The sequence below is a fragment of the Clavelina lepadiformis genome, chromosome 4 (genome assembly GCF_947623445.1).
Source record: "Clavelina lepadiformis chromosome 4, kaClaLepa1.1, whole genome shotgun sequence".
Lineage (NCBI taxonomy): Eukaryota > Metazoa > Chordata > Ascidiacea > Aplousobranchia > Clavelinidae > Clavelina > Clavelina lepadiformis.
In genome coordinates this window covers 2,797,416-2,869,504 of record NC_135243.1, presented here as the reverse complement: position 1 = coordinate 2,869,504, position 72,089 = coordinate 2,797,416, and the positions used below count along the sequence as shown (strand labels likewise).

General features: G+C 37.2%; 4 protein-coding genes and 1 long non-coding RNA gene across 5 annotated transcripts; all 5 read left to right on the top strand.

Annotated features, from left to right (window-relative positions):
* Positions 1 to 9,148: 9,148 nt before the first annotated feature.
* On the top strand, positions 9,149 to 14,348 carry LOC143451808 (uncharacterized). Its single transcript, XM_076952548.1, has 11 exons — positions 9,149 to 9,324; positions 9,440 to 9,565; positions 9,721 to 9,891; positions 10,094 to 10,224; positions 10,637 to 10,877; positions 11,271 to 11,354; positions 11,821 to 11,874; positions 12,048 to 13,030; positions 13,112 to 13,442; positions 13,538 to 13,625; positions 13,709 to 14,348. Exons 1-11 carry the CDS (start codon positions 9,180 to 9,182, stop codon positions 13,911 to 13,913), a joined length of 2,559 nt encoding a protein of 852 aa, XP_076808663.1. The 5' UTR covers positions 9,149 to 9,179; the 3' UTR covers positions 13,914 to 14,348.
* Positions 14,349 to 35,601: 21,253 nt separating this feature from the next.
* LOC143453390 (uncharacterized) lies at positions 35,602 to 40,580 on the top strand. Its single transcript, XM_076954727.1, has 3 exons — positions 35,602 to 37,495; positions 37,810 to 37,919; positions 37,985 to 40,580. The coding sequence occupies exons 2-3, from the start codon at positions 37,827 to 37,829 to the stop codon at positions 38,327 to 38,329; spliced, it is 438 nt and encodes a 145-aa protein (XP_076810842.1). The 5' UTR covers positions 35,602 to 37,495; positions 37,810 to 37,826; the 3' UTR covers positions 38,330 to 40,580.
* Positions 40,581 to 52,156: 11,576 nt separating this feature from the next.
* Positions 52,157 to 53,095, top strand: LOC143451807 (uncharacterized). Its single transcript, XM_076952547.1, has 4 exons — positions 52,157 to 52,301; positions 52,427 to 52,558; positions 52,731 to 52,877; positions 52,986 to 53,095. Exons 1-4 carry the CDS (start codon positions 52,157 to 52,159, stop codon positions 53,093 to 53,095), a joined length of 534 nt encoding a protein of 177 aa, XP_076808662.1.
* A 162-nt stretch (positions 53,096 to 53,257) lies between these two features.
* On the top strand, positions 53,258 to 54,307 carry LOC143453433 (uncharacterized). The gene is made up of 3 exons (XR_013115184.1): positions 53,258 to 53,369; positions 53,701 to 53,766; positions 54,214 to 54,307. It is a non-coding gene; the product is annotated as an uncharacterized LOC143453433 (long non-coding RNA).
* Positions 54,308 to 55,784: 1,477 nt separating this feature from the next.
* Positions 55,785 to 71,296, top strand: LOC143451806 (uncharacterized). Its single transcript, XM_076952546.1, has 16 exons — positions 55,785 to 56,390; positions 57,458 to 57,698; positions 58,096 to 58,179; positions 58,345 to 58,467; positions 59,375 to 59,518; positions 59,815 to 59,907; positions 60,029 to 60,100; positions 60,285 to 60,308; positions 60,425 to 61,395; positions 61,475 to 61,805; positions 61,913 to 61,967; positions 62,073 to 62,134; positions 69,367 to 69,453; positions 70,098 to 70,360; positions 70,987 to 71,157; positions 71,240 to 71,296. Exons 1-16 carry the CDS (start codon positions 55,785 to 55,787, stop codon positions 71,294 to 71,296), a joined length of 3,384 nt encoding a protein of 1,127 aa, XP_076808661.1.
* Positions 71,297 to 72,089: the final 793 nt, after the last annotated feature.

Sequence of the window (72,089 nt, the reverse complement as noted above, 5' to 3'; positions counted from 1 at the left end):
GTTAACAAGAAATATTTTGATGAAACGCTGTCCTTTCTTGGACCTTCCAGTTAGTTGTTTTAATTTTGTCTTTACAAAATGCATCCGCTTATTTGCGCACTTTAGTATTTTATAATTGATAAAAATTTCTGACGTAATACAATCATCGAGTGCTACCTGCGCTAGACCCGAATTAAATCAATTTCTGTTACGCAAACACTCACGTGATATCGCTCGCCCTTATCAGCAGCCATTGTTTGAAATCTCAGGTTTAATGATAAAATATTTCCTTTATGTTTAAATACTGCGTCGATTTATCAGGAAGTGTTGGTTGTTCATCTTTTCACGGTACTTTTAACTCTTTTACAATGAATAACAAAACAAGATTTTCCGGTGCACAGTGTATTCTGTTCAAAATTATGTCACCATTTCATCGTGGAATGTACCCAAAGTATAAAATGTGCTGCTGCTCACATAGTTTAACATTCATGGGCGGCCTCTCACCAATAAGTACCTTTTAATGTTCGTTCTTGTCTATTTTTGTCACTTGGTTTGGCGACTTTAGAAAATATAATCGTGTTTTCGGGGTTCGTCGGTATCTGAGTGGAGTAAATAAATGCGGCTTTAAAACGACCGGCTGGTGGCAGTAGCGTGACAATACTTTGCTGTATAAAGTCACTCACGGCCAAGGGTGTCGCTGTTCAACGTAAACTTAAACCTGGTTTCATGGACCGGATAATTCTTGACACAAAAACTTGCATCTCTTGGATCTCGAGTCATTCACAAGAGTAGCAAACATTTATAAAAAATGTTATTAATATAGTTTGGGGATGTCATATCTTTTGTTGTTATAGCAGTCATTTTAACAATTTTTTATTTTCATTGTATGGGTTTGTGACACAATTATATAGCATTCTTTTATACTTGGACTTAATCTCTAATAATTAATTAACCTGCCACATTAATAGCTGAGCTGCCTTACCGGTCTCCGGGTCAACTCACAGTAACGACGCTGAGAGATTTTTATTCAGGGCGTAACATCAGTTACAGCTTGATACCACACTACTCAGTACAGTAATGAATTGACGGATTAATTGACCTATAAGCTACTAATATGAATATAAAAGGAAGTATCGAGATTATTAGGAAATTCCTGTTTTACGTTCACACACAACCAAAGTACAAGATGCCATTGTTCCAAACCGGTTATTAAGAAAACAACAATAAACGTTGTCGGGCTTTCTATTTGGGAAATACCCGAGTTCGATACCGTCACTGCGTCATCACCAACTCGCGCTTTTGGAAAATCTCTCTTCTATGCTTCTTATGAAAATCTCTCTTCTTCTTCTATCTCTCTTCTATGACCACCTTGTACGGCGTTTGTGACTGGTTGTCGTTGTTTGCGTCCCCAGCCCTCTGCTGCATCTTCTTGCCGCGAATATTGGTTCGCCACGGCGGAGGGGCGAGCTGCTGATTGGTTGTCAGAGGCAACGATCGACTCCGTGGCACAATTCCCGCAGCTTCAGGAGTTGAAAGTCTCCTGAGGTCGTGTCCGTTGTTGTAGACCGCATCATCGCTCAATTCTCGTCTCTCGCGTGTGTGTGTGCGTGTGTGTGCGAATGTAGTAGAGTTGTTAATGTCGTTGATCTCTTGGGCAACGAGCCAGGTCTCTCGGGATTCACTGGATTCACTCCGGGGTGGTGGTTGTTAACACCGTTTTTATTTCTTGGTTATGTTGTTTACCAGTGCGGCTTTAGGCGTTAGGACGCATGTTGCGCGATCGCCACCAAGCGAGTGGTGCATTGCGTCGTTTCTGGCGCTGTAACTGTCAACCTACCATATAACATTGTTTTAATTTCTTGGTTATCGATGGTTATCGATGTTGAGATGTTTGTTTTTAGACAGGATCGAACTTCCAGTGTTTGGAGTCTGTTGGAACAGTCCAGTGCACTCTTTAGGCTGTTTAAACTTTTGCACTAGTAGCGTGAGGGTATAGTTTGCCGACGTCAAAGTATCCTCGTGTCAGTAAGTACATTTCGTGAAACATGTGTTTGTCGACGATTTTGAATCATAAATTGCGCTCGGTCTGAGAGTTATCAGAGATATTTATGCCTTCGTGTACGAAGACGCAATGAAGTGTTTGTTCAATTGTCTTTTTGCTGCTGTAAGGGTCACGAAATGTACATAAGGGTCACGTCAATGCAAGCGAGCGTGAACACATATATCACTTTATATTCTATCGAAGGGAATATCGCGCATGTTGCGTCACTTGCAGCGTGAAAAATAGCGTCGTTCATCACGTACCGTAAGCGGGTTTACCGAGTGACGCTGTCAGTGCCACCGTGGGCAAGATTGTTACATCCCGTCGAAAAATACGCCGAGAAATTTTGTCAACTGACGACCGATACTATTCGTTACTTCACTGACGAGTTCACTGACGCTTTTTTCAGTTTAGAAACTCGAGTATCGCGCCGTTAAGTTGGTGCCCGCCGTCGAACGTAAACAAAGCAAGCGTCCGACATTAGCACAATTATTAAATCGGAAAAAACGAGCCTCCATTATCGCAATGGAGGTTGTCGCCATGACATGACGTAGGGCGCCTAGGTCAAGCTGTCCATGAATGTACCGAACACCATGAATACCACAGATCGGGCTCCTATAGGCAGTATAGAGATGTTTCATTAAAATGTAATAAAAAGCTTTGTAGACCCAATAACTTTACTGTTGGACGGTGATTATTATTTGTAATTCACCATAGTGAGCAAAGTACCGTCTGTTTGGCAATGTCCCTGTGTCACGTAACAAGATAAATTTAAAACATCGAGTGAAATACCGACCTCAAAAGCCTTCAGCGCGTGCCTTGTCCATTCTATTTTTGCGCTAAAACGTAAAAGCGTCAAAGTGACGTTTTAAATCCATGTTATAGATCTGATGCTTTGACACCGACACCATTTATCAAATATCCAAGGAAGATTAATTTTGACTTTGCGTACATCTGTCAGCATTCGTTCATTTTAGTGATAAACCGTTGTCGTTTAGCACATTCAAACGTTCAAAATGACTCGAATATTTCAAGCAATTTACTAATCAGCAAATTAAACGTTCGTGGATTATTTTCCGAGCCAAAGCAAATATTTGCACAAGTGTAGATGATTTGCCGTTTGTATAGAAAAGGCGGTTTTGATTCTGCCTCTAGGTTCTATGCTATCACATTGTAATAAGATCTTGTTATATCAAGAGTGGAAAACAATTTCTTGCCATTCGAATTATATGCGCATGTATAGACTGGCAATTATAAATTAAGCTTGAGAATACATTTGTTTAAAGAACAAATATCATTGCAAAAACAATAAGTTCTGTTTTTCATTAACGATATCATATTGTATCATACATGTCATATCGTATCATACATGTCATATCGTATCATATATGTCATATCATATCATACATGTCCTATCGTATTTAACATGTCATATCGTATCATATATGTCATATCGTATGATATATGTCGCATCGTATCATACATGTCATATCATATCATATATGTCATATCGTATCATACATGTCATATCGTATCATACATGTCATATCATATCATATATGTCATATCGTATCATACATGTCATATCGTATCATACATGTCATATCATATCATATATGTCATATCGTATCATACATGTCATATCATATCATATATGTCATATCGTATCATACATGTCATATCGTATCATACATGTCATATCATATCATATATGTCATATCGTATCATACATGTCATATCATATCATACATGTCATATCGTATCATATATGTCATATCGTATCATACATGTCATATCGTATCATACATGTCATATCATATCATATATGTCATATCGTATCATATATGTCATATCGTATCATACATGTCATATCATATCATACATGTCCTATCGTATTTAACATGTCATATCGTATCATATATGTCATATCGTACCATATATGTCATATCGTATCATATATGTCATATCGTATCATTCATGTCATATCATATCATACATGTCCTATCGTATTTAACATGTCATATCGTATCATATATGTCATATCGTACCATACATGTCATATCGTATCATATATGTCATATCGTATCATACATGTCATATCGTATCATACATGTCATATCATATCATACATGTCCTATCGTATTTAACATGTCATATCGTATCATATATGTCATATCGTACCATACATGTCATATCGTATCATATATGTCATATCGTATCATATATGTCATATCGTATCATACATGTCATATCGTATCATACATGTCATATCATATCATATATGTCATATCGTATCATATATGTCATATCGTATCATACATGTCATATCCTATCATATATGTCATATCGTATCATACATGTCATATCCTATCATATATGTCATATCGTATGATATATGTCGCATCGTATCATACATGTCATATCATATCATATATGTCATATCGTATCATACATGTCATATCGTATCATACATGTCATATCATATCATATATGTCATATCGTATCATACATGTCATATCGTATCATACATGTCATATCATATCATATATGTCATATCGTATCATACATGTCATATCATATCATATATGTCATATCGTATCATACATGTCATATCGTATCATACATGTCATATCATATCATATATGTCATATCGTATCATACATGTCATATCATATCATACATGTCATATCGTATCATATATGTCATATCGTATCATACATGTCATATCGTATCATACATGTCATATCATATCATATATGTCATATCGTATCATATATGTCATATCGTATCATACATGTCATATCATATCATACATGTCCTATCGTATTTAACATGTCATATCGTATCATATATGTCATATCGTACCATATATGTCATATCGTATCATATATGTCATATCGTATCATTCATGTCATATCATATCATACATGTCCTATCGTATTTAACATGTCATATCGTATCATATATGTCATATCGTACCATACATGTCATATCGTATCATATATGTCATATCGTATCATACATGTCATATCGTATCATACATGTCATATCATATCATACATGTCCTATCGTATTTAACATGTCATATCGTATCATATATGTCATATCGTACCATACATGTCATATCGTATCATATATGTCATATCGTATCATATATGTCATATCGTATCATACATGTCATATCGTATCATACATGTCATATCATATCATATATGTCATATCGTATCATATATGTCATATCGTATCATACATGTCATATCCTATCATATATGTCATATCGTATCATATATGTCATATCGTATCACGTATGATATCATATCAAGTGATGTCATCGTCCAGCAGTTTTTTACTTCTTGGTCGATTAATTTTCGTATTTCTGGTGATATTGACTAGCTTTAGGTTACACGTAAACAGCTCGCCTGAATACATAATGCGATGCACTGTGCAGGGTATTACGTCATCGGGAATCTTCTGCAGACAAGTTGTCAATGCCGGAAACTCAGTTAACATCTTTGATGTTTATCCGGGCGGTTCAGTTCCAACCAAGAAATGTGTGAAATTGGGACTTGCGTCCCCTTCGCGTAAATTGCCGTGTGTTGGACCCAATAGCACAGGTTTCGCTGTGTTGGTTAAAGGACTAATTGAAAATTAGTCAGGACATCATATGCCTAAAATAGTCGTCTGACCATCCACTGCAACAGAATTAAATTGGGAAGCCAAGATGGACATCTAAATACTGTTTAAGAAAAAGTAGAAATTTCTGTCTCGTTTGTGGCAACTTGAGAGCTGACGGTTTGCGCTTCGGCGTTGTATGGTCTACCTTAACTATGCTAACAGCACCACCGCTGTCAATCACAGAGCGAATATGATGACGTGGCATGGTAAAAAGTCAACAGAGAGTTATCACGAGTCGGTTTGTGGATGTCACGTGATGCTTTCGATAACAACCCTGTTAGTTTCCCTGCTCTGACAAATTGGACCCGTGTTTGCACGTTCTCTCACATTTGCGCGCGTTTGCACCGAAGCTGGCGTGATAGTAAAATTAATTCTCGTCGCCTGATGCTCGGGTTGAGCGGCTACTCTTCCCCGGTCTTCTGTTACACTGATGTCGGCTGCGAGTTATCGTTTCCTCGGTCTCGGCCTCGATTGTGCGAGTCATTCATTTTCCGACTAATTTTGATTACTTCGCCCTCTGTAATTATTTATTTAACTTGGTAATTGTTGGAGCTATTACGACACTTTGCTGCGTGGTCTCCATAACACGAATTACTGTGAATATAGAATCAGTGAAATCAGTGTGGCTGGTGACGAAATTACCTTCTGAATGCGCTGGCGATGTCGCGCGTGGTTCATTGTCAATGTGATATGTTCGAGCATACGCTTCGTGAAATGTTGAAACGATCGCCAAAATATCATCGACCAATCAATCAACCAATCAAAATGACATCGGCCTGCCATCGTGTTCGCGAAGGTTCCTAATGGACGAGTTGAAAAGTGCGACGTCAACTTTTCAATAAATCGAGCTTTAACCTTTCCCTCAGCTGTAGCCGTGAGGTTTTCTCACCAATGACGCACAAATATCACCGCATAAGCTGGGAAGGTTTAAAGTCGACGAGCGATAAATCTGATGTTAACATGTCTGTGTTGTCTGTGCGCTCCTCGAAGCTCTGTGTAATTAGACGCAATAACTTGTCAAAGCACTCAGCGACGTCATGAGTTGGGAGCTCTGGCAGCGAACGCAGTTGCGAGTGTGTCAGTGACTCCGGCCAGACTATTGCCGTCTCTGTCCTGTGTTTCCAGTCGGGATGCTTTCGGCATCGATCCATTGATCTAGTAAACTTTCGAGTTAACACAATCGCCATAAATCTATGAACTAAAAATAATCGATTCAGATGCCGTGTGATGCAGTCCTTGGTCGTGTAGCAGCTTGACTGCGGTATTACATTGTGGGTAGAAAATAAGAGCTTGCATGGTTGGCAAAAGCTCGGCATGATGACAATACATCGTTGCAATACATACATACAATACATCGACAATACTACTTGCATCGTTGGCAGGATCATCAGTGTAACGGGAGACCTGCTTGTGGCGATTATGCGATCAAATTGAAATACACGGCGGCGTGTGAAGGTGAACTCTTGGATACAGCGCACAGTGCAAAGCTCTGGAACGTGACACAGCAAACAAAACCTGTAAAGATGCAAAAAACCGTCTACCATGCGTACAAACCATACGATGTAGCAAAGTACCCAGTATTCGTTTTAACAGGCATATGATTGATTGATCGTGTCAAACTTCTGCGAAAACACCAGCAACAATAAGATTCAACCATTTCTTTTCTTCAACCTATATTTTCTAGAGATAACAACTATCGCAGAGCGCTTTTGGCATCTAAACTAAATCCCGCGCCTTTTGATGGTGCAATTGGACAGGTTGGACTTAATCTAATTGCAGCTTGTGGGAAAGCTCAACGCTGTTGGTAGCTTAGGATGCGTGTTGAATCGAAGTTCATTGATACTCTTGTCTTTGCCTTCGACTTTTTATCTCAAATCATGACCGATGGCATCCAGGAACAGCAACAAACGCACGATAAAAGATTAGTCACAAAACTCACGGTTTCTACGGACACCAGGCTATGTTGCTACTTCGACGCGCTTGGCTGACAAATTCAAAAGTTTGAGTCATTTCTCCATCTCCCCATCTAGCGGTGATTGAAATGCAGGGATGACTTTCAATTCACTTAAAGTAAATGAAAGTTTAAATGCATTGATTGCTAAATATGATGTGGTATTAACTAGTAAAATAAAATTTATATCTTATTTTTACTGAACATAAAAGCAATGAAAAGTGTAAGTTATAATGCCGAGTTATCGGCAAGCGTTGTTTGCTCAGCGTAATACGGTGCCAGGACGCAATAAAGTATCCAGGAGATAACCCGCCATATATCAACGTAAGCAAACAAGCTCGGCGCTCATGGCTTTTCTCACCCAGGACACTTTCCCATTTTCAGTGCAAAAATGCCGCTTTTAGTTGATTTTCTCAAATCACCAATACGGTCGTGTCTAACTAGTTACCACGAAACCGTGTCGCAAAATATCCAGTCTCATAGCTTTCATAACTCCGGTGGCAAAGAGTCTGTTCTGCCAACACCGGCTAGGAGTTGCTGCCAACACTGTTCTAGGAGTTTCGGCAAAAAAAAGACAGCTCTGGAAAGTCGTCGGAAACGAGAGTGCTCTAGAATTGAACTCTCAACTCAACTCAACTCTGGCGGATGGAAGTCTACTCCGGGAACTTTGGTGGAAGTGATATTTCTCCGGAATTTAACACAGACGTTAACTAGGCTGCTCCAAGAACTCCGGCAGCCACAAAACAGCTTCAGTGACTCCATCGGCAAAGAAACTGCTCTAGAATTTAACACTGGTGTCAGCGAGACTGTTTCGGGAACTCCGTCAACAACGAGGCTTCTCCGGCAACTCGGACGGAAAAAAGACTGCTTCGAAACTTAACCCGACGGCAACGACGCTGGTCTGGGAAATTCGGCGTGAACGATTCTGCTTCGAGGACTTTGGTGGTGACGAGGTTGCTCAAGGACTTCGGCAGAAACACGACTGCCCTGAAAATCAACTCAGGTGCCAAGGAGGCTGCTCAAGATCTTAGGAAGAAGCGAGACTGGAACTTAACTTGGGAGGATAGTCCGGAACTTTAACCAAAACGAGATTGGAACTTTTCTTAAGCGGCAATGAGGTTACTTCGGAGTTATACTTTGGTGGCATTGACACTGCTCTGGGAACCTCGAAGGTTACAAGATTTCTCCGCAATTCCGGAAGAAACAAGGCTACTCAGCAACTTCGGCATAAACAAGCCTGCTCAGGAACTCAAATTCGTCGGCAACGCACAGACGTGCTCGTGCTGGCAGCAGCAGCACATATAATCATCATATATATATATAAACTAATAAAATACTAAAAATACTAAAAATAAAATACTGAAATATAAAATGCAAAAAAAACTAAAATAAAATGCTAAAATAAAACTATATAGAGTTATAGACTAAAGAACTAATCGTTATATTAACAAAGTTTAAATTTCAAGTTCACGTCATCAACAATTTTGACCAGGTATAAAACCTAAGCTAAGATAATTACTGCAACGTTGAAGTATGTCGAAGTCAGAAGAGCAAAGATTGACCGAAGATAAACCTCAACTTGTACAACCTGGTAACAATGAAGAGAGCTCATCAGGTGAAAGTGATGAACAACCTGGAACATCACGTGCTGTTTCAATGCTAGCGGGGATGCCTCATGGTGAGTAATCTGAGATTGAAATGATTAAGTCTTCGTACTTGGCTGTAATTACATAAAAACCTGTTAATATATTACTTGGTATAAAAGTTTTGTTTTTCCTTTGCTTTAAATCCAGGGCCTGCAGATGCAGAAAATCAAGTCTTGCAAGCAATGGAAAATGCTGAAGCTTCTCAGAATGTTTTAAGTAGAATTGATCCAGGGTTGATTGAGCTTACAAGCAAAGTGGCTGAAAGCAGAGTTGGTAAGTTTTATGAAACTGTGTCCCTGAATACGTAAGCACACAATTGTTTTTAAATACTTAGGATAAAGCCTATTAGTTGCATTTATCAAACTATGTTTCCATATTATTGTGATGCCTTTTTATAGATGAAAATCTTATCTTTTACCGCAAATCAGGGCCAGTCATGATTAATTATGCTCCTAAAATTTACCACCACGATGAAAGACAATACCAACATCACGATCAAAGACAATACCAAGACAACAGAGAATATAAGCAAAAGGATGTCAGTGATTTAAAAAATGTAAATTCGACACAAGTTAAAGAGAAACAAATAAACTCTTTAGGTGAGCATTATAAGACCGTACAACGTTTTCTTGTAAAATGCTTATTGTCTTTCATTATCGTTTCACATTTTTTTTCTTTCATCTTATCACTTCCTGAATTATTTTACATGTGTCGCTACTTGTTTAAGTGCTTCGCGTTTCTTTTCTCCAACAGCGGTACAAGACCCATGCATCTTTGCTTAAATATTACATCTTATTTCAGAACCTAATAATCCACAAGCAACAAATTCACCTTGTGGACCTGGGACCAGTCAACACCAGGATGACAACCAAGCCAACCAGCATATAATGATCAGTTATAACTGGAATGATTCAAAGGATCTCGCTCATAAGGTTTGTAAATAGATTTTATATTCTCAGTATACATGTTTTAACGAAGTACACGAAATGTTAATAGAATTAATAATCAAAAAATGTTTAAAACTCCAAATTCAAACTTTGTCTTTTGGTAAATACATAGTTTCGTTCTTCACTTTCGCTGTATCTTAATTTAAAAATTTGTGCTATGGTCAGAAAGAAACTTTTATTTCATACACATATCGTAAATATCAGCAAAAACATCATTTAGATGATGTGGAATTTATAAAATGCGCTGTTCTGTTTTCGTCTTAGATTTATTTTGCAAATTACTAATAACCGAAACCGCTTGTTGGTTTTAGAAAGATTACGAAAGTAGAAGAGTTGCAAATTAGCTACTCACAAACATAACTTAACAGTCTAGTTTAATTTTCTCGCACTTTTGCAGATATCCGATGAACTCTCTGCCGCTGGTTACAAAGTGTGGATTGATAAAGACGAGATCAGAGGAGACATTTATGACAGAATGTATGAAGCCGTTGACAACGCTTACTTGGTCCTCATGTTTCTGTCCGAAAATTATAAACTCAGTGAAAACTGCAAAAGGGAAGTCAAACTTGCCGCTGACAAGAGAAAACGTATAATACCCATTATCACCCAAGACAATTATAAAATGGATGGCTGGACAGGTATGCATTTTTATTATACTTTTCATTTGTGCTTGGTTGTTTTCAACGCATTTTTATGCCTATGACTCGTTGATTTTTTTAAATTGATTTCTACGTCACAAAATGGGATGTTGCTTAAGGTTTGAATGGTAACATTATATTTAGTATTGTTATTTTCATTATTAATCATAATTGTTACACCAGAAGACGCAAACTCAAGTAAACGAAAGTTTGTGGCGATAAATCAATGTTAACTTTAAGAGTTCTTATATTCTGCTCTTGCTTTAACTAATCATTTATGTAAGTTTATGTTTTTTTTCTATTTTTACCTTTGGATATTCTTTACTGAATTAATTTTTATCACCAACTTTCACCACAAATTAACATTTATATTTTTACAATCTTTATCAAAAGCTCTTTTGGTGTCGGGAAAACTCTACTACGATTTTAGCAAAGAATCATTTGAGAATAACTTTGAAAAGCTTATCCAAGAAATAGGTAATTTAACTCATAAGTTGAAAAAGTAGTTATCACAACATTTTATCATTAAAAAAATAACTGAAGTTGTTGTTATTAGTTATTAGTTCTTTTTATTTTACTTACTGTTAGTTTTTATGCTTTTATCTGCTGCTACCTCCAGAAATATTAATTGGAAATTTTACAAAACTGCTGACACATTTTGTAATTATAGCGTGTTCGATTTTTCATCACAACTTTTATTTGCTAAACCAAATTTTTGTTAAAAGCAAACTGCTGTTATTATTATCATACTATCGTTTTATAACAGAGTGCAGCTGTGCATAACACCGATTATATATGGATCGATTTAAACTTTTAGTCAAGGCTTTTGCATTTTGGCACTGTTATGGCTTGTATTTATTTGGGTTTGGAACCAAAACCAAAATATCTCCTAAGAACAGTTTTCCTTTCAACGATACATAACTATTTTTTAACTGTTCCATAGATCATCCCAATGAACAACAGCAACTCACGAAATGTTTGGATACAAATAAAGCAGGTTAGTATACACAATGATGTATTTAATGGACCATTAATGTATGTTTTATATGCCGTAGTTGCTGAGGAAACTACAAGTGCGTTTTGCAACTGTCACGATTTATAAATATATATATAACCTTATGCAGTTTCCTTTTTAAATATTCATGCTTTAAAGGTCTGTATTCTTATCAGACCATCGAAAACTCGGAAAGCGAGAGGAAGCCATTGGAAAGGTTTTGCAAGAGCAAAATAAACGCCGTGAAGATGACATCCGTCTCCAAGCTGGAATCGACGTCTCAGTAGAAGATATTCCAGTTGTCCATCCAAAGTACACTAAAGTATCTTATTTCTGCGGACAGGCAGTTCCAGAACATGAAACTTTTGCCGCTTCAACTGGTGAACCTGATACACTTAAGCGGGATGAGGACATTGAATTTGAAGAATTGCTGAAGTCCAACAATCGCTTTACAGCATTCATAGGTTACCCCGGATCCGGAAAGACGACTTTGTCCAAAAGATTAGCCAAAACAGAAAAATACAAATGTCTTTATTACAAATTTATGGAGATGCCAGTTGGCAAAGAGGTCAGTTTCCGGAAGCTAATTATGGATAACATTTATCCGGATTTAGACGACAGCACTCGAGAGGATGCATGGGAGTGGATCAAAAAAAATCAGAAAAGTTGTCTTCTACTCTTTGATGGTCTGGATCAGGCGGAGTGGTCATTTAAAGACAAAGTACCCAAAGTGGACTATGATACTCCCCAAAGTGTACCAGACCTCATTGCCAACTTATGCAATAAACAATTCCTTCCAGACATTAAGCTCGTCTTTACCTCCAGACCCCACAGTGTCATCAAGCTTCCTGCTCCACTACGTCCAGACTCTACAATCTTACTTGGTGATCTGCCCCTAGAAGGTATGAAGAAACTGTTTTATTTTTATGCTGGTGCTTCTGCCGACAAGCTTTGGAATGATCTTTCCCGAAATGCTAAAATTGTTTTTGCACTTTGTTTCAACCCGCTGTTGCTTCAGTTAGTTATAGCAGCAGGTTTGGCTCCTACAACACAAATTGGAAAAATCAGCACCACAACACGGGTTTTTGCCACAGTTTTGGAGAACCTCAGATGCAGTGACAATGCAAAACACCAAGACATCAATTTATTAGTAAAGCAGGTGAGAGAACTGAACATGTTTCTCTTTGCCTAAAATAGTGGTAATGTACGAGACCATATTATTACTTGTATTGTGTTGCAGCTCAGTGAAGTGGCCTTCAAAGCCACTATGAGGTCTACAGTTGTCATCACACGTGACGACCTCAGAGCAGTTGGTCTTGAACCAGACGAGATACAAGATATCGTCGTCGGCATTTACGCCCATTTTGCGGCAGTCAGCCGCGTGTTTGATGGCCACGTGAAGTATTACTTCGCCCACCAACTGTATCAGGAGTTTTTCACCGCAAAGTTCATCGTTAATGAGCTGCCCATGGATAAGTTTAAACACCTTGTTTCAAACGAGCTATTTTTCGAGGAGAAGTGGTCTGTTATTAGGAGATTTGTTTGCGGTCTGCTCATAGATATGATGAAAGGTATTATCAGGATAGTAGTAATGTGCATTTTAAGTTATGATTTACTATTAAGCTTATTCAAACATGAAAATTGTAAAATATCAACTTTTCTTCAGATTCCAGCATGAGCAATATTGCCGCAACTGGGCACGATCAGCGAGAACGCTCACTCTTGTTATCTCGTTGTTTTTGCTGCTTAAACAGGTGAAGTTTAAAAAGCTTTTGCTGTTCCATAAATGAGCTCATATTAGACATGAAAGAGACAAAAGCAATTATGACTTATTCAGACAAGATGATCAGGTAGAGGAGCAGATTTCACTAACACAAAAGCCAGCAGAGGAGAAGATATCATCTCCAGAACATCAGTCATCAGCCTTACTTTCACATAGGTCTACAGAACAGCAGGAATATATGAAGGCATCCTCATCATCCGGTTTGTACCATTTTGTTCTTGTTACAGTATTTTGCAAATGCTTTTGTAAAGTAATTTGATACAGTTTTCAAAAGTACCAACACCCAACGGTACCAGAAACTTGCTAAGTTATCTAGAGCATTACCAAATTGTATAGGACTTTGCAGAAGAATTTGTAAGGTACGATTGCAAGTTTTATTTATTTTGAGTTACGTTTATGTTCATCGTTAAAAAGCTATAGGTTGTGTTTTTCTGACAAATTTGGATGAGTTTCGTATCTATCGGTGATGAAGTATTCCGTCGCAAGGGTCATGATATTATTGCACTTTCCCCAACTTGACAAGCTTTGTCAATATCATGTTCATTTTATTGACAACCCCGTATCTTCTAATTCCACAATAATACTACAATAACGTATCCATTTAATCACATCTTTTTCATTTTATTTTATGCCTTAAATATAAGTGACCAAAAATTCTACTCAGGTAAGTGGTCGCAAAGACATAAACAATTACGATGATATTTACCACAAATAAAACAGTCGAATGTGGCCTCCAAGGCTAAAACGTAGATCACAATAATATAATGGCAAAGAAAATTTTTTTATTTCAATTGGTACCAAATACAAAATAAGGGCTCATTTTAATAATTTAATTTTCATTGCAAATCAATCCCAAAGTATTACAGAGCACATAGCAAAAGATTTATTAAAACATCCAAAGGTTTGATGGAAACATCGTCTCTAATGGTTACGATGAAAATAATCAAAATAACAACAAAGTCACGTGATCGATTCATTGTTTTCATTTTGTATCAAACTGATCCAGACCTGCAATTGATGAAGTTAACTGTAACTGCTACTTGCACAGCTGTTTAAATTTTAGTTATACTCTAAAAGTAAACGTTGCGCAGTTAAGATGGACACTATCACTGTTAATGATGTATGGAGGTTACATGGCGTCTGAATAATCCCATCATCACCACAGGACAAGGGTAATGCTAAAGCCGAAACTTGTGGTAAAGTACCAGTAATAACTAATAAGCATATGTGTAAAAAACTTACGTTTTATGTCTGACTAAAACTTAGTAATATTCCAAGAAAAGTTGCCGAAGTTTAGGGCATGTTTCAGTGTATCAAAACATAGTGAAGAATCTGGTAGGATGTAAAACGAAATATGAATATTTTTCTGAGTAGTTTGGGTAGTTAGCCTATGTAAGGCTACCGGTAAATATACTTTCATATCAGTTGCAACTACAGAGCTACAATCAAAATCCTTTTTAATCATTTTTGCTTTGTCTTTGCCCACATTTTAAGCTACTGTATATTTTAGCACACTGTACTGGCTAACAAACTGCAAAACTTGCATATAATAAATGTTATGACGTTCAAGCTAAATTTCCTAGGTTACTGCTTTCAGAAATGTTCCAATGTGAAAGCTCTGTTCATATTTTACCAAAGCTTTGATGATTTTTATGGACATTGTTGTCTTAGGTCCAAGAACTTAAACACAATTGCATAATAATAACATCGAAAAGTGGTTAACCTATTAGCACAAAGTAAAAGGACCAATCAACCTACTTCCAGTTATAATAGGCTGGTAAAATTGGCTGCAAATAACCATAAACACATGGCTGGGGTATAATAGTTGCATTCATTCATCATCTTTTACAAAGACTCTTTTTTGTAAATTATAGATGTGATAAGTTTTATCAGATAACAGTAAGAATGGATAGAAGTAGCCTATTACACAGCCCGATGATGTTATTAGATGTAGCACTCATGTTTGTTGCTGTGCTACTGCTATATCTGTTTAAGTCTGATATGCTTGGCTTAGTACACTAGCCTTGTGGAGCTCTAGAACTGCTTTTGTCTCACTTAGTTTAGTTTCTTAAATTGCTCACATAACAGTTGTTTCCATTTGTTGTTGCATATTTTGAGTATAACCTTCAGCTGAAGTTATTAAATGTGATACGCTAAAGTTAAAATCATATCTTGAGTTGAAAAGGCATTGAGTTAGACAACCTCAGGTGTTGAGATAATTAGTACTAATTATGCTCTGGGAAACAAAGGTACACTTCAGTTACTGTTAGTAGTTTACATGCATTTTATTAATTTAAGTTGCCTTAAATTGTTTGAATTTTCATGCAAATGAAATCAAGTTCATCAAGTTAATGAGCTTTTACTTTATTACAATTGCTACACAAACATTGATACAACATTTTGTACATTACTTGAATCAATGGAATTACACAAATCTATTTGGGTGGTATAAAGCTCACTATTGGGTACATTTATTTTCGTGCATTGTTTGTAAGTGCCGTGGAATTAACTGTAATTTGTGCATTGTCATATCAACGTCATTCAACACAGTCAGTCCATAAATTGTCATTTTTGTGCTGTGCAGTATACAGGACAGGCCTTACTAAGCACGAACCCAATGCAAGAACTGATGGTGGGAATTTTTTGCCAATAACTTAATGGAATAATATAACTTAACTTTAAATAACTTAATGGAATAATATTCATAACAACGTTAACCAAATATAAACTCTGTGCAAATCAGCTCTCATCAAAGCTTTGCTTTGTGATACGTTTTCAGCAAGTTCACATTCTCTTTCGAGAAAAAGATAAATATTAACATTGATAATAACACTTCGACAACAAATTGAGAGCACTGTGATTTGCGCAAAGAAATGCTATTTCTGTTTTGGTACTAAGCAGCATGGAGCCCAAGTTGGTTAAATCACTGGCAATGGCCTAAGACCAGCACTGACAATAAATATACATATATTTGTAGTATGAAATGTTTCTTTTGTCAGTGTCTCATTGTGGCAAATGCTGCCAAGTATACAATGTTTACTCTGTTTTAAAGGGTAATGATGAACATTGTTACAGTAATATAAACAATGTCCATTGCCAAATCATGTGATCACTCTGTAGTTGTTACTGGAGAAAGAGTCAGTGGTTGACTATTGATCAGTTTCAGCATTGTAACTGCTGTTATAAGCCGGTACTTAAACAAGGCTTTTCATTGATTTTCATCAGTTTTGGTTTGACACACAGTTCAATCAGGTCTGTTGCAGTTTGATAGCAATTTTCTAACAGCACAAGGTGGTCTTCACGTCACACAAATGCATGTGATGTTCGTGGTATGGTTGCTCCTTACTATAGACATCGTGTTTGTTGCGCATGTCTCTGAGGTTGAGTTCAGGAATACTTCAATAGCTGTTTTGCACAGGAGATGTCATTCTAAGAATATAAATTTCATCAAATTTAAAATAGAGAAAAAGCATTGCAAACTAAATACTAATTTACAAGTTTTTGTGTCACAGCAGGAAATCATTTATATTGCCATTTTGCTATATACAAGTATTTTGACACTGAAAATCACACTTAAACATACTAGCAGAAAATTAGAATAAACTAATTTGGAGTATACGCACTGTTACAGTCATCTGTATAATACTATAATACATGGTTTGGTCGCAATGTTTCGATCGTTTTTTTCAAAAATTTGGTTTTGATACTCATAAACTGATTCAGTACTCCTCTCCTTATTATTACAAAAGCAATTACAGTACTACTACGAAAGCAAGCAAAACCTGTTTCTGTTTAGTGTCTCGGCGAACAGAAATTCATATAGCTGAAATATGGTTTAGGCTAACACTTGTGTTATTTTACACTGGCCGCCCCTACCAACTCATGTATAAAAATGATAGCCACCATATGGTGTGCTACACATTTATATGCAATAAAGTCAGCTTTAATATGACCACCCGCTTTATATGACCATGTTGATATAGTCCCAAATTTTGCCATACAAATGTCTCTGTTTACTATGACCTGTGTTTGAGTATTACGACCGCTTTTTCAATTTTATTCCCCCAATGTTTCTTTGTCAATTATGCAATGAGACAGGAATGACTGTGCCATGTGAGTTTTCTTTCGCATCATGTAAGAAATGTATGAAATTTTAGAAAGTTTAGTCAATTTGTTTCTGACTGTGTCGATACTGCTTGGTGTATGGCGCTGTATCAGGCTTGCAGCTTCGGTTGTTGTGACTATTCCGATGTTGTGACCAAAATGGTTTGGTCCAAAGAGAGTCATAATAAGCGAAGTCTACTGCATTAACATGCAGTGTAATAATTTCACTCATTTTTCTTTGCTAATATGGTATTAAAAGATAGTTTTTACACGGCCTCGGAAATCATTCCCTATCCTGGTTATTGAACAAGACTTAGTGCAGCTTGCAGAGGTGGGCAGTACTATAGTACCAAATTATTGTATCGCGGTACTTTTTTTCAGTACCCATACCATCGGAACTTTTGGAAAACATTACCGAATCCCTGTACTGAATGACTTTTTTCGAGAAATATAAGTCGGTCCCAGTGCTTGGAATTTCTAAAATGATTACTTCAAGGTTTTCAGAATGTGTTTTTTAAAATTTCATTTTGATTGAAACTTAATTTCAATTTTAGTGCTTTATGCTCTTTTTTAATCTACGAATGTCTAATAAAGTCGTATAGAGTGAGTTCACATATTTTTTGACCTGAAGTCACCTTTAGCGGGGCCATAATATCAGCAAAAGTTGCACTTGTAACATGATTCGCTGTACGAAAAGTAGTTTGGGAACGAGTATTGGCAAAGTACCGGACTACTTTTTTGAAATATTACCAAATACCGGAACCGTTGGTACATGTTTTGCCAAGTACCGTTACCGACGGTACTTTCTACGTAGTGACACCCCACCTCTGACAGTTCGTGATCCATGTACTTTTTAATAAAACAGTCTCATGCACAGTTTGCTTATTATTTAGAACAATGCGTTGTATTTGTTATATATAACCGTTATAAAATAAAAGATGCTCTAGCAACTGCTCTTAACATGCAGTCTTAAAGTATTACTGCAAACCATTTTTTTGTTTTTAGCATTATATATACTGTGCCTATTTCGAAGATATGTGCGATATTATATACTGTGCCTTTAGCGTGGCCTGTTTATCAAATTTGGATGAAAATATTGTTTTCAAACTTTTATAATCAGCATCAAAAAGATGAAATACTTGTCTGTTTTATGAGCAGCCATTCGCACAGTTTGGTAAATTAAAAATGCAACTTCAGTAAATGGCAGCCAGTCAGTCAGAAAAATGCAAATTTGGTAAACAGCCGGTCAGTCAAAATACAGTGCAATTTTGGTGAACAGCAATTTTATGCAAAATATGTGCGATATTTAAAATTAGTACAATTCACTGCATTCTAGCCTACATTTTATTGCAAGCCATTTCGTCTAGGCCTGGCCTATATTTGTCACCTGTCAGTACTAATCTTGATAATAATTTATTTCCAGATATTCCTGAGAAGAGGAGGATTTGGATAGAAGCACTAAAGTCACAGCTGGTACATTTTGAGAAACTGCAGTATAATGATTGGTCAGGTAAGTTTATTTTCTGACTTTGTCCTAAATCTGCAAATAATTGAATAAACTGCATGTGCATGTTATGCATTATTTTCCATAGACATGCATTATGTGCAGCAGAACACACATTTATGTTGAATTTCAAAACTTATCTTTACTTGGCCTAGTACAGTAAGGCTGCTGGCTGACTGGTGATGCTGTGAAAATATTTGTGTGATAATATTTTGTAAAAATTGATTGAAATGACATGTGGCCTATTAAGCTGGGAAATATTTCCACATAATCACTGGTAGATTAATACAACAGCCTACTAGGCCAAGTAAAAGTAAGTTTTGTAATTTACATGTCTATTGCAAACATATTGCCAGTGCTAGTGTACAGAGCCTAGCTTAGTAGGCTGCCGGAGATTCTGGTGAAAATATTTGCCGGCTAAATAGGCCACATGTCATTTAGATCAATTCTGGTTGTTGTATTAAGTTTATCTTCAGTTTAAAATTCCTGCTTCTTTTTTTAATTCGTCCCAAACAGATAATTTAAAGAAAAGTAAGTTTTCGCTTTCAACTTGACTTTGTTGCTTAAACATGAAAAATTTCCGTCTTAAATTTATTTTTATAACGCGGCGAACTACAACCGGTAAATAATTAACTATTATGTTTGTTTAGGTGACAACAGACGCAGATATATTTCGCTTTTATGCGAATTAAACGAATCCAGCGACATGGAACTCTTCAATATGGCGTCACTGCGCTTTCCAACAGAGATGAGTCTGAATTATTTGAAATTGACATCATTGGAAGCCGCGATCTTTTGTGACGTTTTAAGGAAACAACAAAAGGAGTTAAAGGGGCTTCATCTGAGCAGATGCTTCTCCCCTGATGATGTGGAAAGATTAATTTAGGCGATCTCTGAGATGCCTGGAAAGGTTTGACGATTTATTCAACTTTTTATCGTTTGCTTAGAACAGCATATGACGTCATAATGAATTGTTTATATTTGTTATAATGACGTCATAATGGCTAGTACGAAGATATTTTTCAAGGCAGTTTGCTGAGATTACTGGGCAGTGTAGGTCGGATATTTTGTGCTAATTTATATAAAATTGCAGAATAATTTTGCGACGGTTTAGTGATTACTTGAATCTACAAGGAATGTGGAATCTGCGATAAACTTGGTCGCTTAAAATTCCTTCTTTTTAATAAAAAAATGACAAAATTTTGTTGGATCAGTGTTAGCCTGGCATTTGCAGGTTAATTTTTGGGTCAACTGAAAAGTTTCAATTTTTTTAAAACTGAAAATATTTTTGCAAACTTATTATCAGGATTTGTTTCTACAACTAATACTCGATACCGGTTTTAATTGATCGCTCAAAATTATTTCTATTTAATTCAAAAACGAAGAATTTGTGTTGGACCAGTAGGCTAGGCCTAAATCTGACCAAGTGGTGCTGGTTAGTTATTAACCAATTAATGGTAATGTTAACTTGTATGTAGTTATATATTAGCTACACCAATACACCAGGTTGTAGTTTACAAGCGTTTCATCTGCAGGTAAAACAGTTGGGCATCAGAGGGAACATAATCAAAGGCATTCCAGGACCAGAATTTTTCGCTAAAATTGAAGAAGATCTGTACATGCAAGGTTGTATGGTCATGAATGGAAGTATCGCAAATTCGAGCGAGAGACAAAAAATTCAACTCGCCCTTGACCAGCTTCATGACTCGGTATTCTTTATATCTTGTCATGTTTGTGTCAACTTGAACTTTGCACAGAAATTTAATTTTTAACAAAATTTTTAATTTATAGCGGTTGCATGTTCATGTTGGTGGCGAAGTTTGTGTTCGTCTCGATGACGTTGATCGTGGCGTCATACTCACTCCGCGGGAGCACTGCTGACGTAATAATGGTAAGTAGGTTTCAGTTTTAAACCGAAATTCATTATTTACTCAAACTTATAAAAATTCCTTCCTCACATCTATTCACTTTTATAAAAGAAATTGCGTCGTGGCCGGGATTCGAACCGCGGACTTCTGCGACATCGAGCGATCGCTCAACCAGATGCGCCATCTACAGATTTACTAATTCAATGATAAAATTGATTTATATTTGTACATAAACTAATAGTGATGTCATAATTATAATTGTTAGACAGGTTTATTCAAATAAATATTCACTGCATTATGTTGAATGGTGAATTTGCTGTAATATTTTAGATTTGCTGATTTTTTGTGATTTGAAATATCCAGAGTGAGTTTTGTGGAAATAAAATTTGTTGTAAGACAGAAATTGGTTTTGTGTCAATATTTTCAGCGTCACATTTCTGCCCAAGCGTTATAAGTAGGTTTTTATCATCGCTAAATGCTTTGTAGAGTTCAGCTCTAAATTGTCTATATCTGCTCAATTCTAATGAGACTGGTGCTATGGCTTGTAGGCTAAAGCATCCGCCTCGAATGCTGCCTCTACCTTGTAAACAATGATTAACAGAACTATAAGCTACCAAAATTTTTATATCAACTTGACGCAGACAAATAAAAGCAGTAATAATAATAACAGCTCGGCGTGTAGTTGGGGCAAGACATCAAACACACAGAGTTATATCAGAGGATCAGCTTCCTGCTGCATCTTTCGCTACGAGTTGTTCGGCTGGAAATTTACGAAAACAGTCGCTGTTATGTGTCCCTGAGATGCGGAAAGAAACTGCGTCTTTGCTTACACTCCGTGATTATGACAACCAGGTTAACAAGCAGTGACGTATTTTGAATTGGGTTGAGGAGCGGGGAAAATTGTTTTAGAGCCCGCTTTAAAATACCCGCGTCTGCCCACTGTATGCTCCTATCAAAACGCGAAAGTGGAGCGAAAAAGTTTTGCTTGTTAATCTTGAAAAACTGCTTAAAGCCTCGAGATGAACTGTATATTCTCATGTACATGTACTACTCTAACTCTCATATTAAGGCACGAGCATTCGAGCGCGCTCCTATTATTTAGGAACGATCTCGAGAGGTCGCACTTTTGTCAACATCGGAACAGAACCACGACCGCGCTTTCCCACTTAGGGGTTATTCGCTCTTCGCTCATTTTTCGCTCTTCGCTCTTTTTCTGCCCAAACAACGCTATGAACGTACAAATGGGCAAGAAATGCTTGGATTGAAATGGTTTTAGGTTTATGGACTGCTGTGTAAGAACCTCATTTTATGTAGTGAATAAAAAGTACAGCTTTGCGACTAATTCAAAAATAAAACCGCGAAAAATAAACAAAACAGCAACACCAAGCACAGTAGCACGTCAGACCTTTGTTTTGACTGTTCGAAATATAAACATTTGTGTTTTTTCATAAACGTTATTAATTGTAATCATTTTCTGACAAACATTTTCCCAAACTTAAATGCTTATCGTACTTTATCGACGTCGCGTGTATTTTACTTTTGCGGAAGGAGCGAATGCGATATTTCTCGTGGGCTTCATGCAGTATGACTCGGCGAAGTCCTGAATGCATAATATTTGCCCCTTTTACTTTTATAAGGTCTCGAAGATTTCCTCTGTCTGGATGAGAACTTCAAAGACATTCATCGCGGAATTGAAAGCTTCCACCTTTGAAGTCATGACAGAAATGCCTGTGATTTCGCGACGACAATTCTAGGCCATCTCTGCTTTGGTGATGGCTTTGCTGACGGCCGCTTGCGATGGAATTTTCACTCCAGTCTTCTGCATGAGCTCATTTTAAACATCGAGGCGCACGATAAGGCCGGAGCTAAAAGTTCGTTGTGCTTTGACGGACCTTTTTGGACTGCAGTAACCTCCACCGGTAAGTAAAAGGCTAAGAAGGACTCTCACCGGCCTTCGCATCTTCATCAACCCATCAGCCATACTTTGTACTGTAGGTTTTATTTCCGATGTTGTCATTTTCGACAACAAAGTTTCTCAAAATTCGTTGCTGGTACTCGTCAACCAGTTGGCAGGGTTAAACAAATTCAAATACGTTTTAATGGTGATAAGGCATTTACATCAAATTAAGTCAACATATTTTTCAATTACCCGGATATTTTACCTGTAATTTCCTCACCATTTGTTTCGTGGAATCAGTTTTTAAATTGTCACATAAACTGATGTAGTGCTCCATTTCAAAATTCAAAAAATCTCAAAGAGGTCTTGCAAGTGCGCAGAGAAACCAGCTGGCTCTCAGTTTATCTTTCAGTGAGAGGGTTTTGTCGTCATCCGGATGTTGAGACCTTCCAAATCTGGCTGAGCGATCTTTGTGACGCTTGCAGTCGTCGAAGTAGTTGATTACTCGCTCAACCCAGGGCTAACTGTGCTGCTCCTGCAGCTGATGCTGAATGGTAGAAGGACTGAACGTTTCCGAGAGAACTCGCTCGCTCCACCACCGCTTTATCACGGCCACGTTTATTTCATAATGTACTCGTGCCAAAGACAGTTTTTCACAAAAACCTGTACACCTGTCAAATGAATGACGTGTCTACACAGTTATACGACAGTCTATCTAAATTAAACCGGGTTTACCTGTACGTTGAATCAACAAGAAATAGACATCGTACGCTTTCTAGAAGTTGACCAGGAATGCTTCGATCAAACCCACGCTACGTTCAACCACAACGTTGGAAGTAAATTATATATCCCACTCAAGTAATAAGATCAAGTAGTAAGGTATTGTTATGTCATAAACCATTCCTATTCAGGTCATCCTGTACTACAAGGAAAATACCTTATGGTTTGGCGCTGCTTTACTAACGACACTATACAAGTGTCCAGGTCAACGACGCAACAATCTCTCCACCACCAGATCCTAGGGTGAACAGCGTAGGCTTTAAAATAGCAAAATACCGGTAACTAGCAGCACTATAGGAATCGAACACATGCGCCTTTAATCTTGCCACTACAAGTCGGAAATACTGTGAGCAATTAACTTATTCTTATGCCACCTTTCGCTAAAATAAGAAGGTATATGCCTACTACCAAACATATGTCGTTACCCCTGTTACGCAACTATTGTGATCATATAACGACAAAACTAACTTTTACATCTCTGCAACATTTCGGCCCAAAAAAGCAAATAATTCTTAAAAATGTATTTTACTTTTCAAATTGCAAAATCTTAAGTGATAGACGACGAATATCGTACAACGTGCTTATGACGATCAGTGACGTTTGTGTGAATTGCGTTGAGGAACGGGGTTTGAAAGCCCGCTCTAAAATACCAACGTCTGCTCACTGAATGCTCATACCGGAGTGCAAAAATTTTGTTTCAACGCCTGAAAACCTGCATAACGCCTTGAAATGGACGGTATGCCGCGGTGTTTATACTTGTACAGCCGATGGAAATTTGAATGAAGCTGTCATTGTAGATCTGTTGTATTTAACATTGCAATGGTTATAAGGATTCTCAAAGCAGAAAAAGCAGTGAAGAAGTTAAAAGGCGTATCACCCACAAAATTTGGGTTCGTGGGGGTAGCATGGCCTCCTCTCCTCACATGATGTGTAACCAGTTACAGTCTTTCTTGAGTCCTCGATGTACACAGCCGGTTTTCGATAAGTTTCAAGAAATAACTTTTTCCAATGCCTGTCAAATAAATATACGCAAAGCAATTACTTGGAAAATCAAAGGACAAAGTATGAATAAAAATTAAGATGAAGATTTAACTTTAATGAATATTTTTGTGTTCTATCTCACTGTATTTTTTTTCACTTGTGGCAAACACCAGCTGACCAAAAAGATGGAGGTTGCCCGGGTCCCTTGAGCTCTGGTTGGTATCTTGGTTCTCACGAACCCGAAGTTTGGATTTTAGTTTTACCCCAAAGTTTACTTTTTCGATCAAAAAAACAAAAAAATAATATTTTTTCCGATATTAGGCACCGGGAATAATTATTGAACTAATCTTGCTGCGTCGTAAGTTCATAAAGTTAGTGCATAATACGTCATAATACGTCACGCTTATGGGCGGTGTCATTGCAACGTTTCTGTTTATTGGTTAAAAACGTAAACGCGAAAGCATTTAATGAGCAAAATAATTTGTGATTTTAAAAACTTATGTTTGCGGAATAGTTTCTGTTATTTCATCAATTACGAAATACGGTGGATCCAGAAAAATATGTGTGGAGGGGAAACGTTCAAGCGAAATTTTTGATTTTGGTTAATGTAATGAAAACATATATTATATATGATGCAATAATTAAAGACACTCGGACAACAAAGAAAATTTGAGAAATCATAATTACATAATAATTAATACAGACAAGAAACCGTTCTCAAATGTATGTTGTATAGGGATAAATAATGTATGCTTCCACTACTTCTTTCCACTGCGATGTTATAACAAAGCGAAAGTATGAAACTAAATAATGAACGAACCGATCACCAATGCAATAAACAATTCATAGCCCAAAGTTTAACCATTTAATATCACGAAGCTCGTTCATCGTGTGGATATCACAGAATGCGTGTCGATTCATTTTTGGCCGGACGACAGCAAGACATATGTGCAAATAGAATCTAATTAACTTTTTGAACTTGTTTCGACGACGATATTGTTCAGTTTTTTACGTAAAAATCTGCCCGTCCGCTTTCCTTCATAACAACGTCACAAAGCCTGAAAATTGCTCGTAACGAATCTAATGGTTGCAAAATGAAACAGCCACGGTTACATTACGAAGATGTTTTGTATAAGCAATCGCACGCAGTTCAAGCATTACTGTGGGATTCAAGCATTACATTACTGTAATTCGTCGTCGTTCTTCTCTGTTTTCTCTTTTTCTACGCTTCGTTGATTACGGATGGAATCACTGTGGGATCAAGGGCGAAGTAAAAACGTGATAATCATGGAAAGTTAGTAAACTGTTCGTATCATCTACAAAGATTTTATCAAAGGTTACCTGCCGTATTCTACGGTCTTCTTGGAATGACGTCATAAATTACGACATAACACAACCAATAAGAGACCGGGTGTTTCATTTTTCAAACATTTATACTATAATATAACATAATAACATAATCTAAGGGCTGGTCATAACTTATAGAATGCGCAACACATCACCACTGGGGGGGGGTAGCCCATATCAGATCATATAAATCTGAGCGAAACATTGGGCCAATATTCGCAAGAAAAATATTATCAGATTACACAATTTTTTCCCAGGTATAGCGCGTATAGATCACCACCATGGCGAAATTAGTTGCAGAAGCAAAACTATTGATCACAAGCTTGAACGTTTCTATATATCTTTTTATAATCTACCACCAAGCCATCGGTCAAAGTATTTCAGGATTTGTCTTCCAGCTATTTCAATAACTTCAGATATTAACAAGTAAGCTTATGGCGTTTCGCATTCAAGATGTGTCGCCATTGCTTAGCAACAGTGGATGAAATAAAAACAAAAACATGGAAAGAAAACTTTACGTCAAGAAATACCGCAACGCACGAAGAGTACTGCAAGGAAAAGTCAAGGCAGTGTGGGCTAAATAGACGGACAGCCTTATTCGATATACCGTATTTTAACCCATTTAACTGTTCTTCTCAACATGTAATGCACATTGTCCTAGAAGGATGTTTGCCGCATGCCATTATTCCTATGCTTAACTACCATATCTACGAAAAAAAATAAGTTAACGCTTTCAACGCTAAATTAAAAGGTTTCAAATTTTCCGTGCTGCTATTTCGAGACAGCAAAAAAACCTTCTCTGATAATGTCTCACCATATCAAAAAAGAGAAGAAATTGCGTCAGCCCACATCACAAATGCTACTACTGGCAAGAATGCTGCCCTTTGTACTTAGTGAGTTCATTGATTTTCTTTGTGACACTTACCAGTGCTTTTTAGCTTTGCTGAAAATTATCAATATTCCTTTGTCTCCGAACATTGCCCATGACCTTGACCTTATTTGTGTTTGTTGATTTCTTCTTATCTCCAGCTCTTTAAATTAGCGTTTCCAAGTGTTAATATCATCCCAAAACAACATTATCTGACTCATGTGCAAACGGATATAGAAAACCTTGGTTCATCTGGAAGAACATGGTGCATGCGGTTTGAGGCGAAGCACTCTTTATTCAAGTCTTTAACTAGCAGAGCTTCTTTTAAAAACACCCAAAAGTTTTTGGCGGAAAAGCACCAACGTCACCTCTGTATGCTGTTGCAAGACGAAAATTTATTTGCATCCAAGTACACTCTGGGACCAAAAGTTCTTCTGTTTAACAACTTTTCTGCCGATGTGTTGACTTTTCTCGGTGTCACACAATCGTTCGTGCTTTCGATGGATAGAAATTTACGGTACATAATATAACATTCGGTGTTTTGTTGCCACATATGTTCAAGATGGTCTTCCTGATTTTGGGAGACTACAATTGGTAATGTTGTGTGAAACTATGTACGTGTCTCTTGTTAGAAAGTATGTAGTGATTCCAGAGGACGAGGTCTTAAATACTTACGCTACGAAATTGCAAAAAGTGAACTGTTTGAAATTAAATATTTACATGTTGTAAGTATACAGGATTTTCCATTTTACAAGTTGAACAGTAAAATTTTAAGTCCTCAAATAATCGATATTACTGGGATTGTTTGATTGTAATTTTGTTTGAATTTGTTCTAACAAAGTGCATAACATTTGTTATTATATAGTTAGGAACCACATATTTTAGCTTAAATTAAGGTGTAATGAAATGGTGGTTTATCATTCCTTAGCCTGTAAGGACGACCACTTGAATTACAATGTTTGTCTGTAAAATTACTTAATGTCCTCGAAGTGAATGAGTCTCAGGTCGTTGTTTCACTTTTCTTAATCTTAGAATTAATTGCACACCTCGACAACTGTATAATCTGATTATAATGAAGTTTCATTGAACGAATAAATCAAGATAGAACATTGTGACAGCAACAGCACAAATACATGTTGCCGCGTTGAACGTAGAAACCAAAAGGCACTGAATAAATCAAAATGCACGCACAGGGGAACAATCGATTACGTCACGCAGTGTTATGCTTCACTGATTCGATAGCTGAGAGTTCTATGTCGTAAACAATTTTATATTACATTAATTGATATATTTATCACAAAGGTTGTCTTGAACATATTCGTTGTAATTGTTAGCATAAATGCCGTGTTTTTATGTGAAAAATAAATCAAAGAATCGTAGCAATTGTGCACGTTAGCATTCCCGGATTGTTAAAAAAAGGTCTTAATTTTTCGAGGAAAGTAATTAGGGTAAGGAAATTTGTATTAAATGTCTGCCTATTGTACTTACACAGGATTACTTTTAAGTTGTTTTGACCTTGTTTAACCTTGCATCTAGTAACAAAGTTCATAAAATAACGGCATTGCATGGATAAGGATTCTAAGGAAGGTTTTGAATTAAACAGTGACGAAATGTCACCATCTCAATATTAATGTAATATTGATCGCGATAACAGCAACTGTTAGGTAAGAAACTCTGACTGTGTCAAGTGGCTTCGTATATTACATGGCACGAATGAGATTAAGCCACTAGTCTTTCACTTATAACGAAGTAAATGCCAATCACATCGTACACTGGGTTTTAGTTGTAGCCATCATTGTTTCCAGTGCATCGGTGGTGCGTAGGCCCAGTAAGCCATAAAAAGGAGTTGCAAACTGTATGCAGGCAGATTTATGGGTATTACTTGGACCACAATAAGGTATGGGCAATGTTTTTTCAACGAAATCAACGTCTTAATAGTCAATGATAAAAATTTTGGACTGATGACGGTCACTTTTTTTCCAGTGTAGTAGGCCTATTCTACATAGCCTAGACATGAAAAATGCTAGTCCTAACTTCATTATCGATATTAAAAGCATTCATTACAAATGCAGCAGAAGTAGTTCACAGATCTGCCAATTGACTGACCTATATGCGTCGAAGTGATGAAGCTGTTGTCTGTCGATCCACAAAATTACTGTGATGCTCCCAGGGAAGGAATTCGAAGCATTATGGAAAAGGTGTTTTACAAAAATAAACATAAATAAAGCCTATATATATGGAAAAGTTTATCATAATTTTGTGAATAATTTTATTTCTCATTGTTGCTTCAAGTTTAATTTTTTGCTTTGTTGACAAGGCTAAAAAGATTATTATCAAATGTAGTTTGATTTTATTGTTGGTGCTTAATTACAAATATGCCTGTAATTTTGTCTGTAATTAATGTTAGTTTCTCATCATCTCCACAAGTTTAACCATTTGTCAACTTGGCTAAAACCACTGCTATGAAATGCTGTTTAAATCTATAGACCGCCTAATTATGTGTACATAGTTTATTTTTGTTTTGAAGAGTTGAAAATTATAATGCGTTAATCACTTGACTTGATTAAGATCGATTTCATCCGGATGGGAACGACCGTTGCCACAAATTTTCTCCTCGAGAGGAAAGATGAGAGAATGGCACTTGCTCTCACTGAGGGTTGGAGAGATCCTCTTGGAAACCAATCAAGACCAAAAATGTTGGACCTCGTAAGTTTATTAACTCTGATATTTCCAGTTGACAATGCAGTTGTATTCAGCTACTACCTACTGGTGACTTTAAATGTGGGTTTTGTATTTTTCGTCTTTGCTTATTTTATAGTTTTCATGGTGTTTAATATTTTGTCAGAGATGAGTTTATTATCACTTTTTACTTTGATTTAAAGCAGCGGTTCTTAATCTTTTTGATCTGCTTTCCTATTCCTAATTATATCCTAGTTTTCTGTTGGTTGTAGAACTGCACCTACGCTTATGTTAGTGTCAGGCAAGAGCTCAAGTAAGCCTCACTTCTCTGCGTAATTATAGTAGTTTATTTGTTTGATGCTGTCATGCATTTATACACGTGAGTCTATGCTGTTGTTAGATTGAAATTACATACAGCTTGGCTAATGGTTATGCATGTGTTTTGGTGCCTACAACTGTTTTGCTTTGTTTGGCAGCAAAAGTAAAAGAATGCTGAGTTTGAGTCTTGTTTAAGCTCGATTGCTTTAAGTTGTCGTCGCAAAACTTAGCATCATCAATTGTTTAGTTAATGGTTATTGTTCACTTTGTGATGCTGGTCTATTGTGTTTATACATTGATTAGTAATTAAGCTATTGCATAATCAAGTTTAATTTAATATTTTTAACGTTCAACTGTGACATCAGATGTCTATGTATGCAGCTTTTACGAGTATGAAGTAGCAGTTAAAAAGATTGCCATGGAGATGAGATTTAAACAAGTCTTAACTATCATCTCAAGTCCATGGTCAAGATTGTCTCGCACGAATTCGCTGCATGCGTAGATGCCTACCTCACACTGTGAGTTAAAGAATATATAGAAGCTTTCAGTCTGACGTCAGCAACATAGACATCAACTCGCTCTTTATGCAGTCTGATGGTGGCCTCACTCCTATTGATAAGTAAGTTTGTTCGTAAGGCTATGATTATATTATTATATTAACATGAAGTATAACAACAGATTGTCATATTCATTTAAATCAGCGACAAGCAAGCTACCAACGAAGTGACACCTATCATTGCAAACTGTGTTGTAGATTGAGGAACGCAGATATAGGAGCAATTAACAGCTCCAACTAATTATGCCATCATTTGTGCCTATGATCTGGCCCGCCTGTAAAAACTCGGCACTCAAACAGCCCTTGAGTTGGAAAAGATTCATCCAGTGTTTACATCTTCTGATATAAAATACAACATCTCACACTCCTCAATGCTCAGGTTCGATGGAAATAGAGCAATATTATCCGGCCCAGCAGGTGGCGTAGTGGGGTACACTATGACATCATTTGAAGACCAACCCAGCATTGGGTACAACATGGGAGGTATGGTGCCGCTAGGATATCCAGTATCAGTATGAGCATGTATGTTGCATGCATGCGCAAGCTAGGTAAATATTAATAAGATTACGTAAGTTATGTCCTTATGTTGTCATCGTGAAATTTATGACACTATTTACACAGGAACATCAACAGATCTAAGTCGATACGACAAGGAATATGAGCATGTGTTCAAGTCTACTACAGCTAGTGTCACCATACAAGCACCACAGGTATTATATTTTGAAATCTTAAATTAAGACAAAATTTCAACAATGGCACAAATTTTCCTGTTAATGTCAACAACAGAACAAAGTGTGTTTTTTATTTCAATGTGCTGATATGTGCTTATATGTGTTGTTTGGACTCTAAATGCTTCGTTATATTTTTGTGTATACAGTCGAAATCAGTTAATCGCATAGTCAATTTTCCAAGCTTTTTTATGCGATTAATCGGTGTATGTGTTCCTACATTTTCTCCGTTATTCTCTTTTAAACACCGGCGCACGCATTCTTGCTCCTCGCCGATTTTTGGAATGACACAATGCATTATGACGCAACAAGTGAGCTTCCTTCTTTTCGATTTCGACACAAAAAATTTTCAATAACAAGGATTCTATCGGACAGACATAAATCTTTTCGCTTTGCTGGCTTACTATTTCCTGGCATTTTATATCGTATACGTAGGCTACAGTACAGTACAGGTATTCTACGTTTTTGCAGTGGTTTGTGCTTTGCGACGTAACAATGCTTAAATAAAAATTAGTCTTGTTGTTCTATTGTGATGTAACCATCCGTAACATCCTTACGGTCCTTAAATGAAACGTAGTTTTGTGGTTCATAATCACTGTAGAGAAGGCTTTTTTTCGTGAAGTTTTACTTTATTGTTCAAATCATTTATGTGCTACTGTCTCTATAGCCTTGCGAGAGATCTGGCGATGATTTTTGTTTATTGGTGAGGATAATCTTCAGCGACTTAACACTTCATCAAAGGAAATATGCGGTTAAGTGATACAAGTCTACAAATCAATCAACAAAACCTATTCGATTAACCGATTTATGCGATTAACCCTTATGCGATTAACCGTTGAATTTTCTTCACAAGTGAATGGGAATGGTTTGGGATTATGCAATGCAATGCTATTAAGCGATTTATGCCTTTAACCGATATGCGATTAACCGATTTCGACTGTATATTATAGTTTTGAGTATCTTGTTTTCTTTCGATCTTTTTGAGATATTTTATCTTTACCTTTTGTAAAATATTGTGACTTTGAGACTTTCATAGAGGATCTGTCACGTGATTCACGGTCCAGCGATCATCATCGACAAAATCAGCACAATCTTGGTGGAACCTGACTGCAAGGGAAAGATGACTAAGAAAGGTATTGCGGTATGACATCATGGTTGCGTATGACTATGTATTGCATTATGACATCATGGTAACATCACTTTAGATTGTGTTGAGGGTTGTCTTTTTGTTACATGATAGACTGACAACATCATTGTAGCTTGCCGCGATTAGAAATTGTAATTTTGTGAAAATTCGCTTATTCAGGTGACGTGACCATCATGATAGGGAAGGGAAAGCCGAGGCATATTGGCAAGGAATTGGACGCCATCCAAATCTCTATATTTTCACACAGGTCAGTGTTATTTCAAAGATACAGTTTTTAGAAGCAAGTTTTATAACTGACAATAACTGGAAAATTGAATATCAAATGCATGCAATGACCATTGTGGTAGTTGTAAGGTGTGGTTGGGTTCTTTGTCATTCTCCGTTGTTTTAAATAGGTGGTATTTGTTATTGTTAAGTGTTATTTGGTGGACTGAATTTCTCGAAGCGATTTTTATGACTGACAATTTACCCAAAAGACAATAACTGGGAAATTGAATACCAAATGCATACAATTATTATTGGGGTAGCTGTAAGGCGTGGTTGGGTTTTTTGTCATTCCCAATTAACTTTTATGGGTTATGTGCTATACTGGGATCACTGACCCCATCACTATATTATAACCTCTGACCTTTGACATCAAAGGTTCATGAGCATTGCAGAACAGATGGGTAGGATTCTACAACGGACAGCGATATCCACTAACATTAAGGTCTGGCTTGAACTTGTCATATTTATACATGTTTGTTATTTTATATTACTGGTCTAGATAATCGTCCAGCAGTGCTTTTACTTGTTTGTTCTAATTTCTGCGAATTTATTGCACCAAGATTTCTCAGCCCTTGACATTTTATCTGTGGTTCAGTCGTTGAAAGTCCTGTCTAGTCTTTGTGTATTGCAAGACTTGCTTGTGTAAATACGTTGTTGATAGCTGAGTAGGTGTAATTCTATTATGATCATTCTGTGTCATTAGAACACTCATTGTTTATTGTGTAACATTACATGAATCGACAGGAACGATTTGACTTCTCGTGCGCTCTTTTCGGACATGATGGTGGTCTTGTTTCCAACGCTTCTCACATCCTAGGCCACCTAGGGGCCATGCAGGATGCCGTGCAGTACCAGATGAGGGCGATAGATATCAATGAAGGAGATTGCATCCTCTCCAACCATCCATGTACTGGAGGAGTTCATCTTTCTGATCAATCTCGTGAGTATGATCATGTGATTTGCTTGGTAATGTAATAAATGTTATAGATCTGAACATGAAGTTTGCCATACGATGTTCAAAAATTTCATGGTTGTTTCACAACAGTATTTATGTTAACCAACCGCTACTAAAACATTATCAGAAGTTTGCGATTTATGCTGGGACCACCACCATTATGTGGTTACCTAATTTACCAGCTATGTGGTTATTTGGCAATTTAGTTGCCGATGTGGTAATTTATGTTGTTACCAACAATCATTTGTTTAGTTGGTATCATATCATATGAAATTACCTGATTATATCAGACAACATTATGTAGCATGGCTTCATTATTTCCAACCACACACCAGGTTTTCATCCCTGAGCACACGAAGCCGATATTTTTCACGGCGAATTGCCACGAAAAATTTGCCATTTCGTTCGTGGTCCATGTGTATTTAGTGCTAGTTTTGCGGTAGCTCAGGCAACTTGACAATCTCTTCTCTCTACAACAAAGGCTGTCTCTTATTTAAACAAGATTAAATCGTTACGTTTTTTCCGAATGTTTTTACTTATTTAATTCATTTGGGTGACTTTTTTTTAATTAACAGTTTGCGACAGTTATTTTACTTCATTATTACCAATTTGTTACATCACAGTGTATTATCACAGTTTAAATCATCATCTCGCTGTAATGGTTGGATAATCAAATGTCATATAAACATCTCAATATACATATGTTAATTGATAATCTCGTATTGGTAAATTGGATGATTGCAATTACCTAATAATTTGTTCTTTTCTGATTTGTTTGATATAAATCTTTTGAGAACAATTTCGTTGCATTTCGATCACAGAGCCCATATCTGCACTAGATGTCACTATTGATGAGCTTATAGTCGAGTGTGTGCAAGCATTATCAGATCAGGGTTTCCCCTGAAAGCATCAAAACTGATCTTTATTTGAATCCGAGGTATGAGCGGACCGACTGCGCCCTCATGTGTCAGCCTTCCACGGTGAAAAACTTAGATTTTGTCGCATCAAAGTTTGGTGACTTTTTGCCGACTTTCTAAGCCAGGTGGGTGCTAAGATAAACACTGATGCACTTTGAAGTATTTTCAACATTTAGTTGCAAAGAAACTCATCCATGTATAAGTTGTTGTCGAATGATATTTGTAGAATGTTCACAACCAATTACTATGCAACAGCTACGCTGTCGTTTTATTAAAACTTAGCATTCAAATTTTTAGATTATTCAAACATTATTATTTAGTTCACTAACATCAAACTCATTCACGCATCTGCAGATACAAGAAAGGATTTGGTTTTGCCAGTCCAGGACGTGACATCATCAACGATGGTGGCAGAGTTGGAGGTATCGAACTTTCTGGGATTGAAGATCATGCTCTAGTGACATCGAGTGGTAAGCCACCACATGTCGAAAAATTAAACAGTTTTTTCATATCTAGTTCTCGTATCCTGGACATAAGATCATATCAGATTTCATCCATCAACAATGCCACCTTCTAATGGAAATAATTCAGCCCTTTTAAACACGTTTTCTATCGCTGATTCTGATATCGCATCCCATGCATAGTTGACATAATTCGCTGCATCTAGCAGATGATGGTTGCCGTAGGCAACACCCGCTGCCCCTCTGGGTAACCTTTTTGCTTGCTCTTGTTTGCGTAACTTCAAAGTCTCTTTTAGCTCATAAAGACTAAGAACATCCTTAACATACAAATATCTCAACTTTTCTTTAGTGCTGCAATTATACCCATATCGCATGGTTGCTTCCAGCTAGTGCAGTTGGAAGGGAAAATGCCACCTTGACGTTGTTTCTCTCAAAAGCAGAAGAATGACTAGGGCCAGTGTCCATCTACAGGAGAACCCGGCGTCCTGTTCTCTTCTTCACTTCATGATGAAAAACTTTATTAAACCATTTCCAACACATGTCAACGTCCATCCAGGCTTTGCCCTGACTTAGTACTTTAGAGGCCATTCTCGATTCTTGACACAAGCCGGAAATTTTGGTTTCCCAATCAATGTACAAGGAACTTTATGCGTTCCTGTGGCATTTGTGCAAGCAACCAGTGACACTCGTTCTTTAGCTTTCTTTTTCCTCGGGTAGTGCTGACATCTTCAGATGGCATGAGCAAGAGCTGAAAAAATAACCCAGTTTGCTCCATGTTATAAACATTCTCTGGATCTTCTCATCGTGGAGAAGAATTTTCTGCTATCCACGACGTGATCGGAATCGGCCACTGCCATGAAGCTTTCAAGTCATCCTCTGATATCAATAGCTATTCAGCGATTTGTATTGCTTTAAAAACGGCCAATGAGGGCGGAAGTGGAAGGCTTGTGCGACGCTTGCTATCAATCCGAACATACAACATATCCTCCAGTTCAGAAAATTGACCAACAGATGCTTGAAATTGTTTTGTTTTGGTCTCTTCAGACATCAAAGCAGATCATTTTCGAATAACTTCTTGATGATTCTTCTAAACCTTTGGAATAATGTCTTCACTCACTTCGTCCTTCCGAGCAAAACTTTACTTACTTGGAGGAGCTGGCTCTCTCAACCCGGTGATAACTTCTAATCTCTGATATTCACTTAAATCAGTGGTTCTCAAACTGTGGTACGCGTACCACTAGCGGTACGCAAGAGCTTTTTAAGTGGTACCGCGTACCGCTGAACATGATTTTCGATGTGCTGTGAATAATGTGTTGCCCCGGATAGACAAGCTTGTGCAGAAGAAACAGTTGCATCTATCAAATTAAATTGTGTTTTCTTGCTATTCATTGGTGTTATGGTATAGTAATAACGGTAATAACTAATAAATACCGGTACATTTGAGTAAAATAAGTCATTCAGGAGCCAGGTGGTACGCAGTGTAGCAAAAAAAACGAATGAGTGGTACGCGATCGCAAAAAGTTTGAGAAACACTGACTTAAATGCTTGACATCATGCGCAGTTAAAAGTACAGGATTACTAGGAGAAAGCTACTGTGCAATTATATTCACCACCTAACACAATCATTTCATCTGCAAAAACTTGTACAATTTTACTGCAGGCTAGCTCACTACTGCACCCATCTCATGCAAGCGTTGTATATAGTGCATGCAGATTTGATTCCACTGACCTGGTAACTTATTCGCGATTACAAGTTTGATACTTAGGCCTACTTTACTAATCTAAATTAAAAAGTTCATCTCAAGGACCAAGCTGTGCATTTGTTGTCATAACCGTAAACCCAGCAGACTAAATTATACTTGTGTAATTGTTACGGCTTAAAAGGGTTGATTGCGATGTGTAGTTCTGTCACTGTGCACACTTCAAGGGAAGAAATAACAAAAACATTGCAAACTACGCACAAACCGACCAGATTTAAGTTGCGTACTTAAGCTGGAGACTGCTGTGTGCATCACTGGTCTAGATAATCGTCCAAAACTGCTTTTACTTGTTTGGTCTAATTTCTGCGAATTTATTGCACCAAGATTTCTCGGCCCTTGACATTTTATCTGTGGTTCAGCTGTTGAAAGTCCTGTATAGTCTTGTGTATATTGCCAGACTTGCTTGTGCAAATATGTTCTTGATAACTGAGCAGTTGTAATTCTATTATGATCATTCTGTGTCGTGAAAACACTCAATATTCTTTGTGTAACATTACATGAACCGACAGGAACGACTTGACTTCTCGTGCGCTTTTTTCGGACATGATGGTGGTCTTGTTTCCAACGCTCCTCACATCCCAGTCCACCTAGGGGCCATGCAGGATGGTGTGCAGTACCAGATGTGGGCGATAGATATCAATAAGGGAGATTGCATCCTCTCCAATCATCCATGTGCTGAAGGAGTTCATCTTCTTCATCTCATCGTGAGTATGACCATGTGATAAATGTTATAGATCCAATCACAAAGTTTATCATATGATGTTTGAAACATTTCATTGTTGTTGTTTAACAATGGTGTTTGTGTTAACCAACCGCTACTGAAACATTTTGAGAAGGTTACGATTTATGCTGGGATGTGATTGTGATAATGTTGTGAATGACTGCTTTATCATATCATATGATGCTGAAAAGTTTCATGGTAGTTGTTAAGTGAAACGATGAATTGGTTTCTGGTTTTCTAATAAGTCAGAATTATTTTTAAACCCTGTTGAACTTGTTTTTACTTGTGACCTCACAGAAGTGACAGCGATTCTTATGCCCCCTGGCGATTTTGCTCGTTGCAGCGGGACCCACAATCTCCATGGCAACCTGGCCGACTTGAGAGCGCTAGTTGCCGCTAACCAGAAGGTAAGTGTCTTTGTGACGTCACAACTGTATCAATCACAGACATTACAACGAAGCTTTCTGTTTAGGCCTTAGGGGATCCACCTGGTCCAGGAGCTTATATCGTGTTACGGGTTGGAAGTGGTCCAAGCTTACATGGCACACATCCAAAACCACGCCGAGGTCGCGGTCAGAAATCTGCTGCGCGACGTGTCCACGACAACGGACGGCGTACTTCGCGCTTCATGCGAGATGGACGACGGATCAGTGATCAACCTCCGCGTGGAGATCGACTCGCAGGAGGGCAGCGCGACGTTCGATTTCGAGGGGACATCCCCTATGGTGATAAACAACTTGAACGCGCCGAAAGCGATCAGCAAGTCTGCCATCATCTACTGCCTCAAGTCCATGGTGGGCTACGACATCCCTCTTAACCAGGGCTGCCTCGTCCCTATCCACCTCCTAATACCCAAGTGAATACTCCAAATACCCTATCCACGTCCACATTGACCGAATTGGTTCCTACTCGACCCCGATATCCAGTTATCCGGTCGTTCTCAAGAACTTCCAACTTCTCCCGGACACTGGCGGAGAGTGACGTTATAGGGGCAGGGACGGGGTTTTGAGAGAGATTCTCTTTCGAAACAATTTAACGCTGTCAGTGTAGAGCGAAAGGAAGTTTCACAACTGTATGGTTGACCTTTGACCTTCCTTCATTGTGGTGAAGCCGATATACGATGAATGCGTGTTAATGTTCGTTTATTAAGTTCCCGTTCTAGCAAATGTTTTAACTCGGCTCATGTTTTTCTAAATTTACTGAATTTTGTCAAAACTTTACGTTTTTAAGCCACATTTTGATGCACTCGTAGACAATATTTTTTTCGTCCCTCGCAAAATAACCGCGGTGTAGTTTCAAATGACATCTGGTCGTATTATTGGCTGTCGCCCTTTCAAACCTTGTCACGTGCATCAGCCTCAGCACTGCTTCTACAAGTTTTAATTTTAAAACAATTTTGCGAGATAATTCACTGAAAGCGAAATGCAGCTTATTCCAACACCAGCCAAACACAAAATCCAGCTCCATGCGGCCTGATGCGTGTTGTTGAAGCTTCTCGACTACTTGTGAGTGACCTTGCAGCCCAGCATTGGAGAGATCGCATTCTCAACTTACAGCAGATACTGATTATACACGGCCTACAAGATACAAATATGTTTTAGGACAAGTTTGTATCTACCCAAGGTCCCGTCTCACAACTACTCGTCTGACCACACATTTACGCAATTTTATGACCTCATTGACCGTCCCCACGTATCAATAACCGATCCGGTTGCCTTTATTTCTACCTCGCGTGTTGGCGCTACGATTATTCCTAGCTTTTATGTGTACGTTGTACAGTCGACTCCGCTTAATTGGACACTTTGGTTCCGCTCACTTTTGGCCGAATTAAGCGGAGAAACAGCTTTGTCCGAATTAAGCGGAAAATCAGTTGCTCGTTTCATGGTCATGTGTAAAGGCAAACAACGCATTTAAAATACTGTACTGTTGCGTAATAGATGAATTGCAGCTGCGCTATACTGCAGTAATTGGCACTGATCGCATAAAACGCACAAGAGTTATACCTTCAGGTTAGTTGTATTGTACAGTATTTCGATACCAAACGATTTAACAAATACTGTATATTACTGTGTAACACACACATATACGCACTTTTTGATATCCCCACCAACGCAGCTAACTGCCCAACTGTGAAGCAAGCGTCTTAATTTTTTTCTTCGTTCACTTTTTTTGCTAAACTTTTCTGTACCATTCTGTTCTACAAGATGGACGCAATTGTGACGAGGTAAAAGCGACTATGAAGCTGGCACGGCCTTATATGAGTTCATTGTCGATTGTTACTGCATCGATCGTCATTGTTTCACCATAATCACTCATAATGCAACTGCATCTTGTGTTAAAACGAACGAAGTTTATTTTGTCATAACCTAACGATAGGAATTGCAAACCTGTGTCCGAATTAACAGGAGTTTTTCACCTTCAATTTTTACTTTTGTTCCGTTCTCGAGCATTTTGGCCGAATAAAGCGGTTGTCCGAGTTGTCCGGTGTCGCCTACCAGCAGCAAGTAAACGTAAATATGACGTTATGAATGTCAAATGTTATAAAAGCGTTTTTAAAACAAAATTTGTGAATCATTTACAGTAACTTAGCCAAAGAGGCTTCTATATTGAAGTGTGTGGCCTTTCGATTTTATTTGTCCTTCGTTATTTTATGACTTTGACCTCAGCAAATATTAAAACTGCAATTCTGATACAAAACATATATTTAAAAGTAGATCACATCGACATCTTATAAAATTACAATCCTCCTACATCGTCGCCAACTTTTGTTTTCTGAAGTAATTTTGTTGCTTTATGGCATCATTTGCGAACAGACATGTGATAAATTTACACTTCCTGGCAATGATCTTAACCGAAGAAAGTTGCAATTATGACGTAACTATGATATTTGTTCGATCCCAGGTTGAAAATTGGAATCTGGGGTTTTTAGGCATTCCAGTTTATGCGAGATGACTTTTCAACGGGACGATTCTCGTTGTTGTTCATATTCGCGTCATGAAGCATTACGTAACTGTTACTGCCAATAGATTTTGTCAACGTATAACATTGCTAACTGATTTTAAATCATCTTCAATTTATGTAAAGTACTTTAAGCACCAATCAACCAAAATGGTGATGTTTCAACTTGTAATGGAATGGAGTAAAATTTCGTGATTTTCAGTTTTTCACTGCATGAATTTTTCCAGTAAGCTGCTTTTCAGGGGAGCTATAGACAACTCCGTTTCAATGATTGATGACGTAGATTGATTGTGAAATTTGTGGAACTGAATAACGAAGGACGACTTGTAGCTAGAGACATAGTTATCATAGTCGTAGTGAAAACAAATGCAAAGAATTAAGCTAACAAATTTAACTTTCTGCTTAGTAAAGAAACAAGTCAAAAGAAAAATGTAATTCCAGATACCTTAAAAATATCAAATAATTTACAATGAATTCATTCAATAAAGTTTTTACATTTTGTTAAAAGTCCTAACTATCCACAAGTCTTGTGTGTAAATTCCAACCGCCATTATTCCAGTTAGGTCACTGTGAATTGTTAGATGTAAAATTACTAAACCACATGTTTCAACATAACCTGATACCAGTTGGTGGCAGCAGTGAGTCAAAACTAATGATTTCCAGCGAGAAGAAGAAGTCTGCTCCTCTATATAAGCTAGACTGCATGAGGTGTGGGGTTAATTTAGTTGGCTTCTGGCAACTGTCAGTCGGTATTTAGCTAATTAAGTGGCAATGAACGTGTTTCAGTTAAGCAACAGTTTGATGTAATAATGTTGTAATGATTTGATGATGTATTCAAGGTTTCCGTTATAAAAAGCCTGTAAAAATCGTTCCTGTAAAAATCTGCATTCAACATAAATTAAAAAACTGTCGAAGCTGGCAAGGTGTGTGCAGTAATTAACTATTGTAATTGTAACTTTGAGTAAATTCTTCAAGATTCACCAAAGCGCGTGCTGTTGCTGAGATGAGGTTATTCTTAAGCTTGTGAATGAAGGTCGGTAAACTAATTTTTTAGTCAGAAAAATGACGTAATGTGTACACGATAACATGTCATCCGTTTCCTTCAGTAAAATCCTGAAACTCTTTAAACTATTACAACGACTGTCTGTTTAATTTATTAATTGCTTAGTTAGCATTAAATAATTGCTTACATTTTAGTTGTATTATGCATAGTGGTTTAGATATTTAGTTATATAACATTGGTTAAATTTCATTGTGTCCTGTTAGTTAGAACTGTCATGTGTATGAAATGGTTTTAGTAAAGTCATAGATGGTGGGAACAAAGGGGTTGAATGGGCCCTTTGTGACAAAAGGGCTGTAGTGGCCTAGGCCTCCGTTTTTTATACTTGAGGGCCAGGTTCCCTCACTTTTAAAAACCAAATCTGTTAAAAACATGGCAGACCTAAAGCTATAGTCGAGTCTCGAATTTTACAAATAAACCTAATCTTGGTCCAGCAGCATTGGACAAGGTTTCGCCATCGCTGTGTACTTGAACTCGTAGTTGTGAAGCAAGTTTATAGAAGTAGCGACCTATCCGACACATGGCGCCCCTCATATAAGATGTCTCACGATTTGACTCACATCAAATCTTGCAACATGCAAATAGTCTTACGGCGATTAACTTTCCTATCGTCTCTGTGTAGCACAACAACAAACTCCAAGCGATATCATAATTCCCTGTACAAGGGTTAGCGCAAATTTTAACTGGTATGACATCACAATTTTTATCCTTGGACTGAGGAAAGTCTTTGCACGACTTAAACCCGACCATGACATGATTCCTTATCGTTCCAGCCCGGGTTACAACGAGTTGGCTTTTGTGCAAGTTCCGATCATCGCACATATTTTATTTGATTTTTACGGTTCAAATTATCAAGCTACAGTATCAGTAAAGTATCAAAGGCTGCATTATTACGACACAGATGCTCTCTACCAAGGAGATTTAGATCAAACTAAATCATCTATTATCGCGTCAAGCATGGCCCAGACCACGCAAGAACGAAAAACAATTCAAACATTAAATATTTAACAACCCGTTTTAATTTCTCTGCAAAGTATGGGCTGGATAGTGCAAAATTTGCCAATGGCGCTTTTGAACTTGAATGCATCGAGTGGTTAGTACTATTTAAGATAATGAAAGAAAAGTTTCCCTTCTGGTTTTCGTAAATAATTTTTTTTTTCATTATTAAAAGTTTTTATAAGCTTCGGCATGTCACAAGCCTACTGGCTGCTTAGTGATGACGCACATGGTAGCGCCCATTACAAAGGTCGACCAACTTCTTAATGAATAACTAAAAATGACTTGTCCCCGCTTAGTTGATCATTGATTATATTCTTTGTTTTAATTTCTTTGTCGAGTTAGCAGAAAGCTTTGCTTGTGCAACGTTTTTGTTTAACCAAGAAACCGCGGCGCAATTTCTGGGAAATTTTTGCGACGAATTAACGCGAGTAAATTTGCTTTGACATTCGTGGCTCGTTTCAAATAAAAATCAAGATGAGTTGATGTGACGTCATGCTAATAATTATAATTTAAGTTAAACATGACGGTTTGCTTTCGTGCATGTCTTGTATACTTCTACGTCAGTATTTCTTAACCTATGCGTCATGACCATATGGTACGTGTCACAAGCAATGCACAAGTGCAACCATATTGCCTATCGATATAAATTATCCCTCACATCATGCAGGGGAGCTATGGTGAGTGTGCATCATTCATATGGACGTGGTGCGCACCTCTCCTCTTGCAAATTATAACGTCCATGTATTTTGTTAGATAAAAAATAACAAACAATCGCCTTCAGTTGACAAATCGTAACTCGAAGGCACCGTTTTAGCAAAGTCTATAGTTAAAACATTTGCCTTTGCCTACAACCGAATCACCACTAAAGAACCAACATAAGTTCCCATCAACAGGCAACAACAGTGTTCATAGCTAATACAAACAGTTTAGTTCCAGTTTTGTTTTCGAAGCAATTCCTTTGTTGCCTAAAATCTATATAAATTTAGAGAAACCTGAGTCAAGCCTTTATCATTTGTTATCACTTGTTGTCACTTGTTATCATTTGTTGTTGTGGGTTAAGATTGTTAAAAAATTGAAACCCATGGCTCAAAGATGTTTCCTCTTTTCGCGTTTAAGTTGCAAATTATCCCGGCAGATCTCCAGAGACCGATAAAAAAGCTTAAGTTTCAAAACTATTCCAGTAAGTAAACAATTAAATATATATGTATGTATACCTATACTTATACCTTATATATTTATATGTAAAATATAATTGACTGATGATTTCTCATCGATGGTAGCTGATACCAAGCTGTAGTTTTTGTGCAAGTGCAAGTCGAATCACGTGTTTTTAATACTTGGAGGTTCCAATAAACTGCGGCGCTGAATTAATTTATCTGCATGCATCGAGGTATAGCTTTCAATTCCTTGGTGATTTCTTTTAAGCGCTCAAATGTTATTGTTAAAGTCAGAATTAGTACTTTTGTTGTGTCACAATGTATTAATGGTTAAACCTGAAAAACGTTCAAAGAATCTGGTGTTCGACTAATTAACAATAATCGTTAAATGTCCCACTTTCCCTATTTTGCAAAACAAGTTTGTGAGATCAAGCTTCAACTTAGTGCACTTTAAGTTATCCGCTTATTTGCGGAATAACGAACTTTGCTCATTAAAATTTCAATTTCAAACAATGGCTGCTGATAAGGGCGAGCGATATCACGTGAGTGTTTGCGTAACAGAAGTGATCTATTTAGGGTCTAGCGCAGGTAGCACTCGATGTTTGTATTGTTAGTATTTCAAAAGTTACTAAGTTCCGCAACGAAAATAAACACATTATTTCACTTCACTTCACGTCCTTACTCAATTGATGTTTTTGATGTCTATGATTCTCGTTTTCGGAATTGACTGTCGAAGAAATAACGTTGAGTGGTTTTATTGGTTGAATTTGACCTTTACAAGAGCAATTTAAATCCTTTGCCTGGTGAACCTCAACCAACATTTCAGTTTCGCTTTTAAACAAGCGCGTAATAATGTGAATCTGTATAAATTGTTTGCATCCGCGAGTTTTTTTTCCTTGAATCGCGTTCGGTCGATATATCACATACAAAAGATTTTAACGTAGGTTAAACAACTGATGGCTTCCGCAATCATCACCAAGCTGCATTTGCTACTACAGCAAGCTCCAGTGAGTGATTGAAACTCACGCACTTGAAAAACTCATTTTCCAACTGTCCGCCGACCATCGGTGTAATCCTCTCAGGTTCGTCTCAACAATTCACGGTCAATCATGTAAGACCGGAGATACAACACTTCGTTTATTCCTTCAGTGAAAACCACAACGTGGAATGAAATCTGCCGCCGAGTTGACAATTGTTAATTGTTGCCACGAGCACTAAGCAACACAGATTCCATCTCTGTCACAGAGAAAATAAGCGCGGAGAGCAAATTACCAATGAGGTCCTAAGGTAGCGGAGTAAGGCAGCATGAGAAATCGACTAAAAACAACTATGCACGGATGAAAGATGAAGAAGCGCCGCAGTGCGAGAGCAGCAATAAAATACCGACGAGCATACATAGTGATGAAACAATGCACAACGAGAATAAAAAGAGACCTTGACGTCAACGCATTGGACTAAAACTAACCCATAAGAGTGGAGCAAATGAGCATTGTGCGCCATAAGTAAATGACTTACAAATGGAGTACAACTAAAATGCAGTGGGTCTGGTAAAGGTAACAACTCACATCGTGAACACGTGTCTTACAAATTGGGTGATACAATATAAAATGTACACGTTCTATACGCAGGTGTATAAAAAAATGCCGTGACACATCGTTGCTCCGTCCCTCCGTCTAGCGGTTTCCGTTCATGGAAACATAAATGACAAAGATTGTTCGCCCGAGCTTGATCACAGCAAACGTGGTGGAGCAACATGTCAGAAGCTGAGAAAACTTTAAACGACATTGAATCTTCGGTTTCACTTCAAAATAAGAGCAACATCGGTGTGTTATAGCGGCCTCGTGAAAACTTCTATTCTATTGCAAGCAATTGCTCCGTAATTTGCTGTTCACTTTTATAAAAATGGCTAAATTGAAAAATACGTGCTGAGTTAACAAGAAATATTTTGGTGAAGCGCTGTCCTTTCTTGGACCTTTCAGTTAGTTGTTTTAATTTTGTCTTTACAAAATGCATCCGCTTATTTGGGGACTTTAGCATTTTATAATTGATAAAGATTTCTGACGTAATACAATCATCGAGTGCTACCTGCGCTAGACCCGAATTAAATCAACTTCTGTTACGCAAACACTCACGTGACATCGCTCGCCCTTATCAGCAGCCATTGTTTGAAATCTCAGGTTTAATGATAAAATATTTCCTTTATGTTTAAATACTGTGTCGATTTATCAGGAAGTGTTGCTTGTTCATCTTTTCACGGTACTTTGGTATCTACGGCTGCATGGTACTTTTAACTCTTTTACAATGAATAACAAAACAAGATTTTCCGGTGCGCAGTGTATTCTGTTCAAAATTATGTCACCATTTCATCGTGGAATGTACCCAAAGTATAAAATGTGCTGCTGCTCACGTAGTTTAACATTCATGGGCGCCCTCTCACCAATAAGTACCTTTTAATGTTCGTTCTTGTCTATTTTTGTCACTTGGTTTGGCGTCTTTAGAAAATATAATCGTTGAACGTGTTTTCGGGGTTCGTCGGTATCTGAGTGGAGTAAATAAATGCGGCTTTAAAACGACCGGCTGGTGGCAGTAGTGTGACAATACTTTGCTGTATAAAGTCACTCACGGCCAAGGGTGTCGCTGTTCAACGTAAACTTAAACCTGGTTTCACGGACCGGATAATTCTCGACACAAAAACTTGCATCTCTTGGATCTCGAGTCATTCACAAGAGTAGCAAACATTTATAAAAAATTTTATTAATGTAGTTTGGGGATGTCATATCTTATGTTGTTATAGCAGTCATTTTAACAATTTTTTATTTTCATTGTATGGGTTTGTGACACAATTATATAGCATTCTTTTATCCTTGGACTTAATCTCTATTAATTAATTAACCTGCCACATTAATAGCTGAGCTGCCTTACCGGTCTCCGGGTCAACTCACAGTAACGACGCTGAGAGATTTTTATTCAGGGCGTAACATATCACTATCAGTTACAGCTTGATACCACACTACTCAGTACAGTAATAAGTTGACGGATTAATTGACCTATAAGCTACAAATATGAATATAAAAGGAAGTATCGAGATTATTAGGAAATTCCTGTTTTACGTTCACACACAACCAAAGTACAAGATGCCATTGTTCCAAACCGTTTATTAAGAAAACAACAATAAACGTTGTCGGGCTTTCTATTTGGGAAATACCCGAGTTCGATACCGTCACTGCGTCATCACCAACTCGCGCTTTTGGAAAATCTCTCTTCTATGCTTCTTATGAAAATCTCTCTTCTTCTTCTATCTCTCTTCTATGACCACCTTGTACGGCGTTTGTGACTGGTTGTCGTTGTTTGCGTCCCCAGCCCTCTGCTGCATCTTCTTGCCGCGAATATTGGTTCGCCACGGCGGAGGGGCGAGCTGCTGATTGGTTGTCAGAGGCACCGATCGGCTCCGTGGCACAATTCCCGCAGCTTCAGGAGTTGGAAGTCTCCTGAGGTCGTGTCCGTTGTAGACCGCATCATCGCTCAATTCTCGTCTCTCGCGTGTGTGTGTGTGCGAATGTAGCAAAGTTGTTAATGTCGTTGATCTCTTGGGCAACGAGCCCGGTCTCTCGGGATTCACTGGATTCACTCCGGGGTGGTGGTTGTGGTAGTGGTTGTTAACACCGATCGCCACCAATCGAGTGGTGCATTGCGTCGTTTCTGGCGCTGTAACTGTCAACCTACCATATAACACTGTTTTAATTTCTTGGTTATCGATGGTTATCGATGTTGATGTTTGTTTTTAGACAGGTTACCTAATAATGTGTCTAAGTCGCTGAACGAACTTCCAGCGTTTTGAGTCTGTTGGAACAGTCCAGTGCACTCTTTAGGCTGTTTAAACCTTTGCACTAGTAGCGTGAGGGTATAGTTTGCCGACGTCAAAGTATCCTCGTGTCAGTAAATACATTTCGTGAAACATGTGTTTGTCGACGATTTTGAATCATAAATTGCGCTCGGTCTGAGAGTTATCAGAGATATTTATGTCTTCGTGTACGGAGACGCAATGAAGTGTTTGTTCAATTGTCTTTTTGCTGCTGTAAGGGTCACACACTACAAGCGAGCGTGAACTGATATCGCTTTATATTCTAACGAAGGGAAGATCGCGCATGTTGCGTCACTTGCAGCGTGGAAAATAGCGTCGTTCAATCACGTACCGTAAGCGGGTTTACCGAGTGACGCTGTCAGTGCCACCGAGGGCGAGATTGTTACATCCCGTCGGAAAAGACGCCGAGTAATTTTGTCAACTGGCGACCGATGCTGTTCGTTAGTTCACTGACGAGTTCTAGCAGTTGGTCGCTTTTTTCTGTTTCGAAACTCGATATCGCGCCGTTAAGTTGGTGCCCGGCGTCGAACGTTTACAAGATAAGCGTCCGACATTAGCACAATTATTAAATCGGAAAAACGAGCCTCCATTATCGCAATGGAGGTTGTCTCCATGACATGACGTAGGTCGCCTAGGTCAAGTTGCCCATGAATGTACCGAACACCATGAATACCACAGATCGGTTTCCTATAGGCAGTATAGAGATGTTTCGTTAAAATGTAATAAAAAGCTTTGTAGACCCAATAACTTTACTGTTGGACGGTGATTATTATTTGTAATTCACCATATAGTGGACAAAGTAACGTCTGTTTGGCAATGTCCCTGTGTCACGTGACAAGATAAATTTAAAACATCGAGTGAAATACCGACCTCATAAGCCTTTAGCGCGTGCCTTGTCCATTCTGGCTTTGCGCTAAAACGTAAAAGCGTCAAAGTGACGTTTTAAATCCATGTTATAGATCTGATGCTTTGACACCGACACCATTTATCAAATATCCAAGGAAGGTTAATTTTGACTTTGCTTACATTTGTCAGCATTCGTTCATTTTAGTGATAAACCGTTGTCGTTTAGCACATTCAAACGCTCAAAATGACTCAAATAGTTCAAGCAATTTACTCATCAGCAAATTAAACGTTCGTGGATTATTTTCCGAGCCAAAGCAAATATTTGCACAAGCGTAAATGATTTGCCGTTTGTATAGAAAAGGCGGTTTTGATTCTGCCTCTAGGTTCTATGCTATCACATTGTAATGAGCTCTTGTTATACCAAGAGTGGAAAACAATTTCTTGCCATTCGAGTTATATGCGCATAAATAGACTGGCAATTGTGAATTAAGCGTGAGAATACATTTGTTTAAAGGACAAATATCATTGCAAAAACAATAAGTTCTGTTTTTCAATAACGATGTCATATCGTATCACATATGTCATATCGTATCACGTATTATATCATATCAAGTGATGTCATCGTCTAGCAGCTTTTTACTTCTTGGTCGATTAATATTTGCTTTACTGCTGATACTGACTTTGTGTTACACGTAAACAGCTCGCCTGAGTACATAATGCGATGCACTGTGCAGGATATTACGTCATCGGGAATCTTCTGCAGACAAGTTGTCAATGCCGGAAACTCAGTTAACATCTTTTGATGTGTATCCGGGCGGTTCAGTTCCAACCAAGAAATGTGTAAAATTTGGACTTGCGTCCCCTTCGCGTAAATTGCCGTGTGTTGGACCCAATAGCACAGGTTTCGCTGTGTTGGTTAAAGGACTAATTGAAAATAAGTTAGGACATCATATGCCTAAAATCGTCGTCTGACCATCCACTGCAACAGAATTAAATTTGGAAGCCTAGATGGAGATCTAAATACTGTACTGTTTAAGAAAAAGTAGAAATTTCTGTCTCGTTTGCGGGAACTTGATAGCTGACGGTTTGCGCTTCGGCGTTGTATGGTCGACCTTGACTATGCTAACAGCACCACCGCTGTCAATCACAGAGCGAATATGATGACGTGGCATCGTAACAAGTCAACAGAGAGTTATCACGAGTCGGTTTGTGGATGTCACGTGATGCTTTTGATAACAACTCTGTTAGTTTCCCTGCTCTGACAAATTGGACCCGTGTTTGCACGTTCTCTCACATTTGCGCGCGTTTGCACCGAAGCTGGCGTGATAGTAAAATTCATTCTCTTCGCCTGATGCTCTGTTTTTGCGGCTACTCTTCCCCGGTCTTCTGTTACACTGATGTCCTCTGCGAGTTGTAGTTTCCTCGGCCTCGGCCTCGATTGTGATAGTCATTCATTTTCCAACTAATTTTGATTACCTGACCCTCTGTAATTATTTCTTTAACTTGGTAATTGTTGGAGCTATTACGACACTTTGCTGCGTGTTCTCCATAACACGATTTACTGTGAATATAGAATCAGTGAAATCAGTGTGGCTGGTGACGAAATTATCTTCTGAATGCGCTGGCAATGTCGCGCGTGGTTCATTGTCAATGTGATATGTTCGAGCATACGCTTCGTGAAATGTTGAAACGATCTCCACAATGTCATCGACCAATCAATCAACCAATCAAAATGACATCGGCCTGCCACCGTGTTCGCGAAGGTTTCTAATGAACGAGTTGAAAAGTGCGACGTCAACTTTTCAATAAATTGAGCTTTAACCATTCCTTCAGCTGTAGGTGTGAGGTTTTCTCACCAATGACGCACAAATATCACCGCATAAGCTGGGAAGGTTTTAAGTGAAGGAGCAATAAATCGTATGTTAACATGTCTGTGTTGTCTGTGCGCTCCTCGAAGCTCTGTGTACTTAGACGCAATAACTTGTCAAAGCACTCAGCGCCGTCATGAGCTGGGAGACCTAGCTGCGAGCGCAGTTGCGAGTGTGTCAGTGTCTCCGACCAGACTATTGCCGTCTCTGTCCTGTGTTTCCTGTCGAGATGCTTTCGGCATCGATCCATTGATCTAGTAACCTTTCGAGTTAGCACAATTGCCATAAATCTATGAACTAAAAATAATCGATTCAGATGCCGTGTGATGCAGTCCTTGGTCGTGTAGCAGCTTGCCTGCGGTATTGCATTGTGGGTAGAAAATAAGAGCTTGCATGGTTGGCAAAAGCTCGGTATGATGACAATATTACTTGCATCGTTGGCAGGATCATCAGTGTAACGGGAGACCTGCTTGTGGCAATTATGCGATCAAAGTGAAATACACGGCGGCGTGTGAAGGTGAACTCTTGGATACAGCGCACAGCGCAAAGCTCGGGAACTTGACACATCAAACAAAACCTGGAAAGATGCGAAAATCATCTAACATGCGTACAAAGCCATACGATGTCGCAAAGTACCCAGTATTAGTTTTAACAGGCATATGATTGATTGATCGTGTCAAATGTCTGCGCAAACACCAGCAACAATAAGATTCAGCCATTTCTTGTTTTCAACCTATATCTTCTTGAGATAACAACTATCGCTGAGCGCTTTTAGCATTAAACAAAATCCCGCGCACTTTGATTGGGCAATTGAACAAGTTGGACTAAATATAATCGCAGCTCGTGGGAAAGCTCAATGCTGTTGGTAGCCTAGGATGAATGATGAATCAAAGTTTATTGATACTCTTGTCTTTGCCTTCGATTTTTTATCTCGAATCATGACCGAGGGCATCCAGGAACAGCAACAAACGCAAGATGAAAGATTAGTCACAAAACTCACGGTTTCTACGGACACCAGGCTTTGTTGCTAGTTTGACGGGCTTGGCTGACAAATTCAAAAGTTTGTGTCATTGCTCCATCTCTCCACCTAGCGGTGATCGAAATACAATGATGACTTTTGATTCACTTAAAGTAAATGATATTTTAAATGCAGTGGTTGCAAAATAAGATGTCGTATTAACTGAAGAGATAAAAATTATATTCTATGTTTTTACTGAACACGAAAAGCAATGAAAAAGTGTAAGTTATATTGCCGAGTTATCGGCAAGCGTTGTTTGCTCAGCGTGATACGGTGCCAAGACGCAATAAAGTATCCAGCAGATAACCCGCCATATATCAACGTAAGCAAACAAGCTCGGCGCTCATGGCTTTTCTCACCCAGGACACTTTCCCCTTTTCAGCGCAAAAATGCCGATTTTAGTTGTTTCTTTGTTTCTCGGATCTGGACTCCCGGCAGCAACGAGGCGGCTCGGGGATTCTGGCGGCAAAGAAATCGCTCCGAAATGGTTTGGAGCTTTGGCGGAAACGAGGCTTCACCGGAACACAACTTAGGCGGGCATGAAGCTGCTCCAAAATTTTCGGCTGGAAACAACACTGCTTTAAGAACTCTGACGGCTGCCAGGCAACGACAACCAGGCTGCTCCAGGAATTCCGGCTTGAACAAAAAACAGTTCTGGAATTCAATTCTGGCAGATACTGTAGAAGGCCATCCTGAGTCAGGATGTGTAAAACAATGTGATCTGGACTTCTACTACAACAGTTTACACTTTCCAGTTAATTTCTTTTCGTAAACATCCTGCTTACGTCTTTTTTATTTTTTGGACAACTTTTACGTCGTCAACAATTTTGAACAGGTATAAAACATAAGCTAAGATAATTACTGCAACGTTGAAGTATGTCGAAGCCAGAAGATCAAAAATTGACCGAAGATAAACCTCAACTTGTACAACCTGATAACAACGAAGAGAGCTCATCAGGTGAAAGTGATGAACAACCTGGAACATCACGTGCTGTTGCAATGCAAGCAGGGATGCCTCATGGTGAGTAATCTGAAATTAAAATGATTAAGTTTTTGTACTTTGCTGTAATTAATAATAGGAACCTTTGATGTTTTCCTTTAAATTGGATGAAAAAAGAATTTTGTTTTATTTTTCCTTTGCTTGAGATCCAGATTCTGCAGATGCAGGAAATCAAGTCTTGCAAACAATGGAAAATGCTGAAGCTTCTCAGGGTGTTGTAAGTAGAATCGATCCAGGATTGATTGAGCTTGCAAGCAAAATGGCTGAAAGCAGAGCGAGTAAGTTTTATTAAAACTAATTTGCTGAATAAGTAGGCACGCAATTGTCGTTAAATATTTAGGGTAGAGTGTGTTTACTATTTATATTTTTTCTAATATGATTTTCTTTTTTAATAACTTTACTGTTTTTTTTTTACAAATGACTGTCTTTGCTTTTAACTGCGATACACAGGATCAGTTATGATCATCAATGCTCCTCAATTTAATCTCCGCGATGAAAGACGATACCAAGACAACAGAGAATATAGTCAAATGGACATCAGGGATTCTAAAAATATAACACCAACACGAGTTAAAGTTAAACAAACAAATCTTTTAGGTAAACATTATAATACCGTGCAATTTTTCCTTGTAAAATTCTTATTGTGTTTCTTTATGGTTTCACATTGTTTTTCTTTCTCATTGAGCTTACCATATTTTTACTAAGATTCTGCAAAAAGATCTGCACCAAGCACTGAGCAGCAGGAGTCGGCAAATAATCCCTTTGATCCTCCTCAATTAAACACCCAAACACAAGGTGCATATTCGATGTTTTAACGTTTGTTTAAAATCTGATCCAAATATGCCGCTTTTGTATTATCTGCCAACCTGCGGACTGTTTGTTTAGATTATTATTTGTCTTTCTATTTCATATGTTAGTTATTTCATTTGTACGGTTGGTAGTGTTTGTTGACATTTTCATTTCTAGATCCACCTGATGTGACCCATCCAAAGCAACCGATCGAAGCAAATCCACAGGTCGAGCCCCACACAGACATCTCAGAAGTGACCAATCAATCCAATGCTTTGAACACTGAGATACCTTCTACAAGTAATGATTAGATTATAGACAAAAAACAGTGAATACTGTATGTATTAATCATGTTTTGTTTAAAAAAGGTTACAAATTCTACAGTTAATTAAAATCCGAAACACAAGGTGTATCTTCGATACGTTCAATTTCTGTTTGAATTTATTTAAAATGTATCACTTATGTTTTTAGAAACTGCAATAATGTACAATTAAATATTATCTTTAAAATAAAGTTTAATGTTTTTGTATTTATTTTACTTTTGCAAACATTCATTGTGCTTATATCTATCTTCATTAAACTGGTTTCAATAATTTGAATTTAGACAATTTTAATATCTGTTTTATTGCAGCTTTTGGAAACGTCGACAAACAACCAACAATATGTCGTGGAGAAAAGAAAACGAGTTGTGTATTAGGTAAGTTAATTTAATCATGTTTGCTTATTTATTAACTCAAAGTAAAAGTCCTTGCTGTTGTTTGGGACATGATTGGATTTTACACATCTGTGATTCTGTGAATTCTGTTTTGTGGGGATGTGGGGCATAACTTTCAAGCGTAGGCCTATGTTAAAATGCAACGTGGTTGTTGATGAATAATACCTCAATCAACATTCGCAAACATTGTGTAAGAAGCAATTTGCTAAATGATCTGAGACGCCTATACCATTGTTACAGTCATCATTATTGTGTGGTGCGTTTGTTTTGGCTTGTAATTGTCCATCTTGGCAACATCTGATATATTTGCAAATTTTCCTGAAGATGCTAAAATCAACGGTTTAAAATTATATGAAGTTTTATTTGCAAGTTATTATTTGTTGCTTTCAACTAAAGCTTCATGTTTTATACAATGTGTTCATATCTTAGAGCAAACCGGTTTTACGCAACCTAAACAACCAATTTCAGCATCAACTTCACAAACTTCAGCACCAAGTACCAGCCCCTCAATCGCCAATCTACCAACGACCTCATCTGCAGGTATGTTTTGGAAGTGTGCAACATTGCACCTTTTTAAAGTTTTATTTATACATCGGTTTAAAAATGTTACTCGAGTTTAACCTATACGTAGATTTAATAATCTCACTCAAATCAAACTCTGCCAAAGTTTTGTGTGAATTTGTTTTTTTCAAATATTGTAAACAGGAAAAAATGTTTTAAATGAAATTAAAAAAAAAGTTAAGAATAACCTAGAAAAAAGATTAGTTTACGTTAAAAAAATCTAAACAAATTTTATCTTCACCTGGTGACTAAAGCACACTTTCAAACGTTAAATTTGGTTCAAAATTATTTATTTCTGCTACAAAACATTGTATTCAACATAATTCATAGGTTTAATTATATCTCAATAATGTTTGATTATCAGATATCGTGCAAAATCATGCCATGTCGGTGGAAATGTGTGTGATATTATACCATTTGGTTGGAGTTAGATTTCAGTTATTGCAAAGTTCTTTGTTGTGATTATTGATAGATGCTTCAACTCATATATTTCGTGCGAGTTAAAAGCTAATCAGTTCCTGAACTATTTTACTTGTGTCGCCCTCTAACTAATTGCTTCGTGTTTCTATTCTCCAACAGCGGCGCAAGAGCGATGCATCTTTGTTTAAATATTACATCTTCTTGCAGAACCTAATAATCCACAAGCAACAAATTCACCTTGTGGACCTGGGGCCAATCAACACCAGGATGACAACAAAGGCAACCAGCATATAATGATCAGTTATAACTGGAATGATTCAAAGGATCTCGTTCATAAGGTTTGTAAATAGATTTTATATTCTCAGTATACATGTTTTAACGAAGTACACGAAATGTTAATAGAATTAATCACTGGTCAACAAATTTTTTTTTTGTTGCATGAGATTTTTTAACTGAGTCTACACAATTTTGGGATGCTGATATCAAATCTGCAATCATTTTCTTTATGCATTCGAAAATTTAAATTTTTTCATTTCTAGCTCATATTTAGTGTGAGCTGTCTGTATGGTACAGTACCAGTGTTTCAGATAGAAGCTTTCAGCTCTTTTAAGTTGTAGCCTACTGCTGTTTAAGGGCGTTTAAAGAAGCTAAGCAGTTTGATTATAGTGAGGTATTGCGGATAGATGCTGTAGGATAGGTTATAAGCTCTATTTTACACTCGTAAATGCAAAAATAAACCTGATTTATTTTGTTATATCAGTGGTGTGTAACTGTGTACACGCTTTTTTCGTCAAAGATGAAATATAACATCGTTCGTGAAGCCTACCTACAGAGCTTACTTTGGCATCCATCTTGGCGATCAAGATAAGAAATGGTCTCCACATATTGTGTGCCATGACTGCGAAGAAATGCTCAGAGACTGAACAAAAGGAAAGCGGAAGAGTCTGCCTTTTTGCATTCCAATGGTGTGGCGTGAACCCCAAGATCACACGACTGACTGCTACTTTTGCATGGTAAATATGAAAGGTGTTGGCAGGAAGAGCCGACTAATGCATTCTTATCCCAGCATACCATCAGCTATACGACCTGTTCCGCACTCTGATAGATTCCCTCCTCCAGTCTTTAGTGGTTTTACATTTTCTGAAGATGAGGAAACTGAATCGGAAAGGGAAGAGGTAGTGGAAATGGAGTATAAAAGAACAGATACAGAATTTGAACACTCTTCTGGTGAAACCAGAGTAGCTGTTCAGCCGTTTAATCAATCAGAACTGAATGACTTAGTACGTGATTTAGATTTGTCCAAGCAAGAAGCTCAGCTCTTAGCCTCCAGACTCAAGGAAAAACAGGTTCTAGTTCAATCTGTAAAGGTTTCTTTTTTTCGAAAAAGAGAAGAACTCTTTCTTCCCTATTTTTCAGAGGAAAATAAGCTGGTATATTGCAACGATATACCTGGTCTTCTCGAACAATTGGGTATCTCCTCGTATAATCCAGAACAATGGCGATTGTTTTTGGACAGTTCCAAGCGCAGCCTCAAGTGTGTCCTTTTACACAATGGAAATTTTTATGAAGCTGTTCCAGTTGGTCACTCCACTGTCTTAAAGGAACGGCATGATGACATCAGAATTGTTATGGATTTGCTTAGATAACATGAGCACAACAGGATCATTTGTGTTAACCTCAAAATGGTTAGTTTTCTGCTAGGTCAGAAAAAAGGATACACTAAATTTCTATGTTCTCTATGCATGTGGGACAGCAGAGCATGTGAAAAACATTGGACACAGAAGGAGTGGCCCTTACGTGAAACATTTCAAGTTGGCATGCTTAATGTAACACACAACCCAATCGTAAGCAGAGACAAAATTGTTTTTCCGCCCCTGCACATCAAACTAGGTCTCATTACACAGTTTGTTAAAGCTCTAAATCCTCACAACGAGTCGTTTCCTTTCATCATCTTCTTTACACTTTCCCTGCTTTATCAAAAATTAAAGCAGCAAACTCAAAAAGAGTAGAAACGCAGAAGTTAATGGATTGCCATCATTCTTTTCAATGTCATTTTGCAAAAAAAAAATCGCTTATTACATGTATTTTACCGGAAAAAATGTTCTTTGTTACATTTTTTCAAACATTTGGTGCCTAATTGTCTGTAAATACAAATGCTAGTGGTAACACAATAATTTCTGGGAACCTATTTTTGTTTTGAGGTTGGTTATTCGACTATAAGCAAGAACTTCATTTGACAAATCATGTAATTTTCAGAAAATTTGAATTTAGTAAAAAAAAAATAAAAAATCTCGATTTGCAAAAAATCTAGACCTTGCAGAAAAAAAATAAGGTCAGATTCGGATTCAGCGCCCCCAAAATAGGTAAGAACAGGTGTTGGTAGAAATGCAACAAAATTTTTGTTGACCAGTGTTATTATCAAAAAATGACTCTCAATTAAAATATTTCTGCTAGGGTCAGGAAGAAAGTTTTATTTCATAAACATACCCTAAATATCAGCAAAACCATCACTTAGATGACGTGGATGTTATAAAATGCTCTACTCCGTTTTCACCTTAGATTTATTTTGCAAATTGCTAATAACCGAAACCGTTTGTTGGTTTTAGAAAGATTACGAAAGCAGAAGAGTTGCAAATTAGCTACTCACAAACTTAACTTAACAATCTAGTTTCATTTTTTCGCACTTTTGCAGATATCCGATGAACTCTCTGCCGCTGGTTACAAAGTGTGGATTGATAAAAACGAGATGAAAGGAAAAATTTATGACAAAATGTATGAAGCTGTTGACAACGCTTACTTGGTCCTCATGTTTCTGTCCGAAAGTTATAAACTCAGTGAAAACTGCAAAAGGGAAGGCAAACTTGCTGCTGACAAGAGAAAACGTATAATACCCATTATCACCCATGACAATTATAAAATGGATGGCTGGCCAGGTATGCATTTTGTGATATCTTTAATCTGTGCTTGGTTGTTTTCAACGCATTTTAATGCCTATAACTCGTTGATTTTTTTAAATTGACTTATATGTCACAAAATGGGATGTTGCTTAAGGTTTGAATGGTAACATTATATTTAGTATTGTTATTTTCATTATTAATCATAATTGCTACACCAGAAGACGCAAACTCAAGTATACGAAAGCTTGTGGTGATAAATCAATTGAATGTTAACTTTAAGAGTGCTATATATTCTGCTCTTGCTTTAACTAATAATTTATGTAAGTTTATGTGTTTTTTCTCTTTTTATCTTTCGATATTCTTTACTGAATTGATTTTTATCGCCAGCTTTCACCACAGATTTTATTTTTAATTTTACAATTTTTATCAAAAGCTCTTTTGGTGTCGGGAAAACTCTACTACGATTTTAGCAAAGAATCATTTCAGGATAACTTTGACAAACTTATCAAGGAAATTGGTAATTAAACTCATAAGTTGAAATAAAAAGACCACGATTTTATCAGTAAAAAATTAACTGAATTTGTTATTGTTTATAAGTTCTTTTTATATTGTACAATGTTAATCTTAATTCAGATATTTCTGTTGTTTCTTTGGTAATATTTGCTCATTTTTTAATTTCTAGACCCACCTGATGTGACCCATCCGAAGCAACCAATCCAAGCAAAACCACATGTTGAGTCCAAAACAGATATCTCAGAATTAACCAATCAAACCGATGCTTTGAACACTGAGGTATCTTCTTCAGGTAATGATTAGATTATATACTATAAAGCAGTTATTAGGTACTAAACATGTTTTGTTAACTAATAAAACCTATGTTTAGTTAAACGAAATTCATAACACCTATAACACATCACTTCTTAGGCTGTGTGTCAACCAACATTAGCAACACATTGTCTGTAATTCCTATAAGCGGAAACAGAACGAAAAACATTGAGAATTTAAAATTAACACAAACTGTAGCAGTGGAGAAACAAGTGAGTCAGTGACCAAGAGAGATCAATGAACAATGTCATTGCTTCTTCATTTGTTAACACGGGAACAAAATGTGAATTACAAGACGTTGACCTGTCGTTTTTATTGCCTACAGTCGCATTTTCATATTTCAACTAAACAACTGTTGGCAGCATATAATTAATATCGAAGCTATCTTTTGAATTTTTACTTGAATGGCGCCAACTACACTGAAGCTTTCCCAAAAAAAACAGTAATAATTTCACTTCAAAACATGGAGTTCATCAATATTTAAAGCAAAATGATATGTAAGATCTCGTCACAATAATAATATCATTTAACTTATAGAAATAACTTTATCCAGATCTATTGCTCAGGTGCCAGGTGAATTCCTTTAAAACGTATCAAATTACATCTAACTCTGTTTTGTAGTTGGTGATGATGAAAAATTATTATTACTAGGCTGTAAAATTTGTTACCATTAGGCTGTACCGTAGAACTTAAAGATTTCATTACCAGGGTGTTGTTACTTGTACAACAAAGTTCAATCTTGCGGCTCAGACAACTAAACCCTTATTGAATCAAAATAAGCATTATGATGATGGTTTAAATGCAAAATTTTATCCACAATACTCGTTTGCTTGTTTTGTTGCACTGAAAATAATCGTAATTCAGTCAAAACAAAATTGTTTTATTAGAAAACTCAAGTGGTATCCAAACCAAGCAAGCAATGTTCTCTCAAGCTGCAAACACACCAGCCAACTCTGATCTACCAAGAACGTCACGCCAGTTAGATTCCAGCCCAGAAACATCTCCATCTTTGAATGCTTCATTAAATACAGGTATTGCTTCCTCAGTAAGCATAAACACCAACACCCTGCTTAATACAACTGGCATCTTCTATAAAGCAATTAATTTAATTTCAATTATTAAAAAATTTGTTGGTGATTTTAAGTTTATCAAAATTAAAAAACGTTTATAATTAAGCTTATAAAGTAGGTTCACAAAACACAATTACTTTGTTAACATTTCCTGACAATTAGACATTTCAAAAATATAAAATACTGTTATATGTAACACATAAGCGTTTATTTTGTGCTTTTCCTCTTTAAAATGCTGTTCTACTGACCAACTTCAGATCAAGGAAGTCAGTTATCCAATCAACCATCAACGTCTAGAGCACGTATGGAACCAAACAAAGAAATTCCAAGTATAAAAGCACCTTTCAATGGTAAAAGATTTTTATTTGACTAGATAACGTACTAAGTTAATGATATTCGTTTTTCTTTTGTATGCATTGCTGAGGTTAAAAAAGATGTAAAATAGATTTTAATACTGGAAAGTTCTTCCAGGTCAAGAAAGAGGGTTTTCCACCAGCAATGCTACCAATATGAAACAAAAATCTCGACTCATGACAAACCTGAGTAAGTGTTTATCTCATCAAATATATGTACTGTAATCCAAATTACATCAGAAATATCGTCGTAGTGTTGGTAATTCGATGGAGCATTTAGTTTCAATCAGCTATTTAGTAAATAACATACTTATAAGTTACAAAGATAATCTTTTAATCTTACTGTTTTAATGTTGTTGGATTTTACTTTTTAGGAAAACTATTTCCAGGCAAAAAAAGTAAGTACACAAGCAATATATTTATCAATTCCAATTGAATAATTGATAAATGCTTAGTTAAATTTCTTGAAAAATTAACATGTTGAGATTGAAATTGATATTTATTCGGTCATCAGATCGGAAAATGAAAGAAGCCATTAAAAAAGTTTGCCAGTTGCAATTTGAACGTCGTGAAGACGACATCAGGCTACAAGCCGGAATCAAAGTTTCAGCAGCAGATATTCCAGTTGTCCATCCAAATTACAGTGAAGTTTCTTTCTTCGAGGGAGGTGCAGTCCCTGAACATGAAACCTATGCCCCGTCAACTGAAAAGCCGAAGGGGATGGAACACAATAGAAATGTTTCCTTTGATAACTTACTAAAGTCCAGCGAACGATTCTCGGCAATTGTCGGTTACCCTGGATCCGGAAAGACTACGTTGTCGAAACGTCTGGCCAAGACCCAAGAATACTTTTGCTTGTACTCTAGGTTTATGGATTTACCCGACGGCGAGAAGCTAAAGCTACGTACACTGCTGATAGATAATAATTTTCCAGAACTGGACGATGCCACTTGTGAATACGTGTGGGAATGGGTAAAAAGAAATCAGAAGAAATGTCTCCTGCTCTTTGACGGAATGGATCAAGCCGACTGGTCGTTCAACAAGAACGCACCTAAAGTGTCATATGATACTCCCCAAAGTGTATCAGATCTAATTGCAAATCTTTGCTGCAAACATTTCCTTAGAAAGGTTAAACTTATATTTACCTCCAGGCCCCACAGCGTTATTGCACTTCCTGAGTCCCTACGCCCTGATGCCACAATCCTGCTTGGTGACCTCCCTTATGAGAGTATGAAGAAATTATTCTATGCCTATTCGGGTGAATCGGCCGACAAGCTGTGGAAACATCTCTCTGAGAGTGCCCCAGTTGTCTTTTCGTTGTGTTTTAACCCATTGTTACTCCAATTGGTAATCGCAGCAGGTCTAAATCCATCCAAAAATGTTGGCGAAATCAACACAACCACTCGGGTTTTTTCAACTGTGTTGGAAAATCTGAGATGCAGTAATCACGCAAAACACCAAGACATCACTTTACTTATGGGGCAGGTCAGTAGATTGTTATAGTTTTAATTAACCAAAGTTGTAATGATAACAAAAACGTGATATTACTTATTTTATATGACAGCTTAGTGAAGTTGCCTACAAAGCTACCATGAGGTCTTCAGTTGTCATCACACGAGACGACCTCAGAGCAGTTGGCCTTGAACCAGACGAGATACAGGATATCGTCGTCGGAATTTACGCCCATTTCACTGCTACCAGCCGCGTGTTTGACGGCCATGTGAAGTATTTCTTCGCCCATCAGCTATACCAGGAGTTTTTCACCGCTAAACATATGATTAGTAACTTGTCATTCATTGAGTTTAAGGGCCTTGTTGACAACCAGCTTTTCTCTAGTGAAAAATGGTCTGTTATCCGTAGATTTGTCTGCGGCTTGCTGGTAGATATGATGAAAGGTATGTCAAGACAATGTCAAATTCGCATGCTAAGTCACGTTTTATTGTAATTCTTTCATTTATCGCCAAGAAATGAATATTCATTAACTACCTTTATGCTTTCATAGATCCAAGCATCAACCAGGTCACAGCAGCCGACAACAGTGAAACCGAAAGTACAAGGTTGTTTTCATCTAACTTTTGCGTACTTCAAAAGCCTACAATTGAAATTTGGATCGCAAGTATGCCTACCATAAAATTTTAACTTCTCACAAGCCTTGTATTTAGGCAAAAAGCACATGAACAATCCGGGAATGAAAAAGTTTTCCCGAATGATCAATTTTCTCCAGGTATGTATTGTTCATTAACTTTATTGTGTTTACTTTATTATTATTGCACTTAACCGTAAAATTCGATCATATTTTTTCGAAGCGCATAGTTGTAAAGAGTTATGCAGTGTAATGAGTAAGCTACATGTCGCTAACACAATCTATCCCACTTAAGAAAAAGTTAGTCAAGTCACTAGTTTTGCTTTATAAATCACCATGAATTGAAAATTAGTCTCAAAGCCTTTAAATCTTACTTTTCAACTCTAAAGCGCGTTCACAGCGTTCTTTCATGCCAAGCACACAAGCCAGCAGAAAACAATAAATTTTAAGCTACACTCACAGTTGATGGTCATAAGGTTAGAGCTTGTGTTTTCTGACCAAATTTGGATGAGTTTCGTTTCTATCGGTGATGAAATATTCCGTCGCAAGGGTCATGATAATATTGTGCTCGCCCCAACTTGACAAGCTTTGTCAATATGATGTTCATTTTATTGACAACCCCGTATCTTCTAATTCTACAATAATACTACAAAAACGTATCCATTCAATCACATGTTTTTCGTTTTATTTTATGCCTTAAATATGAGTGACGAAAATTTTTTCCGACGTAGGTGGTCGCAAAGATATAAACAATTACGATGATAATTACCACAAATAAAACATGCAAATGTTGCCTCGCAGGCTAAAAGTGCATCACAATAATATAACGGCAAAGAATAAAATTTAATTTTAAATGGTATCGAGTAAAAAATAACTGTTCATTTTAATGATTTTATTTTCATTATAAATCAATCCTAAAATACTACGAAGCACATAGCAAAGAATTTATTAAAACTTTTAAAGGTTTGATGGAAACATCGTCTCTAATGGTTACTGTGAAAATAATCAAAATAACAACAAAGTCACGTGATCGATTCATTGTTGTCATTTTTTATCAAACTGATCCAGACTTGCAATTGATGAAGTTAACTGTGACTGCTACTTGCACAACTGTTTAAAATTTTAGTTATACTCTAAAAGTAAACGTTGCGAAGTTAAGATGGAAACTACCAAAATTAATGAGGTATGGAGATTACATAGCGTCTGAATAATCCCGTCATCACCATAGAACAAGGGTAATGCTAAAGCCGAAACTTGTGGTAAAGTACCGGTAATAAGCATATATGTGAAAAACCTACGTTTTATGTCTGACTAAAACTTAGTAATATTCCAAGAAAAGTCGCCGAAGATTACGGCATGTTTCAGTGTATGAGAAACATAGTAGGCTAAAGAATTTGGTAGGATGTAAAATAAAATATGAATAGTTTTCTGAGTAGTTTGAGTACGGTAGTTAGCCAATGTAGGCTATAGGATACCGGTAAACACATTTTCGTGTAATTTGCAACTACAGAACTACAATTACGATCCTTTTTAATCATTTTTGCCTTGCTCTGTCTTTGCCCTCATTTCAGGCTACTGTAAATTTTAGCAAACTACCGGCTAACAAATTGCAAAACTTGCATATAATAGATGTTATAACCGTCAAGCTAAATTTCCTGGGTTACTGCTTTCAGAAATGTTCCAATGTGAAAGCTCTGCCCATATTTTACAAAAGCTTTTATGGACGTTGTTTTTTTAGGTCCAAGAACTTAAACACAACTGCATAATAATAACATCGAAAAGTGGTTAACCTTTAGCACAAAGTAAAAGGACCAATCAACCTACTTCCAGTTATAATAGGCGGGTAAAACTGGCTGCAAATAACCATAAACACATGACTGGGGTATAATAGTTCCATTCATTTATCATCTTTTACAATGACTCTTTTTTGTAAATTAGATGTGATTTGTTCTTGTGGAAGTATTACACAGCATGATGATGTTATTAGATGTAGCACTCATGTTTGTTGCTGTGCTACTGCTATATCTGTTTAAGTCTTATATGCTTGGCTTTGTACACTAGCGTTGTGGAGCTCTAGAACTGCTTTTGTCTCACTTAGTTTACTTTCTTAAATTGTTCACATAACAGTTGTTTTCATTTGTTGTTGCATATTTTGAGTATAACCTTCAGCTAAAGTTATTAAATGTGATTCGCTAAAGTTAAAATCGTATCTTTGAGTTGAAAACACATTGAGTTAGACAACTTTGGATGAACAGGCTAAATTTCTAGCTTATAATAACCCATTACCGAATCAAATCAGTAAATCACTATGGTGTTTATGTTTATTTCTACTGATGATGATTTTTTCACTAATGTTGAGATAATTAGTGCTAACTATGCTCTGGGAAACAAAAAGTACACTTCAGTTACTATTACCGGTTTATATTCATTTTATAAGGTTAAATTGCCTTAATGTGTTTGAATTTCCATTGAAATGAAGTCAAGTTAATGAGCTTTTACTGTATTACAAATTGCTACACAAACACTGATACAACATTTTGTACATTACTTGAATCAACGGAATTACACAAATCTATTTGGGTGGTATAAGGCTCAATATTGGGTACATTTGTTTTCGCACATTGCTTGTAAGTTCCGTGGCATTAACTGTAATTTGTGCATTGTCATATCCACGTCATTCAACACAGCCAGTCAATAAATTGTCATTTTTGTGTTGTACAGTATACAGGACAGGTCTTACTAAGCATGAACCCAATGCAAGAACTGATGGTAGGCATTTTTTGCCAATAACTTTATGGAATAATATTCATAACAACGTTAACCAAATATAAAATCTTTGCAAATCAGCTCTCATCAAAGCTTTGCTTTGTGATATGTTTTCAGCAAGTTCACATTCTCTTTCGAGAAAGTTAAATAATAACATTGACAATAATACTTCGAGAACAAATTGAGAGCACTGTGATTTGCGCAAAGAAATGCTATTTCTGTTTTGGTACTAAGCAGCATGGAGCCCAAGTTGGGTAAATCACTGGCAATGGCCTAAGACCAGCACTGGCAATAAATAAACATATATAAGTTGCATGAAGTATTTCTTTTGTCAGTGTCTTATTGTGGCAAATGCAGCACAGTATACAATGTTTACTCTGTTTTAAGGGATAATGATGAATATTGTTACAGTAATATAAACAATGTCCATTGCCAAATCATGTGATCACTCTGTAGTTGTTACTGGAGAAAGAGTCAGTGGTTGACTATTGATCAGTTTCAGAATTGTAACTGCTGTTATAAGCCGGTACTTAAACAAGGCTTTTCATTGATTTTCATCAGTTTTGGTTTGACATAAATTTCACTCAGGTCTGTTGCAGTTTGATAGCATTTTTCGGCTCGGGTTACAAATAGCGACTGTCAATAGAGCGACCACACGACAGCGATTCATTTAAAACAACGACTGTCAATAGAGCGACTACACGACAGCGATTCATCAAAAACAGCGACCTCACTTCTTTTATTAAATCCAAGGCTTACGCGCACACGCACTCTTTCACCCCCTCCACACATACCTTCCATCCCCCACACCTCTCTACACACGTATGCACGCACAAACAGGCAAACACTGCGTAGTGAAAGATTGAAACCAAAAGGGACTTTAAAACAACATTTTATTTGGACTATCCATAGAAGTCACATGATTTAAAAAGAAATAGGCTAGTCAAGCCAAACAACAGAAAGTCGTCAAGCCTTGCAATAAAATTCAGGGTCTAGAAAAAGATTGAAACCAAAAGGGACTTTAAAACAATCAAAAGTCTTGCAATAAAAATCAAGCCACGTTTATTTCTAAATTGTGAGCAAGGGCTCGAAGGAACTGCCGCAGATCATACTGGCCTCGATTTTGCTGTACAACAGTGATTCGTGTGTTCATTGTCACGTATCTTTTCATTCGCTGAGTCAGGTCTCTGCCTTGTAGTAGCTGGGTTCGGTTTGCCCGTTGAAGGGCTTCCTCCCGTCTTAAAGCTTCGATGAATCGAAAGATGGAAGGATGATGAGTTTCCGTTGATCCATGAAACGCATTGTGCCAATTCTCTAGCTGGTTGTTGGTTCGTGGCAGTCCCGCATCTTGTCTGGCTTTCACACTCCACATATGTACGGGAAACAATGGTTGTCGTCTGTCTCCCCGTCTGTTTCTTCGGCCCACGTAGTTGTCTTCGAAGTAATTTACGAGAGGCATTACTTCTGCTGGGTAGTCTGCCACCAATTCATCAAAGGCATCACTCACTTCATCCACTGGTAGAAAGGCAAGAGCAAGGAGCATTTTCAGTGCCATCCGAATATTGTCGTCTTGCACATATAACCGTTGCAGTCCGTTTTCCTGAATATTTCTCCAGAGCGATTGTCCCAAGTGAAAGTAACAGCCGTAGATGTGCGTTTGAGGAAATGCTTCAATGAGCGCAGCTTTGGAAACTAGTTCAAAGTCGATATGTACACTTCTTGGAGCGAGTCCAGGTTTCAGTGATTTGACTTCAGTCCAATTTTGAGTCCACTTCAGTTGTCCCTGACGATAGGAATCTAAAATAGTCTCATACTTCTAGTAAAATGTAAACAACATTTATCTGATAGGGCTTGTTGTTCTGAAGCGTCCCGCTTTTCAATCAAAAAAATATGGTAAGCCTAGTTAAGTCGCTATCATAACAGTCGCTGTTTTAATGCAGTCGGCATTTATACAATCGCTGTTTGGAATGTCGCTCACTTGATTACGTCGCTATTATGAAGTCGCCGTTTTGACAGTCGCTATCCGGCCTGGATGCCCATTTTTCTAGCAGCACAAGGTGGTCTTCACGTCACACAAATGCATGTGATGTTCGTGGTATGCTTGCTCATTACTATAGACATCGTGTTTGTTGCGCATGTCTCTGAGGTTGAGTGCAGATTGTGGAAGAATACTTCAGTGGCTGTTTTGCGAATGAGTTGTCATTCTAAGAATATAAATTTCTTTAAATATAAAATAGAGAAAAAGCATTGCAAATTAAATACTAATTTACAAGTTTTTGTGTCACAGCAGGAAATCATTTATATTGCCATTTTGCTATATACAAGTGTTTTGACACTGAAAATCACAACTAAACATACTAGCAGAAAATTAGAATAAACTAATTTGGAGCATAAGCACTGTTACAGTCATCTGTATAATACTATAATACATGGTTTGGTCGCAATGTTTCGATTGTTTTTTCAAAAATTTGGTTTTGATACTCATAAACTGATTCAGTACTCCTCTCCTTATTACAAAAGCAATTACCTTACAAAAGCAATTACAGCACTACTACGAAAGCAAGCAAAACCTGTTTCTGTTTAGTTTCTCCGCCAACAGAAATTAATATAGCTGAAATATGGTTTAGGCTAACACTTATGTTATTTTACACTGGCCACCCCTACCAACTCATGTAAAAAAATGATAGCCACCATATGGTGTGCTACACATTTATATGCAATAAAGTCGGCTTTAATATGACAACCCGCTTTATATGAACATGATGATATAGTCCCAAATTTTGCCATACAAATGTCTCTGTTTACTATGACCTGTATTTGAGTATTACGACCACTTTTTCAATTTTATTCACCCAATGTTTCTTTGTCAATTATGCAATGTGACAGGAATGATTGTGCCATGTGAGTTTTCTTTCGCATCATGTAAGAAATGTATGAGATTTTAGAAAGTTTAGTCAATTTTTTTCCGACTGTGTCGATACTGCTTAGTGTGTGGTGCTATATCAGGCTTGCAGCTGTGGTTATTATGACTATTCCGATGTTGTGACCAGAATGGTTTGGTCCAAAGAGAGTCATAATAAGCGAAGTCTACTGCATTAACATGCAGTGTAATAATTTCGTTCATTTCTCTTTGCTATCATGGTATTAGAAGATAGTTTTTACACGACCTCAGAGATGATTCCCCACCAATCAAACATCGGTTATTGAGCAAGACTTAGTACAGTTCTCAGAGGTGAGCAGTACAGCAGTACTATACTACCAAATTATTTTATTGCGGTACTATATTCAGTACCGATACCATCGGTACTTTTAGAGAACAGTACAGAAACCCTGTACTGAATTACTTTTTTCTAGAAATTTAAGTTCGTCCCAGTGCTTGGTACTTCTAAAATGATTACTTCAAGGTTTTCAGAAGTTTGCTTTTTAAAATTTCATTTTAATTGAAACTTGATTTCAATTTTAGTGTTTTTTGCTCTTTTTTAATCTACAAATGTCTAATAAAGCGGCATAGAGTGAGTTCACATTGTTTTTGACCTGAAGTAACCTTTAGCGGGGCCATAATATCAGCAAAAGTTGCACTTGTAACATGATCCACTGTACGAAAAGTAGTTTGGTACCCAGTACTGGCAAAGTACCGGACTACTTTTTTGAAATAGTACCAAATACCGGAACCGTTGGTACATGTTTTGCCGATGGTACTTTCTACGTACTGAGTGCCCACCTCTGACTGTTCGAGATCCATGTACTTTATAATAAAACGGTGTCATGCACAGTTTGCATATTATTTAAAACAATGCATTGTAATACATAACCGTTATAAAATAAAAGATCCTCTAGCAACTGCTCTTAACATGCAGTCTTAAAATATTACTACAACCAATTTTTTGTTTTCAACATTATATATACTGTGCCTATTTCGGAAACTACACTTTATCAAATTTGTATGAAAATATTGTTTTAGAACGTTAGTAATCAGCAGCAAAACGATAAAATAGTTGTCTGTTTTATGAGCAGCCATTCGCACAGTTTGGTAAATCAAAAGTGCAACTTCAGTAAATGGCATCCAGTCAGTTAAAAAAATGCAAATTTAGCAAATCAGCAAGTAGGCTTATATGCAAAAAAATTGGCAATAGTTTTATTTAGTACATTTCACTGCATTCTAGCCTACAGTTACTTGCAAGCTATTTTGTATAGGCAGGGTTGCCATACCGTCCTTATTTATAAGATTTGTCCTTATTTTAAAGGTCCGTGTCTTAGAAAATATGTTTGTCCTTATTTCTAAGAAATGTCCTTATTTTCACTTTCGTCCTTATTTTTAGGGCGAAGGTGGGCACTTTTGTCCTTATTTTGGGCATTTTGTCACCTTTACGATACCATTTTGTACCAAAGAGATACCAAAATTATGAACATGCAGATAGTGTCTTGCTTTTTTTTTTTTTTTAGGAACATTGGTTGCTTTCTCTTGTTGTACACTGTTTAAGGTGGTATTCCTCGTTCATTTTCTAGTCGTCCTTATTTTTGAGTTGAGACTGATGGCAACCCTGTGTATAGGCCTAGACTATATTTGTCACCTGTCAGTATTAAGCTTGATAACATTTTATTTCCAGATGTTGCTGAGAAGAGGAGGATTTGGACAGAAGCACTAAAGTCACAGCTGGTACGATTTGAGAAACTGCAGTATAGAGATTGGTCACGTAAGTTTATTTTCTGACTTTGTCCTAAATCTGCGATTAAATGAATAAACTGCATGTGCATGTTATGTATTATTAGCCATAGACATGCATCAAGTGCAGCAGAACACACATTTACGTTGAATTTCAAAACTTACCTTTATTTGGCCTAGTACAGTAAGGCTGCTGGCAGACTGGTGATGATGTGAAAATATTTGTGTAATAATATTTTGTGAAACTTGATTGAAATGACATGTAGCCTATTTAGCCGGGAAATATTTCCACATAATCACTGGTAGATTAGTACAACAGCCTACTAGGCCAAGTAAAAGTAAGTTTTGTAATTTACATGTCTATTGCAAACATATTGCCAGTGCTAGTGTACAGAGCCTAGCTTAGTAGGCTGCCGGAAATTCTGGTGAAAATATTTGCCGGCTAAATAGGCCACATGTCATTTAGATCAATTCTGGTTGTTGTATTAAGTTTATCTTCAGTTTAAAATGCCTGCTTCTTTTTTTAATTCGTCCCAAACAGATAATTTAAACAAAAGTAAGTTTTCACGTTCAACTTGACTTTGTTGCTTAAACATGAAAAATTTCCGTCTTAAATTTATTTCTATAACGCGGCGAACTACAACCGGTAAATAATTAACTATTATGTTTGTTTAGTTGGCAACAACCCACGCAGATATATTTCGCTTTTATGCGAATTACACGAATCCAGCGACATGGAACTCTTGAATATGGCGTCACTGCGCTTTCCAACAGAGATGGATCTGCATCCATTGAAATTGTCATCATCGGAAGCCGCGATCTTTTGTGACGTTTTAAGCAAACAACGAAAGGAGTTAAAGTGGCTTGAACTGAACAGCTGCTTCTCCCCTGGTGATGTGGAAAGATTAATTTCGGCGATCTCTGAGATGCCTGGAAAGGTTTGACGATGTATTCAACTTTATATCGTTTGCTTAGAACAGCATATGACGTCGTAATCAATTGTTTACATTTGTGCTTATGCCGTCATAATCGTTAGTACGAAGATATTTTTCAAGGCAGTTTGTTGAGATTACTGGGCAGTGTAGGTCGGATATTTTGTGCTAATTTATATAAAATTGCAGAATAATTTTGCGACGGTTTAGCGATTACTTAAATCTACAAGGAATGTGGAACCTGCGATAAACTTGGTCGCTTAAAATTCCTTCTTTTTAATGAAAAAATGACAAAAATTTGTTGGATCAGTTTTAGCCTGGCATGTGCCGGTTAATTTTTGGGTCAACAGAAAAGTTTCAATTTTATTTAAAACTGAAAATATTTTTGCAAACTTATTATCAGGATTTGTTTCTACAACTAATACTCGATAGTGGTTTTAATTGGCCGCTCAAAATTATTTCTATTTAATTCAAAAACCAAGAATTTGTGTTGGACCAATAGGCTAGGCCTAAATCTGACCACATGGTGCTGGTTAGTTATTAACCAATCAATGGTAATGTTAACTTGTATGTAGTAATATATTAGCTTCATCAATACACCAGGTTGTAGTTTACAAACATTTCATCTGCAGGTAAAAGAGTTGTTCATCGGTTACAACATAATCAAAGACATTCCAGGACCAGAATTTTTCGCTAAAATTGAAGAAGATCTTGGCATGGAAGGTTGCTTCGAAGTTGGAAGATTCGCAAATTCGAGCGAGAAACAAAAAATTCAACTCGTCCTTGACCAGCTTCATGACTCGGTATTCTTTATATCTTGTCATGTTTGTGTCAACTTGAACTTTGCACAGAAATTTAACTTTTAACAAAATTTTTAATTTATAGCGGTTGGAAGTAAATGTTGATTTTGGCGACTATCTCACTTCGCGCAATCACTGCTGACGTAATAATGGTAAGTAGGTTTCATTTTTAAACAGAAATTCATTATTTACTCAATTTTTATAAAATTTCCTTCCACACATCGATTCACTTTTATAAAAAGAATTGCGTCGTGGCCGGGATTCGAACCGCGGACTTCTGCGACATCGAGCGATCGCTCAACCCGATGCGCCATCTACAGATTTACTACTTCTTTGATAAAATTGATTTATATTTGTACATAAACTAATAGTGATGTCATAATTATAATTGTTATACATGTTTATTCAAATAAATATTTACTGCATTATGTTGGATGGTGATTTTGCTGTAATATTTTAGATTGGCTGACTTTTTGTGATTTGAAATATCCAGAGTGAGTTTTGTGGAAATAAAATTTGTTGTAAGACAGAAATTGGTTTTGTGTCATATTTTTAGCATCACATTTATGCACAAACGTTATAGATAGGATTTTATCATCGCTAATTGCTTTGTAGAGTTCAGCTCTAAATTGCTTATATCTGCTCAAATCTAATGAAGCTGGTACTATGGCTTGTAGGCTAAAGCATCCGTCTCGAATGCTGCCTCTACCTTGTAACCAATGATTAACAGAAATATAAGCTACCAAAATATTTATCAACTTGATGCAGACAAATAACAGTAGTAATAATAATAATAACAGCACGGCGTGTAATTGGGGCAAGACATCAAACACACAGAGTTATATCAGGGGATTAGCTTCCTGCTGCAACTTTCGCTACGAGTTGTTCGGCTGGAAATTTACGAAAACAGTCGCTGTTATGCGTTCCTGAGATTC

What these genes read in the sequence shown, in the direction of transcription:
- LOC143451808 (XM_076952548.1), top strand. Translation starts at nt 9,180, where the DNA reads ATGTCGAAGTCAGAAGAGCAAAGATTGACCGAAGATAAACCTCAACTT. An exon ending in TTTGGATACAAATAAAGCAG is followed by an intron (nt 11,875 to 12,047) that starts GTTAGTATACAC and finishes TATTCTTATCAG; the next exon opens with ACCATCGAAAACTCGGAAAG. An exon ending in GCTCATAGATATGATGAAAG is followed by an intron (nt 13,443 to 13,537) that starts GTATTATCAGGA and finishes ACTTTTCTTCAG; the next exon opens with ATTCCAGCATGAGCAATATT.
- LOC143451807 (XM_076952547.1), top strand. Translation starts at nt 52,157, where the DNA reads ATGTCGAAGCCAGAAGATCAAAAATTGACCGAAGATAAACCTCAACTT. An exon ending in GCAAGCAGGGATGCCTCATG is followed by an intron (nt 52,302 to 52,426) that starts GTGAGTAATCTG and finishes CCTTTGCTTGAG; the next exon opens with ATCCAGATTCTGCAGATGCA. An exon ending in TAAACAAACAAATCTTTTAG is followed by an intron (nt 52,878 to 52,985) that starts GTAAACATTATA and finishes ATTTTTACTAAG; the next exon opens with ATTCTGCAAAAAGATCTGCA.
- LOC143453390 (XM_076954727.1), top strand. Translation starts at nt 37,827, where the DNA reads ATGCCCCCTGGCGATTTTGCTCGTTGCAGCGGGACCCACAATCTCCAT. An exon ending in TAGTTGCCGCTAACCAGAAG is followed by an intron (nt 37,920 to 37,984) that starts GTAAGTGTCTTT and finishes CTTTCTGTTTAG; the next exon opens with GCCTTAGGGGATCCACCTGG.
- LOC143451806 (XM_076952546.1), top strand. Translation starts at nt 55,785, where the DNA reads ATGAAAGGTGTTGGCAGGAAGAGCCGACTAATGCATTCTTATCCCAGC. An exon ending in GCAGTATAGAGATTGGTCAC is followed by an intron (nt 69,454 to 70,097) that starts GTAAGTTTATTT and finishes ATGTTTGTTTAG; the next exon opens with TTGGCAACAACCCACGCAGA. An exon ending in TCTCTGAGATGCCTGGAAAG is followed by an intron (nt 70,361 to 70,986) that starts GTTTGACGATGT and finishes TTTCATCTGCAG; the next exon opens with GTAAAAGAGTTGTTCATCGG.